The sequence below is a fragment of the Styela clava genome, chromosome 8 (genome assembly GCF_964204865.1).
Source record: "Styela clava chromosome 8, kaStyClav1.hap1.2, whole genome shotgun sequence".
NCBI lineage: Eukaryota > Metazoa > Chordata > Ascidiacea > Stolidobranchia > Styelidae > Styela > Styela clava.
This window is the reverse complement of record NC_135257.1, coordinates 414,624-474,779: the sequence shown is the minus strand read 5'-3', so window position 1 is coordinate 474,779 and position 60,156 is coordinate 414,624. Positions and strand designations below refer to the sequence as shown.

At 35.6% G+C, this 60,156-nt stretch overlaps 3 protein-coding genes and 3 long non-coding RNA genes across 6 annotated transcripts in view; 3 read left to right on the top strand and 3 right to left on the bottom strand.

The window, feature by feature from the left end:
* The window catches only part of LOC120346208 (uncharacterized), a 3,479-nt gene extending 891 nt beyond the window's left edge, over positions 1 to 2,588 (top strand). Inside the window, exons 3-6 of the mRNA XM_039415895.2 lie at positions 1 to 424; positions 681 to 793; positions 866 to 1,078; positions 1,496 to 2,588. The exon at positions 1 to 424 is cut by the window's left edge and continues 19 nt beyond it. Coding sequence (XP_039271829.2) covers positions 1 to 424; positions 681 to 793; positions 866 to 1,078; positions 1,496 to 2,077 — 1,332 coding nt within the window. The 3' untranslated portion in view covers positions 2,078 to 2,588. The remainder of the gene's footprint in view (positions 425 to 680; positions 794 to 865; positions 1,079 to 1,495) is intronic.
* A 10,143-nt stretch (positions 2,589 to 12,731) lies between these two features.
* Positions 12,732 to 15,690, bottom strand: LOC144425672 (uncharacterized). Its single transcript, XR_013477591.1, has 4 exons — positions 15,467 to 15,690; positions 14,879 to 14,950; positions 14,646 to 14,790; positions 12,732 to 12,838 (listed from the first exon to the last, which is right to left on the bottom strand). It is a non-coding gene; the product is annotated as an uncharacterized LOC144425672 (long non-coding RNA).
* A 210-nt stretch (positions 15,691 to 15,900) lies between these two features.
* On the top strand, positions 15,901 to 21,880 carry LOC120346226 (cilia- and flagella-associated protein 161-like). Its single transcript, XM_039415930.2, has 9 exons — positions 15,901 to 16,085; positions 16,735 to 16,824; positions 17,089 to 17,187; positions 17,380 to 17,525; positions 17,637 to 17,718; positions 18,258 to 18,416; positions 18,703 to 18,776; positions 18,850 to 18,981; positions 21,642 to 21,880. Exons 1-9 carry the CDS (start codon positions 16,017 to 16,019, stop codon positions 21,757 to 21,759), a joined length of 969 nt encoding a protein of 322 aa, XP_039271864.2. The 5' UTR covers positions 15,901 to 16,016; the 3' UTR covers positions 21,760 to 21,880.
* On the bottom strand, positions 21,805 to 41,641 carry LOC120346601 (uncharacterized). The gene is made up of 20 exons (XM_078115169.1): positions 41,377 to 41,641; positions 40,723 to 40,832; positions 40,001 to 40,203; positions 39,773 to 39,929; positions 39,138 to 39,185; positions 38,823 to 39,048; positions 38,168 to 38,300; positions 34,683 to 34,814; positions 34,062 to 34,363; positions 28,271 to 32,765; positions 27,703 to 27,846; positions 26,965 to 27,129; positions 26,693 to 26,824; positions 25,990 to 26,402; positions 25,705 to 25,779; positions 25,127 to 25,299; positions 24,446 to 24,568; positions 24,024 to 24,152; positions 22,799 to 22,930; positions 21,805 to 22,590 (listed from the first exon to the last, which is right to left on the bottom strand). Exons 1-20 carry the CDS (start codon positions 41,549 to 41,551, stop codon positions 22,372 to 22,374), a joined length of 7,686 nt encoding a protein of 2,561 aa, XP_077971295.1. The 5' UTR covers positions 41,552 to 41,641; the 3' UTR covers positions 21,805 to 22,371.
* Positions 41,642 to 44,550: 2,909 nt separating this feature from the next.
* LOC144425909 (uncharacterized) lies at positions 44,551 to 46,611 on the bottom strand. The gene is made up of 3 exons (XR_013477722.1): positions 46,440 to 46,611; positions 45,859 to 45,929; positions 44,551 to 45,770 (listed from the first exon to the last, which is right to left on the bottom strand). It is a non-coding gene; the product is annotated as an uncharacterized LOC144425909 (long non-coding RNA).
* Positions 46,612 to 51,789: 5,178 nt separating this feature from the next.
* Positions 51,790 to 53,204, top strand: LOC144425623 (uncharacterized). Its single transcript, XR_013477556.1, has 2 exons — positions 51,790 to 52,116; positions 52,813 to 53,204. It is a non-coding gene; the product is annotated as an uncharacterized LOC144425623 (long non-coding RNA).
* Positions 53,205 to 60,156: the final 6,952 nt, after the last annotated feature.

Sequence of the window (60,156 nt, the reverse complement as noted above, 5' to 3'; positions counted from 1 at the left end):
TGTATGAGGCGATCGCCATGTGATTTCTCAAATGGAACAAACTCTCCGCCATCTACCAGTAGCGGTTCATCTGATGCAGGGTCAGAAAATCACTTTTCCCTGAATGACTTGCAATTTGATTTTTCCGATATTGATATGGAAAAGGTTGTTAACAGTTTTCCTGTGGCTGGTGATGACATCTTGGACTCTTGTTTTAAACAGAGTAGTAACAATCTGCTGAACGAAAATGTTTGTATAGAATTGGATGATACATTATCATCACTGAAACAGGTCCAGACCCACAGAAATACAAATCAAAAAAATTGCAATAAAACCCCTGCTGGAAAGGATTCATTGCCACTTTCACCACAAAATGTTTCCAAGGCATTTGCCGAGACAAAATATAGATGCACATTGCCAAATTTCAAGCCTCTGCGTTTGACAGGTTAGATTTATATTTGTTTATTATAATATTAAAATTGACGTGTTTGATCTGAAAATGGCTTTATATTTGTGTTGTATCTTATTATTTTTCTTTGTAGCAAGCGTCAGGCAGTCATTTACATTTGAAATTATTATTTTTCAACATGGGTTGCTTTATCATGCAATATGCCTGAAAAAAACTGCATGTGACCTTTTTGTTATTGGTTTACCTGATAAAATGCTTGTGTCTTGAGTTTGAATGGGTTATCTTTTTGCAGGAGAAGAATTGAAATTATTGGAGGAAGAAAATGTCACAATTCCTACAGACTTACCACTGACTAAAAGCGAAGAAAAAGTTTTGAAGCGAGTTCGTAGAAAGATTCGAAATAAGGTAAAATGTTTAACACTGTTTAATCTGAGCATTTAGAACATTCCGTTATTATTTATTTTTGATCCTTATTAGAAATCTGCGATGGAAAGTCGCAAGAGAAGGAAAGAATATCTTGGGGGTCTTGAAAATCGTGTCAGTCAATGTACAATGCAAAACTCCGAACTTTTGAAAAAAGTAAAGGATTTGGAAAATGAGAATCAGACGCTTTTGTCCCAATTGAAGAGATTACAAGATATCGTCAGATCCACAAGCAATAAAACCACACAAGCAACCACTTGTGTTATGGTATGTATTGTTGATTTATTGAATTTTCTCAAATGGATCACTCATGTTGTGTTATGAACTGTAGCAGATGGACTAAAAATATCAACATGTATCTTCAATAGAACTGAACCAGGCATGGACATTCCAAATCGCTGAAGTTCAGGTTTATTTTGATTGTGTGAAAAAATATTTGATAGTAGTATGGGCATTTGTTGATTATAGTGGTTCTGGCCAACTGTGTCCTAATTAGAATTCTGATTCGCATATAAATGAAAAATGACACATGTCTTCTGAATCTCAGATGATATTACAGGCACAGTATTTCATGGTTCATGGATTTGCGATTTAATAAAGAAATTCAAATATGTACCGGTAGATATATGAAATACATGCCTGAATTGGACCTTCAATGTATCAAAAAAATGATTTGATTTTTAGGTTCTACTGCTTTCATTTGGCCTTTTCCTTGCACCCAACTATGGCCCTTTCAGCATCAACCAAGAAGATGGTCAAACCTCTGAACTTGATGTCACGAGTCTATCAGCGAATTCGCACAAATCCAGAAGAGTTTTGGAGATTACTGATGATGTTTCACAACCCGAGGCTAAGAAACCCCGAGTGAACCTCAAGGAAATGAGCGAAGACTTCTCTTACTTCGGAGGGGAGAGCAATGCTAAAATTCAGGCTGGGTGGAAGCCACATCATGAGACCGAATATACCAGACACACTATTCCATTAACGGACATCAAGAAGGAAAACAACTCGTCAAATAATGCTAGTCAAAGTGATGAAAACCTGAAGCTAGCTCACTCTAACATGCTATCACCTAGCAATCAGGACAGTGTTGGGTTAGAGGTAAAGCCCCATGATGGGAGCGGACCTAAATCATTGAAATCTGAGGTTGAAAGTAATTTCGCTGATGTTCAGCTGCCTTTCCCACAATCTGATTTGGTCAATCCGACTGTGATGGATATCCATACTCCAAAGGTTGTGAGGATCTCTAGAATGGATGAGATATGATTCCAACCGGAGTAAGGTTGTCTAAGATTTAAGGGAAGATTATCATCTATCGTTATCTTTGACAAATTTGCAATGGCCTCCCAAGTTCTATTGCTGCGCCAATTGCTTGTTGAAGTAAGGACCCAGAAGGGAAGAGAAAGTCCCTCCATATTTATTTACAATCGATTTTTATACTGTTGACATTTTTGTGCTAAATGAAGCAATAAATCGCTGATATATGTAAAAAGATTGCTGAAAGACTCCATATATTAGCGGCTGTCAGGTCTCTGGATATGATTGAACTTTCAAAAAAGAAAACCCCAAATCAGAGGAAAGCTGACAATTTGTTATCAGCAAACACTGAGAGCCTTGTTCAAATTGCTTGCTTCCCACAATAGGTTTGGTTTTTACACATCGTTCAAACATCAAGAAGACTCTTGCTGATTCAATAGCTTAGGTAAAAATGGGGATGTTTCTATTACATTAAAATATAAATAAATTGAATAGAAAAATAAATTGTATATATATATCATGCTGTTGTAAGATAACATAATGCGAAGATGAATAGTGTGGTTGATTTAATTAATGCTTTCACGATTTTAACCATTATGATCATCGACAAAGGGTTAGACCAGTGTTTCCCAAACTTTTTTTACGCGACCCTCTGACTACCGCCTCCGCCCCCCTGACAAAAAGTGCAGCATTTATCATTAGTACAAGTATAATATGAGGGTTGAACCTGGTGAAATGCCAATAGCTTATGAATATCTGGCTTCATTTTAGTCTGAAACAGTCTTGAATCTGCTCGTCTGACATTGTCAATGGGTTTTCTCTTCATATCTAGAAGCGCGTCTATGGCACTGAATGCACGCTCTACCGAGTATGAGCTGGCAAAGGCAATAAATAAACTTTCAAATCGATCCATGGGTAGGAATATTTCAATTTGATTATGTTGCCAGAAAACTGAAACACTGAACATTTGTTTGAAAGCATAGTACCAATGATAATAGTGCATCGATCGCTTCTGAAAAATTCAGGGTGACCAAAAACAGTAAACTAAAAATTTCATAATTACTTCCACGCAAATTATTTAATTTTGTTTGCGCTTGATATTCTGTTTTTTTATGATTATACCTAGAATTTTAAGAAATTTAGGATGGTTTGTACGAAAATTATGTTCTCTCTAGACTAGATGGAGTCTAGGATATGTTGCGAATTATCTCCTTGGTATTAGAGACAGACTTGCACCTGTTCCGCATAATTGCCAATCACTCACTTAGTTTTCACTTACTTTCTGCTGTCAAGACATGTCAATAACAACAATAATGTTTACTGGGGCACAGCACCTCCGAGGAAGTCTCACAGAGACCCGTTACTTTCAGCAATGTACACGACATTTTCAAACATGGCATAATCGGTCCGTATTGGTTTGAAGACGAGAATGAAAGAGCTCAAACGGTGAATACGGAACTTTACGTGGTTGTGCCGAGCTCGGACAATGGCGAGGGATTGGTAGATGTGATCAGTGGTTCCAACAACATAGCGACCCATACATCAAATAAGACGCTTGTCTGCCTGAAAGAGAAATTTCAGAAAAGGTTGATCAGCGGTGACGTCTAGTGGGCACTTTAATTATCGAAGGACAATGTGTATCAGAACAATTGGTGAACTCAAGGCAGTAATCGCAGCAAAAATTAGTGGACTCCCCACGGAGGAGTGTGCGGAGGTAATTTGCAATTTTGCACAAAGAATGCAAGTCTGTCTCCAACACCGAATAAGTCATTTAGAACATATTCTGGAGAGAACATAACTCTTTTTCAAAACGTCTTGGTTTTTTGAAACTTCCGGGTACAATCATACACAAACAGAGGTTCAAGTGCTTCAAACTTGCCATAAACAACGACCGAAAATCTAATATTTCACCTCAAAAATGTTTTTTTTTTATATAATATGTTCCACGAATTGTCATTTTGTTGAAAGTTAAAATTTATTTTTTGCGCATGCGTATGTTTTTGCGTATTTCGCGCATGTACAGTACTGTATTCTTGCTATTTTAAAACACACAACAGGCGCTGCATGAAACTGGTTCAAGGCAATTGGCAATTCAAGGCACTAAACATCTGACGCGATCGACTACTTAAGACTTGGCGATCGACCGGTCGATCGCGATCGACGTCTATATATGTATATATAGCCTACTATATATACCCCTCCTCCAAAACCAACCGAATTAGTTGAAATTGGGCGCTTGTATAGCTTAGCCTTAGATAACTTCCGCAGTGAGACTTCGGCAAAATCATCATGGCGTTACCAGAAAAGTATCGTTGAAGATGAGGATCTTTTTCATGCCGTGGCATGGTTTCTAGTGGTTTTTGGCGGTTTTCACTGTTTTTGCACGTTTTTAGACATAGTTGGACTTGGCGATGACCTTGGAGATTAGTATGTAAGCCTCGCCTATAAGATTAGTATGTTCTTCATTGCTACCGTGCAATGATCAACGACGAGTAGATAAATCGTATTGTGACCAGCTCTACCATAGTTGATGGTATGATTATTTGTTTCAATAAAAGTTTCAAGTGCACCCATATAATATCACTTTCATCGTCGATACCGGCCCGATATCAACGATAAAACACCGATGCCGATAATTGAAAAAACCAGTCTTTCGATAATAGGTAATCATAGGGTTACCATATTTTTCCAAAGCGGGACGCCTCCAAAGACACGACCCCCTTAGCTGTGATCCTGTAACTTTACAGTTTCCGGTTTTACTACATAGGCCTACATTTAAAGCCATCCCGGCTGTATTCATGTGATACGTTGGCTAACAATGTTAGCGGGAGCAACGAAACATACAAAATAATGCATTCACCTTCAGTAAGTAGGCTAGCGTTGCGATACACAGCAATAACAGTAACGAGAACATGTTTGTGTATTATGCTGGATGGCTGAACGCCAAAGCGGGACTTTTGACTGACTTGTCGGGACGGCGGGACAAGACACTAAAAAGCGGAACTGTCCCGCCTAAAACGGGACGTATGGTAAGCCTATGTAATCATCATCTTGAATGTAAGGAACAAAAGTGATATCATAGATGTCTTCGAATTATATTACATTGAACAGTATTTCAGCTTTAAGAACAGGTAGGTATTCCAGAACATAGAAATTGATATCTGTCATCCGGATGCATGAATGGCGTGTCATTGGACTCGCTACTAACGGTTCATTGAAATATTTGAATTAATTGCATCACAAATTGCTTTGTAACTCTTTCGTATGAAAAGATGTGCCTCAAAACTTTCATTAAATAAATTATGGTAGTGTCTGCAGGCGTTTCGACGTACACAAACGCTAGGAATCGCGATGTTCAATGAGAAAGCTAATAGCGGATTGGCCACTTTTCATGGCGAAATACACAAATGTTTACATATCCTATTAAATCAATACATAGACTTGCGTAAATAGGATTTTATAACAATATGATCTCATATTCAGTATTTCACAAAACGAAAAATCCAATGTTATATTTTTTTTTGTAACAACCATGTAATATTCAAAACAATAACATTTTGTCGTGCGTGCGCTAAGCACTCGTCTACAATTATGCAATAAAATTGATTAAGCATTTGAGAGCTTACTACTTCACACCGAGGTAATATGGCTTTCCAAGGCGAACTGCCTAACACGATTTTTCTCGCTTTTTGATGCTACTGTTGGATTCCAAACTTGCGATACGAGACTCGCGAAAGATGTTGGTAGAGTTAGAAATGACATCATTTACTTGGTCGACATATTCTATAAATTTATTGAACTGAATTCAACTGGACAGGTATTTCTCCAATTCTCAAGCTTTCAACAACCAGCGACAGAGGCAAATCTAATGTCGATGTATTGTAGAGCGCAAGTATATTTAAGAATTACATAAAGACATGGAAGTTCGTTTCAAAGATGTACTGTATTTCAATTGGAGGTTACCGAATGGATAATTGACCCATTCAGTAATATTTACGAGCATGGAATTCCCGAGAATTGCGAAGCGATTTTGAACTCAGCCAAAGACTACCAAGTTGGGAAACATATAATAAATAAACGAAAACCATTTCTGGGGTAAAATATGCGATTTTCAGTCGTTGTTTACAGCAGGTTTGTAGCATACTTATAGCACAAATGATTGTTAGATGAATGTGATGTTACCGTATATTGCTAATTTGTAGGTTGTCTCTGACTTGCAAGTCACCCGTTCACCCTTCAGCTTCAACGCCCACGTGAATGAAGATGCGTTAAAAATCTCTATATGTTTTTATTCGTAAATTTCCACAACACACAGAATATAAATCTTATAACATTTATCCAGACTAGCTTAGAATGGTTTACATCGTCTTCTCCCTCCTATCGAAAGATATCGGAGTCGTATTTATACGTTGATCATAAATCCAATTAAATGCTGTAAACGTGAGCTCGTGATTTACGTTATAAACAGAAATTCCTATAATCTCAACAAGGGTAATTAGGTACATCGTACGGATGGGAACTTAGATATAATTATTTCAATCAGTGCCAAAGGTCTTGAGAATATAGATTTTAATTTGATAATGACTGGATGGAACCTGTTATGTTCTTAAACCTGTGTAATTTGATTCCTATGAAAGTCTTTGTTCGAATTTTGGGAAAAATTAACTTTGTCATGATGATTTCAACATGAAATGGGGTACATTTGGGGGTTAGTAGCTATATACTTTCTCAATTATTTTCCTAGAGCAGGACTCTAGTGTTAAAATGCAAAAATATCCAAATTTGAAAATATTCTGTTAGGGAGCATTATAATGTATGAACAAAACCATTTGGGGAGAATTATGTGTTGAAATACAAACCATATATATCAAAATTTGAAAAAAAAATCCAATCTGGCGAACATATAATGAATAAAAAAAAACATTTCGGGTAGTAATTGGCAAACAACACTAGGGCCCGACCGATATATCGGCCGGCCGATATATCGGCCTTGTTTTTCACAAATTTTGAACTATCGGTATCGGCTAATTTTACCGATAGTTATCGGCTAATCACGTGACTGCCAAAGTGTCAAAATTGCGCCGGGAAAGCAGTTTTATCGCTTGTTTAATTCGAGAGCGGTTCTGCGTGAAACTCTTTTTCTTCACTATTTCTATTTCTCTCTTATCAAAAGCGGTTTCACGGACGATTGCGACACGGGATTTCACACTTTGCAAGCAAGTTTGCAGCGTGGTGGCTTACAAATCGAAGCAATAGAACACGTGAACGGCTTATTTGTGTCAAATAATATACGCTAGATAGAGAATTTTCGCGTAGTTTACACGGCGCTTGATTTCCCTTGCGCTTTAGTCGTTGAAGGTATTATTTAACTTCTTGTATTGGTATGTTATAGATGGCTGGTTCTAGCGGTAAGAGCAAAGTATGGGAATACTTTGTATGCCACAGTGATGGTGTACTTTGTAAAATATGCTCATCATTGTTGAGTCAAGGTTCCGCCGATTCCAAAAAGAAAAACACCAGTAATTTGTGGAGTCATCTCAGATCGAAACACATGAGCAAGTATGATGAGATTTCGCAGACGCAGTTAACGCGAAAAAGGCCAGCTGAAGCTTCCCAGTTTAATCGGCTATATTGGCCAGAAAATACCTTTCGGCACCACCAACATCTGTTCCCAGTGAAAGAGTATTCAGCACCGCTGGGAATATCTATGCAGATAACAGATGTTCATTGCTTGGAGCCAATGCAGAAAAACTCTGCTTTCTCAACTATAACTCGAGACTGTTAAACTGGAGCTATTGAGATTCCATAAACTTACATAAGTGTTCTTTCTTTTTCACCATGCACACAATTTTCTTCAGCACTGTGGCTTTACACTGTTTGTTTCTAATATAAGGCGTTGAAAATCGCTATTCTTAAAAAAACTTAGTGATGCACAAATTTGCATTTTTTTATAATCATTGCATGAGTTTCAACATTTATTTCTTTTGCAAGAAAAACACAGAATTCTCAGAGTGTTGTTTGTTACTTGTAGCAATTTTTTTATGTGAAGAAACATCGTTATCGGCTTATCGGCCTAGTTTTGGAAAACTAGCAGTATCGGTATCGGTTCAAAAAGGCAGTATCGGTCGGGCCCTAAACAACACCATTGAATGCGTTCTTTCCACAGAGATATATAAATAGAGTGCGCTTCTCCCTCGTTTCCACGGGACTATTTGAAGGCTCTCTCGTTTTGACGATAGACTTCCAACTTTTGCGAGGCGCGTAATGCATTTCTTATGGGATTTGACAGAAAGCAATCATTTGCGTCGATTTTCTCGCATATTCACCTGATCTTGATTCGTTTCTCATTATGTATCAAACGCTAGTATACCCCAGCCCACCATACGATGCTAATTTTGACAGTTTTATAAATTCGGAAAGTAGTGGGTTAATAATATGGCCAACGTATCAGTCAAAAGCGAACAAAAACGACCACAAAACATAAGCCAAGATGTCTTATCGGAATCGCTTCCCCATTTACCTGTATTTGGCCTTATTTTACCGCCTATTTAGGTATTTTGCGTAGCGATCTCAATATCATTGCATGGCTTGGTTTCGTAGGTCCCGGGCCGTACATATAAATAGAACTTAAGAGCGCTCCATAATTGCGTGTACCAATATAGAGGTAACTAACATTGTTCGCCTACTCTACAGACTTAGGTGAAATCTTCCCCGTGGAGGTTATTGCATTTTTATTATACAAGGCAAAAACAATTTTTTCCACTTATATCTATTGTATAATCGCCTAAATCCACATCAGGCTTTAAATTTCCAACTTGAGTATAATTTGAATACCCACAAAAAGTCGCATATAGATTCATATGTGGCGCACTGGGTAGTAAAATAGACGAAAAGCTGGCCAAAACCAGATGCAAGACGGAGAAACTTTGGAAGCATAAACGGCCCAGTATGTTCCCCAGCTTTTCATTTTAGGGGGGGGGGGGTGTTGTTTCGAAATTTTTAGGGGGTGGTAAATAATTTGCTATTGGCTATAAAACTATATGTATCGTTAAAAAATTGGTATGTTTTTAAGAAACGATATGCATGAGGGTTCCCCCAAGTTGATTGACCGCGAGCCAAAATACACAGCAGGAGGGCCAGAAAAGGGAGAGAGAAAAAGTGCGCGAATACACGGCTGGGGTTGAGGGCGTGCTGAAGCGCCCTGGGAAAATTTTGAGAAATAGGCACCAAAATAGGCTCTAAGCTTGATTTTAGATACATCTAGCATCGCAGTTTGTTATGTAATAAAATTAATAATTATAATAGGTAGCTGATGGAATTCCCGAAAAATAAATAACAAGCACGGCTTTCAACAAGTAATTTGCAACTGATGTGACTAATGAAGTTACTTGCTCATCTGGCATTGTATGAATGGCTACTTATGGCTTGTTTTGTTACACAAAAAACATCCCAATGTATATATATATATATAAACGAAAGGCCATAATTTAGTTTAATTAAAACTTGGCTCCATTTCATTACATTGTATTCCAAATAACGCAGTCAGGTAATTGTCTGTCAGTCTCGACCAAAGTCTTGATTTGTTAGGGTTCATAATTGTGTTGTTAGAAAGACTGATGCTGGAAAATAACATTTATATCAGGAGAAATGACTTCCAAAACTTGCAGCACATATTCGCGCGAAAATTCCACCTTAACAAACGGGAGATTCTTTTTAGCAATGTTGCGGGCTACACTGTAACTGGCCAATAACGTAGATCCACTTTCATTTCACATTTTTTGAACATGTTTGTTTGACTTTTGTATGAACTGGGCAATGAATTGAATTTTGAAATACGCGCGTCAACTGATAATAATGTTGTATTCCTTCAGAACTGACATATTTTGTTGGCAATGTAGACAATCGCTGAAGTTTGATTCTTTTCAATAAAGAAATAAAAACGCTGCCATTCATCTAAAAAACGTCTGTTTTCAGTGCCTAGTTTTCGTTTTGTGACATCGTTAAGCCGTCTTAATATACGGCTGATATCCAAAATACTGTAGTGTGTAATCCTAATACGGATACGTATACACGAGATATCGGTATAATTCAATTGTTACGAAATAAACGTGCTTAAACTGTGATAATGATGTAACCATAGACGGTATCTAATACTCAAAAGGTAAGTACATAAAGCTCGGGCCTGCACAACTCAAATTACCACGAGGGCCGCAAGCATAAATCTGAAGGCTCGGCGGGCCGCAAACTCTGCTACATACATATTTCACAAGATGAAGTACAAACCAAAATAATATTGTGAAACAGTTAAATTTAATGAAACACTTTCATTACTGGGGAGCTTGAAAATATGAAGAATCTTATTTTCTTGAGTAAAAACAAGGTACAGTATTTTTGCATATGAGATGGCAAATATGTATTTAGTGGTTCATCTACTTTGAAAACACACCCTTCATTTTCAATATTTCTTTTTTTTTAGAATTAGGTATTGCGTGTTGCAGTATAAACTGACTGCAGGAAAATATTTTACTCAGGTTCAGTGTTGTGAAATCGTCCCAAATATATGTATGACAATTTATTTAGTCATATCTACCATTATTGGATATTTCCATTGTAGGCTAGACAAACAATCCGTTTAGTAGCAATAGTTAATAATGGGGTTAATAATAGTTTGGCAATATGCACTAATGGATGTGAGATTGTATACCGATATTGTTTTGGGCGTGATTCAGTCTGAATACTGAGATATATAAATCAGGGTTTTCCAAACTGGGGGGCGAGGGGTCGAGCGACGAATTTTAGGGGTCGCGAAGGGCACACCAATTTCACACAAAGTTCGATATTTATTGAAACTAGTGCAAATTAATCTCACGATTTCGAATATGATCGGAGTAGCGGCGCGCTTGCGTAACAATGCCGCCTTTGATTGTTAGACCCGAGCAGTGGCGTGTTTCCAAATCATGTAGGCTATGTTATGCAGGCCTGACATAAAGTGTTAAACTATTTCTCAAGTTCGACGGGCCATTTTAAATCGTTACGCGGACCGTAATTGGCCCGCAGACCGCGATTTGGAAACCCCTAATCTACACTGATATATATGCCATAGTTTATATATTCAAATACAATTATATTTGAATTAGGAAGGAATCGCAGTGTGGAATCGCACCCCAAAATTAGGGGGGGGGGGGGTGTTTGAAATTTTGGGAGGGGTGTTCATAAGGGGATAGGGAAATCACTGATAAACGCAAAGATGGCGGCGATCAAATTGTCCCGCGCTGCGACAACGCATAACGAGAGAGAAGATCGTTCCATGTATTTCCAGTTTAGTGGTGCTTTCACGTTTTGTTAATGTTTTCTGACGCAGGATTCTAAAATAAAATAAATTCCGATGGAAACATATAATGAATTCAAATTAAAATTCCGATTGGAAACATTCGTTTGTATGACAAGAGAGCTATGCTCAAATATATGGACACGTAGCGCCACCTAAAGGCAATAATTTCGATGACGTCATAGCAAAAAAAAGTAATAGCCTTCTGAAGAAAATTTTTATCTTTAACAAAAGTTTATTCAAATTTTAATCGGGAGAGCACTATAGTCTGACTGAAATCAGGATGCCTTTTAAAAATCTTGTAATTCGAACCAAACATACTTAAAGTTTTCAAATATGTTCGTCATTCTGCCTCCCTGTGAGGATTAACCGGATGTTGAATTAGTGCTACTTCCTTCCGGAGCGGGCTACTGTAATTTTGAGAAGTACATGAATGTTGTTAAAATTGCAATACTTTGGTAACATGGCCGTTATGTAGGCCAATGACATTAAACAACATGATAGGCAACTCTGACGTCACTCCATAAGACTACATGCGAAAGATTGTATTTCATGATACGCTCCAATGCACATATTTCTCGTCGCCTTTCGCGACGGTTTTCCGCTTGCTTTTGCTACTCGGCGTCTTTTTTACGTGTAGTACCTGCCTTTTTGCGCCTGTAACGAAAGAAAATAATCTCTATATCTGAGAAGTTTTGCTCATTTGGAAAGCTGGAATGGCAGACAAGCTGTAAAGAGTAATTCTGAACATCATAGACGTTTTTTTTATCAGAGAATATTACAAACGCGATAGCGTAAAGATTTGTGTGAAACATTTTGCAGATAATGACAAAGTTCAAAGTTAGTAATTTTAATGTTTGCGCTTAAACATTGAAATTTCATTTAAAGAGGGTGTCATACAAAACAGCAAAACTGTTTTTACTTCTCTTAAAGGTGCTGTGATACAATTCCATAACACAAAGTTTGCACCTATCGAACTTGTTTAAGTAGGTGAATTTATTAGACATATTACATATTCAGTTAATCGTAGGTAACATTACTGGTACATAATGCCTCGTAGATAGGTTTGTGTCTAAATTTAGGAATTTAACTCATAGCCCGCTAATTAATATTATCTTCTATGCAGGAGATTGCAGGGCTGATTCAACTTGCAGCCTTACCAATCACCTGACGATGCTCATTTAGATTGTCTCGAGCAAGTCTTCTTGAAAGACTTGTGTGAATGGAGACTACCTATATGCCTTCCTCCGATTTTAGAAGACAAATTCAATCTGAGGAATTTTGCATATAATTCTCATTGATTGTTGGCTGTTTATAATTTCTATTAAATGTGAATTCTGATTATATCAAAGAGTTAAACATTTTTTACGTAATTTACGGGCACTTTTTTCTTGTCAATACTCCAAGCTGAGGTAATAAGCAAGACAATACATTCATGTCATCTGAAAGCAAAATATACACACTAATTAAAAGTTTGACACATTGAGATAATACATCATGACAGAAAATACAAAGATACAGTATGTATGACCATCACATGGTAATTAAAATTAAAAAAAAAAAATTAATAGAGGCTGTGGAGTATGAAAAGTTCGAGACAAAGAAAAGAACAAAAGTTCATAGCTCATGAACTCTCAATTCTGCCTCCATTGCTTTGTGAAGGCCAATATATTCCGAGTGGCTGAATTGGTTTATCTTTATGATAGCAACGGTTTTGTATTTAATATAGCGAGATTTTTTTTTCAATTTAATTGAAGTGATATTATTTCCCAAAGGAATGCTTGAATCGTCTAGAATCAGTGGTGTCAAACTCATGGGTTTTGAGAGCCGCATTGCATGTTGGAAATTGTAAAAAGGGCCGCAAACAGTTTTTGATAATGTATACTCGGGAGATATTTTTCAGATAGTTTTAGTTTGTGACATATATTGTGATGCAACTAATCAGTTGGATTAAGTTTTATTATTTTCTTTAATTTCAAATGCAATTACATATTAATATTTGCATTCCACTATTATTGCAAGTTACTGTATTTATTACAAAAAATCATAAAATTCCATGTACAACCATCAAAATCATTTTTGAACAAGCCTTGGTTAAGGAAAGAATAAAATATACACTAAAAATGACTTAATCTAAATATATGAACCTAAAATTAACAAAAATACTACAGTATAAACTCAATGTTTTTTTAATTACATTTGTCCTGACGTTTGGCATCTTCTTTGTGTCACCAGCATACTAAGGCCAGGCTGAAATGATTTTATAATACCAACTCTAACTAACGAGGTCACATGATCATGGGTTAATCTGTATCTTTGCAAAAGTTTAATTAATTCCAGTAATGCAAAAAAGTTACTTTTATCATTTCATGTATAGATCAGTAAAAATAAAAATGACAGACTTTTTCGACAAGACATTTCACGCTACATTGCATGGCATAGGATTGCTTGAATTATTATTGATATTGATTTTTAGTAACTAAGTCGTTGTATTTTTATATTAATATACAAACACATGGAAATTTTCTGTTCGGAGTTGGTCTTCGAATTTGTCATATTGACTGCTGAGCTTATTGTGTTTTTTCATTGTACTGATGGAAATATGACAAATTTAACAATGTGCTTCAGAAATTTGTGAAATGCAGAAATATTGCAACTCCCATTTTCTTCGAAAATGCCACCTTCTTCGTGTACTTTAATTTAATCACTCAAGTGTTTTATTCAGTATTCTTTGGCTAGCTTGATGTGTATTCTTAATTGAGTCAAAATGTGAACAAAAAAAAATTAACTTTCTAAAACTACTTTCAGTAAATTGTTTTCTGTGTGAATATTCAATTTCACTTTAAAAGGTTTAAAAAATCTTTTACATTTAAATAAAAAAAAAATTCCAAAATACTATTACAATTATTGTTAAGCGTTCGAGGGCCGCACTGGAAGTTCTCTGGGGCCGCGAGTTTGACATCCCTGGTCTAGATTGAAGTTGTCTAAAATATATAACATTATTTTATCATGAATCATGATTATACCTTTTCCTGAATTTCTTCTATAGTACTACCAAAATTTGATGAATCAAATATAACACAGGTGTAGTCAGTGAACCGTAATCCTCATTTTTCAAAGCTGTTTTAAGTATGTCTGGCATGTTTTGTGCCTTTTTACAAAGAAGACCGCTTATGCAATCTTACGCTTTGGAATTTTTAGTTATTTGCCTCAAGCCCTGCAGGATGTAGGGGCCATACACAACTTTACCGGAGGGTCAAATGTCTTTGCATTCCTCCATAGGTTGTTCTTCTATTGCAAACATTTATGGAGTATTCTAATCATATTTCTTGGAATCAAACTGTCACTGATATGTCGCCAGACTTCTGATATCTCCCCTTCAGCTACAGTTGTCCTGTGAATAAATAATAGGAAATTGAGGTTAGACGAATAGTTGAAAGTTTTGTTTTATGTCGGCCTAATTTCTTGATTGATATACTCACTATTATTGCTATTGCCTCTTGTGCTGAAGGAGTCTCACAATGCTTAGACAGGTCTGTCCACAACTTTCACATCTGTAGGAGAGGAGATGTATTAATTTTCGTTAAGAATAAATAAAGCAGTCTATATGATTCAGAATGGAAAAGCTAATAAACCCAATATCTTATGTTTTTTGTAAAAAATGTTTTACTGGATTTGGTATATAAACCAACTAATAAAGGGGTTTAGTCAGAAAATTATAAGCATTCGTGGCTCCAAATACTTGAGAGATCAGACTATACAATATAGACCGGTATGAGTGAAATTTTAGGTGAACTTGTTAACCCGTTGATTCAATACGCAAATAAAAGTGAATGAGCAATAGTATGTTACAGCAATAAGTATATATCCTCACTGATTAAAAAAATCTAAATGGAGGTGCATGAACTATTTGAAACCATAAGGGGTAAGTAAATATGCAATTTCGGCAGATGGCCAACTACGTACCACCGTACTGAATTATAAACTTCGTAGTATTTGACAAAAGCTGGCTTTCCCGCATGTACTTAACAGTGCGATGCCCGGGTGTGATATACAACAATAGTATTTACCTTACTTTTTTCCGATTTCTTTTTACCTTCAATTTTCCACATATCATTAAAAACCACAACAATTGTCGAAGCAGGCTCGAACACCATTCGTGCTATGCCTTGAAAGCAACACACATCCGCTCGTTTTCGTCTCGTCAAGTATGTGCATTGGAGCGTGCTATCGAATACGATCTTCGGCCAAAAATGCCGGAGTTGCGCATCATGTTGTTTAATGTCATTGTGTAGGCCTATACTTCGATGGATGAAAATATTGAGGGGACTGTCAAACTTATTCTCTGGCTTGTCAGCAGCAGTAGTAAAAATAGCATTTGCGCCGAACCAACTCAAATATTCACCTTTTCCCTAGCGTCAATTTTTCGTGGTGAAATTAATTTAGAAACTCTTTTTGTACTGGAAGCATCATATGAGCATTTTCGCTGTAGCGACGAGACGTTGCTATGGAAACACTAAACTCATTTACACCGATTGTTGATGTTTAGCTCTTGGACAGTCAGTCAGTACTTAGTTGATACTGTTTTCATCTTTATACCACTGGTTCTCGCCGGAGACAATGAGTGTTCGCACATATAATCCGTCTGTGCGGGTTGGCAATTGGAATGAAGATATTTGTTTAGAGGAAGTAAGTATATTATTAGCAAACGGATCAACATTATACAGATGCCTTTAAATAACTTTGCACCATAGTATTTAAAGAATAAAGCTTTGAGCCTTTAACTATATCTGTATATCGTTTATATTATCAGATTATTGTATTGTAAGGTTAGGATAATGTGCAATTAGAACAAATGTGTCATCTTTGGACAATGTAGTAATATTTCAAGTTCAATTCATAAATATTTTGAGCAATTATAAGTATGGAAATAAGATCAGAATGTCGTAGATGTTAAGCAAAAATAATTTATGTTATGTTGTTATGATATTTATACAGCCAAAATAATAGATAAATTACTTATTCTTACTTTTTGTCTAAAATTACACATGATGCTTGACAAAATTTTATTCTTGACATTTGTAAAATGCTCAAATATTTTAACCTAGATTTCCATCTATATTTATAGAATAGCTGTATTTGTTTCTGCTTATATGTGCAATACAATTGTATTTCAATCCTCCGTCTCAACACTAAACAAAAAATAAACAACACAGATAAAGTCCTCAGGAAGATCGGAAAATCCTAGAGAATTTTTTTTAATAAGTGCTATAACCAGTGCTGCTATCCATTCACACACATACACGTCTTGAGTGGTTTCAATTATTTTTAAATTTAGGATCTGCTGAAGGATTTTCTTGATCGCAGAGAAAAGGGAGAACTTCTAATACAAAAAACACATAATCTCATGCAGAATATTCTTAAAAAGGTATCTGTTTTGTGTTCCAATAAAGTCCTATTGACATGTTCGTAAAACAAGTCGTAATATTGGTCCATTGGTTAAATGGATTCCTGTACCACAAATATTAAGTAATTCACTCAGGATTATATCTATGAGATTCTAACCTACATCTGTCATTTTACTGATCATTTTTGTAATGGATGTTTCTTATAATAAATTTTAAATAACAAGTAAATAACAATTTTCAATGCAATGAATTTAACAAATTGAACATCGGCATTTTTCATTTAGATGGATCCAACTGTAACAACAGATGGATTTGTTCATTTTGGAGATATAGTGATGTTGATCAATCCAGGTCAAGAAAACACACCAAGATCTTTGCAACTGGTCAGAAGGACTGTTAGGCTATATTTTATCCAATCACTTTCACTTTACTGAATTGACTTCAAAATACTGATGAATTTTTTATTTGTAATTGAATAGATTCGTCCTAGAATATTTTCAGAAGATTTTTTATATATAACATACCTGAAAGACTTAACCTGAAAGACTTTAATTTTGTTGGTTGTTCTACTTAAGATTGAGCCACCTCGACAACCATCTGCTCTTTCGATTAATATGGATGAATACAAGATGCATACAGCCAAACAGGTAGAAGGACCATGTGCAGTATCTTGTTCAACGTTATTCGATCCTTGTGCTCGAAATTTGTTTGTCATTACAAGGTATTATTTCATTATATTTCAAAATTCCAGATGTTTGCAATAGTCAAATTGAAATTTGACATTGGCATTTTACAACATTATTCCTGCAATATGTTATGTCTTTTTGTTCAGTGTTGATGGTACAGAACATGGCCAGGCTCTAAGATTTGGACAACCATTTGCAATTTCCACAACGGAAGGATATGCTGGCAATGTGAGTGAGAAAATAGTATGTGTACGCTCGAAAAGTTTGTGTACCAATATGTGGGAAACTAATTTTGTTTGCCTATTTTACATCAAGTGGTTTAAATGGATTGAAACCCATGGACAGGGGGTATATTCACTTTGCTAACATACGCAGTCCCCGAACTCGTAATAGAACTAAATGAGGAAACTCAGAATAAAATTACGGCCTAATCCTAAGCTGGTACACATATTTCAGGAGTACCCAAAATACAGCTTCTAGATCAGGTCTGGGAATAACCAGTTGATAAGGAATCCATCAGTTTTTAGAATAGATTAGCAAAAGCCATTCTGTAAACATAAAATCTCTCACCAGATTGCTGCTTCTAGTATCTTCATTTGAGCACAAAATATTCAACAGATAATACAACTGAAGCATGTTTCTAATTTGAGAGATAGCCTAACAAAATAACAGGAGGTGCCCTACTGACTATTACCCAAATTCTGATCATATTTTGCTGCAGAGTATGTTTTGTTCTTAGTTCTATTCATTGTTTTTCTATTCTTCAGCTCAACCTTTTCAGTGATCATGCCAGATTCAATCTTAATGCAAAAAAATCTAGGAAGCAAATCCTACAATTAGTAGAGGAAACAAATTACTTGACCACATGGCAAGTTCAAGTATATGATCCAAGACTTCGGCTAGAATATGAAGGATTACCAGTTCCTGTGAGTTATATTTTTCAACAGTTCATGTATTTACTTTTGAACAATATTTATTTAAGTTACTTATATATTTATCTATGAAGATATCACCAAATAAAATAATACACTTGTTGATTAAATTGTATCCATGACCTACCTACCAGCTCTTTACTCAATGTTGCAACAACCTTTCAAATATTGGGTAAAGTTAATAGCTTAAATGTCCAAATAACCTACAACCACTTTACAATATTTAAATTATATATTTTTTGAAATCACAACTCAAAATATTGAAAATATCCTTTTACAGTCAAATGTCAAAGTTATAATAAAGCATAACAAAACTGGACAAGCATTGGCTGTGCAATCTGATTATATACTGAGGTAAGTTTAAAATTTGATCTTAAAATAAAGAATTAAAATATTCAAAACATATTAATTCATTGAATTGACACAGGACTCCATTTGGAAAAGAATTTGAAGTCTCTGCTCATACACATCTAGATTCACATAAGGCGGAAATGGACAATAATCACTGGGTAATTGTTAGTGGAAACCCTAGCGACGACACCACAACCCATTTTGAAAGGTAAGACAGACTTGGTGATTGCGAAGCATTAAATTGAATTATCGTAATATGAATACAGCTTATCACGAGCTCCATTAATATCCACTCCACATATTAATTTATTATTGAACTGACTTTATTCCTGAGTTAGATTTTTTTATCCAATGCCAACTCAGATTGACCTCTACTTTGTTAGATGTAATTATGATTTAATCATGCTTGTAATGAGGACTGCCGTCAATTTATATTCCATCGTTGGTTATGCAGGGGGGGGGGGGGGGGGAATAAAGCGCAAGTCTTTTGGCCTACCGAAAGCACTTCTGTGAAGAGAAAGAGAGGGGCTCCCGAAGTATGCGAACCAAGATGGCGGACATCGGAACGTAATATGTGTACTAGGTTAGGGTTAGGTCATAATTTTAGGTATAAATACTACGGGAGGCTCTTGGCTAGTCTTCGAACTGATAATAGGACTAAAATAAGGAAAATTGGAAAAAAATTATCGTCTAACCCTAACCTGTTACCCATGTTACGTTCCGATGTCCGCCATCTCGGTTCGCTTACTTCGGGAGCACCGAATAAGAGCATTTCAGCCATTTTCGGGTGACGTAACGAAGCTAAACAAGTACGACGAACGTATTTAATCCTGTTCTAGTAAACAAGTTGGTCTTCGCCTGATGCGGTTTCAACAGAAAGACGTAAGGAAGTGTCTGATTGATGCCTTTATTAAAAAAAAAACCACAAGTATTTGGCGTGGTGTCGGAAACGCAACCGAAAAGAAATAGTCGACAGTACTGACCAAAATAAATCCATTTTTAGTTTTCGACAATGACCAGTCAAGCGGTGACGCAAATTAGTTTATATTTTTGTCGCAGATGACAAGTTTACCAGGGCATGTGTCCCGCAGTGGATTGTTTCGATTTCGATTATTTTTTGTTCAATTTCCACGAAAACCGTTGCAGTAGCTATGGAATCGCAATCTCGGGAATACGATGAATAGTAATGTTGTTCGTTACCTGGCAAAATTAGATTTATTCCCACCAATCGGTGATAAGGTAGTTATCCACCGTCTCCGAAACATATCATAATCATGTTCAGCTGGCTTTGTTTGTAAAACTTCAAACAAATAAATAACGATAAATATATTTTCATTTCTACGGTCACAGCCGAGTAAACGCGCGGGCTCAAATTTTTATTTGTAGCCTGATTTTAATTTATTAAATGTAATAAAATGAATCACAAATACGTAACCTCCACAATTTCAAATTTGACTTGGAAGTACGACCTGCTTTTAATTTACCTTTATTTTAATTGCCTGGTATTTTAGAACTTTTTAAGTACTGTAACTAGGGCTGTCCAAGCGAACCAAATATTCGAAATCGAATAATTGGCAAATTATTCGAATCGTTTTTCGGCTAATTTCCGAATTGCTAAAATTAGCTACAGAAAGCGGAAACCACCTTTGCAGGACGTTTTTCATTGGACAAGCGGCGGCGCTTCGAGCTTAGACCACTCTCGCTTCCGGCCGAATTGGTTTCCCGATATTTCTCTCGCCTTCGTTTTGTGATAAACATGTCATTCCTAATGCCCACCCGGTGGCACGTGATTAGCCATTTCATGCATGGTCATCATAACTTAAAAGTTATAATCGGTAATGACGTTTTGAGAGAGAACAAGGAGAAAAAGACAATTTAGAAAAAACGATAGTTCTATAAATAGATTCGATAGTTAGTTATCATAGGAACATGGTACAGGCAACTCAAAGCTGAAAAAGGTGTTTTGGGATCCTTATGATGGCAATACCGGTACCTTCTTTCAATGAAATTTGTAATTTCTTATGATGGCAATACTGTATTATCATCTACATACCAAGACGAATAATTGCACTCTTGAATTTTGATGGCTGTTGTACACTAACAATATTATAGTTATCGAATAATATTGTGATCAAACTAGCTTCGAACTTGTTAAATGCAATTTTGAATTTGAGCAACAGTTTTATCTATATTATTGGTTGATATTAATTTGATGAAAATTACACAAAAAACATGAGACTAGTGAATAGGATTAGAATAGCATATACAGGCTTTACATGTCCCATTAAAACTGAATCCATTAGAATTGAGATTGCAATTTTTGAATTGTGCATTTTACTCTTAAGACTCAACAGTTTTCGAGACCCAAATTTTGGAGTCCTTCAATTTTTTTGACCTGTTCACACAAGCGTGTGATCTCCTTTCATAAATCTGAAACATTGTATTGCAAAATACCAGCAGTAAGTAAGATATAACTGCACATATGTTACCACAACATCGAAGGGCAGGCGTTTATTGTATAATAGAGACAGATTTAGGATTGCGCAATAATTTTCGATTATCCAGCAAAAATATTCGATTCAAAAAAATTATTCAATTTTGGACAGCCCTAACTGTAACTGAAATGATTAAATGGTGGATCTGAGTAGGTCAGGAGCACCTCGCTTCATGTGTTTTACAGACTGGCCAATTCAATATTTTGATGCTAATTATGAAAATCTCATCCATGTGATAGAGATTTACACAAGACTTTACTCATTGTTGCAACAATATATAATTTTATACCCTTTTGGATGTACGAGTCAATGCCCTTTGTTGAAGTTTGGGAACTTTTTTACACCATGACCATAAAATTCTTTTATATGACAGGCCTGAACCAACAGCAAGCGGAGCCCCTCAACCATCTGCACGAACTGGTGACCAAACCGCACATCAAACACAGCAAAGTGATGAGAATGACAAGGGACAAGAACAGAAGAATGACTAAAACCTTTTAAACTGGCTAATGTTTTTGTAAATAAAACACTGGTACTTATAAAGCAAATTTTATTTTTTCTCTTCATCATCCATTGTTTGATAATTCTACGAATAAACATACAGACAAGGTACATGAACAAGTGTGGACCATATAAATAGTTTTGGCCTTTGGCTCATGATGTTGCAAAACGACCTCATACATACAACACATAATCAAATTCAATATATAAGAAAGAGTTGGGAAAATGATAAAAACATAACACCACAAAACTCTTCGAGAGAGTTTACATAAAAAAATGGTAGATCATACACGAGTTAAAAATTAAAAGTAATGACGACATAGCCGCAGTTGCCTGTCATCATATTCTTTCCTGGGCATGCAACATGCATACACTTTTCAAAATTCAAGCAATTCATTAGTGAAAACAGGTTGTGTAGGTCACAACCACCGCAAGGCCTTTGCCAACTTTGTCAATCACACAATATTATCAATACGACAAAAATGAAGGCCAAAATATGATAGATGAAAAAAACTTCATTATGAAGGCGCAACTGCGTGCTTCTTAGTTGGTATTTGTAACATCTATCCAAAAACGGTTGGAAATCCCTTTTATTTTTCAGTTTATGGCATGTAGCTCGGCCTAGGTGGGGGAGGGGGAGGAGGAAGTGGTAGATCTGGAAGAGTAACAATTTTCCTTGGCTCTCTTTTGAGGAGAGAAGGTGGATTAACAGTTTTATTGATTCCATCTCCTGGCTGTTTTGGTCCTGGCTGGTGAGGAGGTGTGAGCGGCTCATAGGATGGTCGATCAGGAGAATCCATTGCTTTGCTGGGCTTCTTGATCTAAAGAAATCAAGTTACCTATGTCATAGAAATTCACACGAGGGCCCTGATAGCTAAGATAATTTAAAGTTGAAGAACGACAAATAATGAATGTTCCATAACAATGTCATACGCATGAAATGCAGCAATTGACTGAACCAAGAGTAAATATCGCATCAACTCCAACCATACTGCATTTCCATCAATTAAAAAAATTCAATAACTTCACCTTTTCATCCAATTTACTTCTCATTTTCTCTTTCTTATAAGTACTTTTATGTTGGTATTTTTCAATGTATCTTCTAATTAGTCTTCTTATTTTGATATTATTCACTTCCAAATTGCTCTCAGATGAGCAGATCTGAAACAGAATTTATTATTTTTAATTCAAAGACATAGAATTGTGTATGGGATTGGTATATCCTACACATGATTGGTTGAGCTTCAAATTGTGTTCCATAATTATGCCAATTCCAATGCCGCAATTAACACAGTTTTTTGGCAAAGGGGAGGGTTGTCGATATTTAAAAGAGCGATGCTATGATATGATACAGTTCTATTGTCCTCAAATATCACTTGATTTACAAATTTCTGCAAAGCACGTAATATTTCGTACCGGAGCAGCATAAGCTGCCACTGCTATATTTTACATTTTTTTTCGAAGCCAACTGACAATAACAAGTAACAACCCATATTATCTGTTATAAAATACCGAAGTTGCAGCGTGGTTGGGGATAGACCAGTGATTCTCAGTGAAGTGTGGGGCGCAGACAATTTTTTGAGGTGGCATGAAGCTAATTAAAAATATTTGTTAGATTTGATCTTGCCCACCTTATTTCGGATATTTACATTTCGAAACTTTTCATTATGTATTTTCAACACGTTTTTTGAACAAAACATAATTTTTCCTTACTATATGTTATTTGTAGGTAGCTTATGGTTAGCTCGTTATTTTTGAGATGGGGCACAAGACTTCACAAATTCTGAAAGGGGGGCGGCTTAAAAAGTTGAGAACTACTGAGAATTCTGGGCAGTTTTAAATTGGAAAATTGTGGATTACACTTCCACAATATGTAATAGTACGTATATGTCTGTAATATGCACACCATGATGAGGAACAAATGATTACCAGGTGGAGTACTCTATAATATTACATCTCAAAATCACTCCTGTAATTGTGATGCAATTTCAGAACTTCCAGTTCAACCTTTTCATTTATGTAATGTGCTAATAATGACCAGTAGTAGTATTGGATTCTATTTGTGGAGGTTTTGTAATATTTTTCAGATTTTTAAAATTTGGAATAACATGGAACATTTAATCAGGCTTTTTGAGACAGAATACGGAATGACAGATTGGAAATAATGTCGTGTCTAGTTACCAGTCCAGGTCAGCATGAAAAATAATATATTGGTTGATGTGAAAAAAGAAAGGAATGAAATGCACAAACAAACCTTGTTCACAGCACGTTTCATAATTTCTTTGTATTCATATTTATCAATCTCCCGACGCTCATAATATGGCTTGATGGCAAGTTTGGCTTCCTCAACCACTCTTTCTTGAAATTGCAGTTTTTTAAGAAGCTGATATACATAAATAATCTATCATTAGCAATTATTATATAAGTTATTTATAATTGAGTGAAAAATCTGGAAAATTGTATCAATGTATAAAGAGGCTTATTGTGCTGGAAATAGATTAATCTTGAATTGGAATAATTTGCTAGTTGTGCAGTAATTTAAAAGAACTTCGTTACCTATAACCATTACAATTAATGTTCTGTTCATAATTGACAAAGAAGTTTGTGATGCATGTTAGATAAACTCCATGAACATGGTGAAAATATTTTGTAAAAAAGAGTACAAGCAAATCTTACTCCTGTTTCTTTTCCTTTATTATACATTTCAACAGCAGAAGATTCAATATTATCGATTGACACAGGAGACAAACCATCATCTTCTTTTACATGACTTTTTTGTTTCTTATCTGATTTCATTAACTAAAAAATTAATGCAGCATGTAAAATATGAGAAATAGAAATTGATAACCTAACACAGCTTTCCCAAACTTTTTATTTGTGCGTCACCAATTTATCAGAAAAAAAAAATTATTGCCTTCGAATAAAACTCAATTTTGTGATTGTTAATGTGTACTTTATACCTTTTGAAGTTTAGAAAAATGTAGGCTTAAGGAATAAAGGCAAAAGGCAACTCTTGCTCATCTCTGCCTGGCTTCTCTTTTAAATTCTAAAAATCACTTGAGATTGTTAAACTCGGTTCAGGAGATAAATAAACTGCAGCTTGCGGAACTGTGGCAAGTAGTGTCTACCTTTATTGTTACGCAACAGACACTAGGTTACATAAAGTAAACGACATAGAAAGGTAAAATGAATTTACTTTCCAGGGCGCACTTAGCAAAACGTCCTTTCCCTTTAGGAACCGCTGATCTAACCAAATAAACCCGCATTTATTTGTGAATTCAAATTAAGTGAAATAACTCAAAATCTTAATTTTTACCGAACATCATTCTGAGAAAACAATGCTAGAAGAATCCAAACCTTATCAAGCTGAAGGTGTTTTGACAGTTCTGCAATGCTCAATATCGCATTTTGTGCTGCTGATTTCTGTTGAGGATTCAAACCAATAAAATTGAGAATTTGAGTTGGATTGAGAACAGATTTTTCTTCTTCTAATTGATCTTTAGGAGACGAAATAGTTTTCTTTGCCTTGTCTGTAGTAGAATAGTATTGTCATGAAAAAAATGTAGATCTAAAAAACTCAAATAATTAATGTTATTTTTGGATGTTGTGAACAAACAAATAATTTCAACACAGCTATTACCTTATTAAAGTAAAAACTTTTTATGCACAATTTTTTCTAATAAGTGTCTGCCACTGAAAGGAAGGATTCTCCAAAATAAAACGATCACATAACACGATCACATAGTAACGATCGCATGTGGACTATACTGCTTGAGACTAACTCATTGAAAATAAACCATTTTCCCATTCATGTCATCAAAGTGATTCATTTTGTTTAAATATATATATAGACCTGAAGTTAGTCACCCATCTTGAAACTGACTCTCAGAGAATGATAAAGATATGATAATTACAAAGATCTCAACATTATGTACCTGAAGATTTTGTTTTAGACTCCGATCCATCACCGAGTGTATCAGTTGGTGAATAAGCATCAGTTTCATGTTCACCTGAACAGATTCCATGAAATATGAAAACATATCAATAAATCACATACTGTTAAAGAGTCAAAAACAAATAAAAAAAAAAAAACTGCTTCGTTATAAAAATATAAAATGCTCTCATTATCAACATAATTTCATGGCTGGATCAGTAAGGCACGATTACAGATTCGGAACGATTCTATTAATTGCATCAACAATCTACTAAATTCAACTTACTAGAATCACTGAATAAAGACAATCCTGGAATCTTTGTTTCCACAGGTTTCTTTTCTGAGGTGATGTGCAATGGTGGTGGGGGTGGTGGTGGTGTCGGGGTGGAGGAAGTCACAGCAGATGGGTCTGGTTTGTTCTCAGATACCTCATTTTCTTCCCCAATCACTATCCTTGTGTCTTGTTTAAGTCCTGCAGATATTTTAGCAAGTTTATCATCCAGTGAATTGCTACTCTCTTTCTCACTAGATAGGTTAATAAGCGTTCTATTGCTCGATGTTGACATTTGCTCCATTGATTTTAGATTTGTGTCGGGCGCAGTATTTATTTGAATAAGTGCTGAAGTCTTTGAAGAATTCCAAGCAGTTTCGTTCGTAGGAATTTCCACAAGTGTACGAAGTATTGAAGATTGATTGGATCTGAAACAATAGTACATTTTTCAGTAATTAAGAAAATTCAAACAGAAAAAAAATTTAAGTATTATTGAAAAAGGATTTCTTAGTCCAGTAAATCTGTATTCACGATACATAATATACAAAATTTAGAAATATTATTCTCCAAAACAGATTGACAAGCTTTTGATTAAGTATTGTAAAATTGGAAATCTTCAACACCAATGACGTTCTTTTTCAAATGTTGTTCAAAATTCTTCATATTATCCATATTTTCTGAAAAAACTAATGTAATATTCTATTTAAAATCACTTTACTTTGGTATTAGACTTTTAGGGATAAAATCTTCATCTTCTAATTCATGATGATGATCTTGCATTGCATGATGATTAGCAGTCAATCTTCCACTTATCGTTGCAATAGGTCGTGGTCCAGTGTCTTCGGTTTGACTTTCTGAAATATATTATTCAAATGAACGATACAAAATTTGTAAATTTAGTATTAAGGCCCTGATTTCTCTATATTTTTGACAATTGTGTTTGTGTATAAGACAGACTATCTAAGTACATTGAAATTGAATTCATCAAACTTGCCTCTACGTTTGACAGAAAATATTGTAGATTCTGCAGCACTCTTAAACGCACTTATCCTCTGAGGCGATCTTGACTTCCTTTTGGAGCGTACTGGAGATTTTGTTCTAGAAGACAACTTCTCCCCACGCCTGTTGCTCTCATTTCTCGTTCTCGAACGAGACCTGAAGTGAAGCATTTTGATATCAAAAAATAATACCAATCATCCCCATAACTGCTTCATATACCTAAATAGGGGATATTCTGTAATCCTTCATTATTAAAAAACATTTTTGATTAATAATTCTCATATAAGTGATTGATATTATTAATATAAGTCCTTACAACGTTACTCCCGAAGTATGTGTATCAGGTTAGGGTTAGGCTATAATTTTATTCAGATTTTCCTTATCTTAGTTCTATTACGAGTTCAGGACTGTCTGTGGTAGCCAAGCGAATATATACTCCTTGCTCATAGGTTTCAATCCCTTTACACAATTTGATGTAAAATAGGCGAACAAAATTAGTTACCTCCATATTATTACACATACTTCTGGAGTGCCCTTTCAATTCTACCAGAATGAAATTGTATTAAATAAATTAAAATTGAGTTTTTATTAATTCACCTGTTTTAGGTTTATACTCAATAACTGATTATACACATTCATTCCCATTTAGCATCCCTTTTATAAGTGAGGAACACATCAACACATATTCCTTAAAATACAAATTTTAATGAATTATTTTTTTGACAGAACCTTGATCGCTTTGATCTATCTCGAGATCTTGATCTTCGCCTTCTTTCAGGAGTTTTTCTATCCCTTTCTCTTTGAAATCGTTTATGTGGACTGCTAGAATGCTTTCTTCTACTACTGTAAGGTGAGTGTGATCGACGACCTGATCTGAATTTCAAAGTTTAAAATAACATTTTCATGACTTTCCCGATACCTAAATGAATATCTGACAATTCAATCTATAACAAGGTAACCATATTCAAGAAAAAGTCTGCAATGAAATAAGTATCAAACAAACTAGTAAGCAAAAAGTAAATTCTATCACATCCATAATAAAAAATGTGACATTGCTTTTGCAAATTTCTGTATCAAACAATAACTTTATATTGTTTCCACAACAACACTTTATTGCATTCTACATATTTAGTGCATTTATATGGACATAATGATGAAACCTCCTTCAATCTGATAGAATGTGTTTGGTATTGAATACTAAAAGCCATTGAACAATAAAATAATAAAAATATATGGAGTATGATTTAATTTGAAAAACTTGTCCAAAACGGAATTACATCTATTATTTAATTCATACCTTCGACTTCTAGATTCTGATGATTTTAACTTCCTCTGTTCTTTTTTTTCTCTTTCTCGCTCTCTTGACCGTGACCTTCTCCTTCTTGGCGACCTTGATTTTGATCTATTTCTTGAACGTCGCTTCAATCCAGGTGAGTGAGGTTTATGTTTATGTTCTATTCTTTCATCTACATCTTTCGTCCACAAGCTTTCATCAATTCCCAAATCTTTGCGAATATCAGAAATATCCGTCTCATTATCTTGTTTTAAATGATCTGGTTCAATAACATTCTCCACAGAATGATCTGTGACATTTGTGTTTCCCAATACTTCCGCGATCTCCTGTGATTTATTTGTTCTATCTTCACCTTGCTGGGATTCAGTTTTCAAAGATTCCTTTTCAGTTGCCTTGTCAGATGTTTTCTCAAGGACAACAGGGGAATCTGCAAAAATATCCTCAGAAACAATGGGAGTGACTGGAGTTTCATTTGATGGATTGTTCTGTAAATGAAAATTTGGTTCTGTCGTGTTGGATTCATCCACTACATTAGATAAATTATCTGTGGCTATAGAAGAATTATTGATGATTGGAATGAGTAATTTATTATCATCTTGATTTTGAACTTTACTGTGTGATGCTGATTTCTCCACATCAAAACTGGATATTTTCTTTGGGCCACCAACCATGAAAGAAGAAGCAATTCCAGGCGTTTTCTTCCTCTCTTCCCAACGTTTCCTAGATTGCTCAAGAAACTCTTCTGCATAACTTAATGTTTCCTTGATTTCCTGAGAAGATTGTGGTTCAGGTGAAACAGGATATGATTCAGGAGATAAAGAAGACGGGGACATTGGAGACGGACTCCTCAAATTAGTCGTTGGAAGTTCTCCCGCAACATTAGCACCGGGTGAACTTCTTTCATCTCTTAATGGTGTTGACGTATCAGATTTTTTGTCTTCCTCTACCTTCGCGGATGGAAATTCTGTATTCAAAGGTGAAGTGACTTCAGCTGAGCCATCATTTAGTATTGCTTCGGTAGGTGAATATATTTCGTTTCCATCAGTCGGTAACACAGGTCTTCCGACATTCTGTTCAGTTTCTTCTTCAAATTGTGCCAGTGCTTCAAACGGGGAATAAATCTCATCACCAGAATCTTTTGCCTTTGTAGAAGGCTGGACAGATTCTTGATCATTCTCTTCTAGATCTTGGACTAATCTTTCTTCCTTGTTGGAAATAGACATTGTTTCTTTCTTAGGTGGGGTAGGTGTTCGTAGCGGAGACAAACAATCTGAATTTAATTCATGACTCGACAGCATTCTTGTTAAATCTACATGTTTCACTTCAGAAGGGTCATCATCTATCTGGTGTTTACTTTTCTTCTTTTTTCTTTTCTTTATCTTTTCTTTATCAAACTGGAGTTCATCTTCCTTCAGAGTTTCATCTTCATAGGATGGGGTTGGAGATCTATGTCGTCTCTTTTTAGGTTTAATATCATCACTTTTATGTTCTTTGAAACTAGATCGCTTCTTCTTTGACCTTTTTTCTAAATGTATTTCTTCTGCAACTTTTTGTTTCTGTTTTTTCTTCTTCAATTTCACTTTTACATTATCTTCAAACTCCTCTTCAAATTCTTTTTCTTTTCGTTTTTTCTTTTTCTTGAAAATTTTGGCGGGCAATACTTCCTCGTCAAAGACATCTTTTTGTAATTTTCGCTTTTTATGGGATTTATGTCTTTTAGTTGATTCTTTTTTGTGATTGTCCTCCAATTCCTCAGATGAAAAAAATTCTTTTGTTTCTGCAATATTCTCCACAGTGATCATGGTTGGGCTATCAGATGCTTTTCTAGGCTTTTTCTTTGATTTTCGTGAATACAAGATGCTACTTTCTTTATTATCAAATTCATTTTCACTAATTTGTACAGGACTTTGTCGAGCAGTTTTCTTTTCATGTTTTTTACGCTGTGATGAAATGTGAGACTGGGCATCAGGATATTTCAATTGACTTCCCCTTGTTTTATTATTGCGCATTTTTTTAGATGTATGGCTCTTCGCAATACTTTGTTTGGCATCATTATAAAAATCTTCATCATGTTGTTCCAATTCATTTTCTCTGTCTGTGTAATCAGATTCTGTGTAATCTAGATCTTCTTTTCTTTTTGACTCTTTGACTTTAAATTTTTCTTTGATGGCTCTTTCTGATCGTCTTTTCTTTTTCTTGCTAGATTTAGATTTGCTCGAATCCCGCTCTTTTATGTCTTCCTTCAACATCTCGTTCTCATACATAGAATCATCAACTATCACATGGACATCATTTTTACTATGTCGCTGCCGATTTTTTGTTTTAGGATTCTTGACCCTATCATTAGTTTCTTCATTTTCATGTTGAGAATCGTGGTGATAACGATCCTTCGAACGCTTCTTTTTGACATTTGTTACTTCATTTTCTTCATATCTCACAGGGGACAATTCCTTTTTCAATTCAACCTCCTCCACCAACTCATTTTCATCCTCCAACTGCTTTTTTTTCTTCTTTTGTTTTTTATTCCCACGATATTTCATCTTTGCTGTGACAACTTCATCCTCCAAATTATCTGATGACATATGTTTCACATTCATTTGATCTTCTGGATCATTACCAGAACTGTGATGTCTATGTTTTTTTTCTTTGTTTGAATCTACTGGATGACTGTACAATTCCTTCTTTATTTTACTAACAGATTCATCTTTGTCATCACCTGTATCACGAGAAAACTTCTTTTGCACAGGACTTTTTGATTGTCTGTGGTGTGACTTATGTGAACGATCATTCCTAATTCGATGTTGTGATGGAGTTCTACTCCTCTGTTTGTGTTTTCTTTTATGAGAACTAGAACGATTTCTATTTCTCGAATCTGAACGACTTCTGTGTCTCCCGCCAGAGCCACTCCTGTGTCTCACACCGGAGCGACTTCTGCTTTTTCCATCAGTACCACTCCTGTGTCTCCCACCAGAACCACTCCTGTGTCTCCCACCAGAATCACTCCTGTGTCTCCCACCAGAACCACTCTTGTGTCTCCCACCAGAACCACTCTCGTGTCTCTCACCAGAAGCACTCCTGTGTCTCCCACCCGATTGACTTCTGTGTCTCCCACCGGAACCACTTCTATGTCTCCCATCAGAACGAGACATACTGGATTTTCCCCTTGAATAACTTGAAGAGTGACGGTGTGAACGATGCTTTGTTTTATCAGACTTTTCTTGATGCCTTCGCCCCAAACTTCTAGAACGACTTCGCTCGTGTCGTCCCAAAGAATCTTTCGAAGATTTTTTATCTTTCTTTGTTTCAGCAACTGCTGACTCTTCAACAATCCTTTCTTCAGTTGTACCTGTTTCAGTAATTTTGCTTTCTTCTTCTGCTTCAACTAAAGTTGGAATATTTTCTTCATTTTTTTCTGGGCCATCTACCTTCTCGATTTTTTGAATATTGTCTTCTGCAGTTGCAGATTCAACGGTAGAAACATCGTCTACATTTTCTACAGTCTCTACAGATTTTTTTACTTTGAATTTCTTGAACTGGACAGGAGTAGAATCAGATATACCAGAACTGAATCCTGGTAATTTAACAACAGCTGTGTCTTGAGAATTAGATAGTGAACGAACTTTTTTGCGCCACGCAGAGCTTGGATCAGTGTGAGTGCTTGGAAAAATATTTGAACTTTTGTCCTCATCAGCACCAAGAGTTTCTGGCTCAGCAAACATGTCAAATTCTGGTGATGCAGCTTGTTTTACAGGTTTGTTTGACTGCTTTAGAGACTGTCTGGTGGGAGGTTTTGCTGCATCTAAATTACTATCAAGAAGTTCGTCCAACTCAAAATCTGTAAAAACTGAATCTTCTTTTTCGACAGATTTTGAATGCGACTTTGGTGGCTTTGTATCATCATTTTCCTCTTTTACTTTAATAACAGGCTGACTTTCTTCATCAACATGTTTTGTCTCATGAGATGTAAATTTGGAAAATGTTGAAAAGGATGAATTTTCTTGTGCTTCTTCTTTTTCTTCATCTGACAAAGTTGGCTCGAAAGGATCGTAAATATCAACAGTCACTCCATTGTTTTGTTCTTCCTCATCATCCTCTGTAGGATCAAAAGGATCATAGACATCTTCTGATGACTTCTTCTCAATTTTCTTTTGCTTATTATGAGGCAAGTTTAAAACTTTTTTTATTTGTATTTTACGTCCTGTTTTTTTACCGCTACCATGCGGATCAGGTTCTACATTTAAATTAGGACCCATTAAGTTAAAACGTTTGAGTTTAATGCGCTTCTGGGTGGAATTTTTTACAGTTGATATTTGTGGTAGATCACCGTCTGCATTATCATCAATACTGTGATGACCGACATCACCAGAGTCATTCACTGAATGACTTGAGACAGTGGATGAAGAATGCCTCTCTCCATTAGAAGCAACTGAATGATGACTTGATGATGATGTGATGCGCTTGGAAGACGATGTGTTATCAGGCTTTGAAGATGATTTACCTAAACAATATTTAATCATTTTGATAACCGGTACTATATTGACTTCACCAAAATGTTTGTTCCTGAGTGGGGCATTAGAGTAAACACAAAGAGAACCTGCAGCTAGAGAAATATTGCTAAAGATTGTGTGGTGTGAAATAATCTTGCATACCAGAACTAATCCTCCCAAACTACAATGTAGAAAAAAAATCAACTCTCTACACTAGAGATTTAGTCTAATTAGAAAGAACATAATATGAGATATGAAATAGTTTGCTTGATATTTTGAATGTGACAGACCCCCACAAGCCTATAGTATGAATCAATGATACATAGCATGATTAGTAGCATAATAGAGATCAGAATTTTTAAAACTATCAAGATTAACCCTTTCCGTGCGGTGGGCACGTATACGTACTAACGACAAAACTCGCTAGATTGCGGCGGGTACGTTGATGTACTCCACTGTTTTATTTAGCAATCGGTCACAAACTGTTGGTCTAGTTTTTTCGGGTTTTAGTTTATTGATAAGAAGTCTTCTTCGAGATTAATATAAGCGACGGTAAATCTCGCTTTCGTTTACGACAAGAATTTTATTTGCGGCGGAACGAGGGAATGTTTTGAAATTTATGCAAATTTCGGTGTTTTTTGGGTGGTAGGAGAAGACATATTATCCCTTCCATCTATCAAAGTATTTTGAGTTAGATCACGAAATTGCTACAGCAACATTATGCTATTGTTTGCCAACCACGAAGCGGTAACAGTAAAGGATTTAACAAATATTTCTATTTTTTATCACGGTTTAAAGTTTCAACTCCCAGGAAAAAAAATGCCCTTTTTCTATCCGGTTTGTGACTCAGACCACCACTTAGTCGATCGATTAGTTGTGGGGGTACAAATGCATAAAATCGGCGTAGCAAATGCGATTATTTAATAAAAAATAAAAATCGCATGGAAAGGGTTAAAGAGAACTGCAATATATAATCCAGAATGCCTCGCTTTTTAGCAGAATAAAATTATTTTCAAATTCTGTGCCTGAGGAAAGAATTTAAGAACACTTTCACTAAGAAATGATTGATATTATTTTTAAAGTTAGTGATTTAGTTTACATGATTAAAAGCATGGCACAAAAGTTCAGCCTTGCTTGCTGAGATTTTTAAAGTACAAGGTAAGTACCGGTAAGTCAAGTCGAATGAATCAATCACAAAGATGAACAAGACTAAGCAACCAAGAAATAATTGCATCAGCAGTTGAGAAAAAAGTGTAAAACTCAAATCATCACAATGTCAATAAGACAAAAATAAAACCGCAAGATACCTGTTTCCGTTTCCTCAGAAGAATTGGCACAATTCAAAAAATTGATTCGTTCATTTTTCAAATTTAGTTTTTCATTTTCCTTTTTTTCAGATCCATTTGTGAAAGCAATATTACTCTTTGGTTTGGAAGTTCCATTATATAACTGGGATGATGATGAAATATATTGGCAATTCGGTCGTTTTACATGTAATGTTCCACCTCTTCGTATACTAACACTACTGCTAGGAGTCATCAAAACTTCTTGACCAGTTAGAATACTCCCAAGTAGATCCGGGACAGGAGCAGGTAGTGGGGATGGGCAACTAAAAATGAATAAAAATATGTAATTTTTGTTATTTCTGAAGATTTAATTTTGAAGCTAAATATTAGGTGTGATTTGACGTTACATTAGTTAAATCGATGTTTTTTCAAAAGTTTCATTAAATAACAATTAAACAATAATATGCTTAGAAATATTTATCTAAAATATCTCAATCTGGCCAAGCAGAGCTTTGATTAAATTCTGTATAAAGGTAATTCTTATGTGCCTCTACATAACACCAACAATTCCTTTATTATCATCAGCTAATGACCAGATACGCAACATTGATAAAATAGCACAAAATTACAGTAGTTTTTTACCGTTGTTGTATTTCATCCATCTGATTTCCTAGAGTCAAAATCGAAGGCAAGGGAGTATTAAAACGAAGAGCTGAACGAGATAATTGTCTATGTTTCTGTGCGATTAAGTAACTTGGTGTTTGTTCATGATCACTGAAAAATGAAAAGACTTAATTCAACTTTCAATTAGAAAATGAAAAACTAGTTAGGAATCCTCACACACTAACACATGACCTAAACCAGGGGTGTGCAAAGTGCTGCCCGCGGGCCAAATGCGGCCCACGAGGACAAATTGTGCGGCCCGCGGAGAAGTGCCAACTTTGAATGGTGTGCGGCAAGCTAAATTAATTTTTATTTAGTTTGATCTAGTTCCCTTTGCGTTGCGAAGCTTATATCCGAGTCCAATTTATTGTCTATGCCTATGACGTTACAACGTCCTCACAGTGAAGCGAACAACGCGATTCAGAAGGAAGCTGTCCCTTGCCGAGCAGCGAACAATTGAAAGAAAAATGCGGAGCAGACGTTAATGAATTTGTAAGAACGGACAATTGAAGATTAGGCTACCGGAAAGCAGTTTGAAAAAATGTAATATTAAGAGATACAAAAGCTAAATGAGTTTTGGTTCCAGCCTATCAGTTGATTTTGTTAAAATCTAATCTAGAATAAGATTTGACAGCAAAGTATTTGGAATGAATCTTGGCGTATTATACCGAGAACATCTCAACTAAGATAACTTTCCACATTTGAAAAAAAGTCATGGCTTCAAATATGGCACTTTTCGGTTACATATCTTTTTTTTAAATGGACGTCATATCGAATTGCTAGCACTTCCATATGAGCAAATTTGGATAAAAGTAGTCAGGAAAAGAATCCAGCAGCAAATTTCTCACCGAATTCGTTTAAATTGGGTGTGACATTATATTTGGATTACAGTTTTAAGATATTTATGCGTAGGGATGGGCAATATAGAATACCGAATCCGGAGGATTCGAATCCCAAAGTATTCGAATCCAGCGGGATCCGATAACAGGATTCGGTTTCCGCCTTTCCGGCGCCATGCGCCAAATTTTGTATTTCGCGTTTTTCTCGCGTGGAAATCTCTCTCGTTTAATTAAACTTGCGTCTGCTCGCAAAGAACCCGTAAATCGGTAAACATCATACACTGTAATTTCAATCGGCATATTCAGGACAAGAAGTCGGCAATATAACATCACGGCGAAGACTCATTATTGCACCATTTTTGCGTTTTCCTTCTTTGCTATCTAGCTAGCGTTATTTGTGCCGACTCACTGGTGATATTCCGATAATCTGAATGCAACAATCTTTAATTGTTTACAGACGTGCCTTGCTTCATTTTAAATTAAATGATTTTTCGCGACCTACGAGTTTTCCAAAAAAATGATGCACGTAAACCAAAAGCCATGCGTCAAATGTTTTAACATTACTTGCGATCAAATATTATTTACTAATAATTTATTATACCATTTTCCGAAATACAAAGTTATATCGCAAAACGCGAACATCTGTCACATTTGAATTTCACTCTCAAAAGATTACATATCATCGGTCCGTTTCCATCGTTCAGGATAGACGCACGTTTGATCGAGTGTCTGTAGTATTTTAGTCGCCGATAAATTTTGAAAAAAGTTGCCGCATCTGGCGAAGATAGTGACATATTGAATTTGAGTAGGGCTAAGTCTGGGTACATAATGATTAATGATAACATTTCTATCGTTCAAGATAGACGCACGTTTGATCGAAAGTCTGTAGTATTTTAGACGGCGATGAATTTTGAAAAAAGTTGCCGCATCTGGCGAAGATAGTGACGTATTGAATTTTAGTAGGGCCAAGTCTGGGTAGATAATGATATGTAACGAAAATCATAGAAAATGAGTTCGTCTTTAGATGTTATTACCTAATAACTAAGTACGAAATCGCGTTTACGGGAACTTGGTTTTACGTGTCTTGCTCGCACAGAATAAAAAGTTGATTTTAATTGATAGTGGTTAAATTTAATATTTTACAAAGGCGCATAGGTTGCAGTGACCACACGCTGGTTCTGCATCTAATTAATTCTCAGCGGGTATGTTTTAGTACACTCAACAGACTTACATTAATAATGATTTAACGCCGTTTCATGTCTATTTTGTATTTAACCGCTTACTATTAAAGTGCGTAAAGCGTGTCTTAGTTTAGCATATCAGTATTTATTAGTATTTACGGATTACATACATTTGGAACAATTGAGGGCAAAAAATATTGTAATATTCCTAAATTTTATTGTCCTGGGAACTGCCTGTTTAGTATCAAATGAAATCCAATGTTCGGGACATTTCCAAATAAATAATACATTTATAGTAAGTAATACATTGCAATTTTTTAACATCTAATCCAGCATTGTGGAAATTCCCACTATTTAAATAAGTATGAAAATAAAATAGGATTCGGTATTCTGGATTCGATTTAACTATTCTAGAATAGTAAATTATTCTACATTGCCCATCCCTATTTATGCGTTTTCTGCAAGGACCCCTTATGATGACAACATGAGATCAATAACAAAAAGAAACTATTTTGTGCCTGCAACTAATAGAAAGCCTATGTTAAATGAAGGTGCGGCCCGCGGTTTTGCCCAGTTATTGATATTTGGCCCGCCTGCGAAAAAGGTTGCACACCCCACGCCTAAACCAGACATATTTGCTTCCTTAATTTTGAACATATTAAAAAAATAATTTTGTTATACATTGATATTCGTAGGTGGACAGAAATATACTATGTATTGTTTAAAATTTAAGGCAGCAAGACGCAGCTGAGTAAAACAAACTGATTCAACAATAAAATTTCTATCTATATAAATTTTACCCACATCTACTACTGTGCCCAATTTAAAATATAGAACAAACATAGGAATGGATCCAGGACCAGTTAGGAGTTTATGTTCAACACTCATCAGACCCAGTTTAATACAAGATAGTAGCCTATAATACAGTGGTTCTCAACCTGTGGTACGCGTACCGCTAGTGGTATGCGGTAGCTTTCAAAGTGGTACGCGAGCAGTTTGAATTATTGCAACAATTAACTTTGGAGGCTAAAATATGGCGACAACGGGTTTATAGCGCTAGCAGCAGTTTTTGTCTTGAGACCGCCCTCGCCCGCCACTGCCCACCTAAAACGAAACAAGACGATGGACAAAGCCTTTCAGCCTGACGGCAATCAACGCAAATTCTCTCGTGATTTTGCACGCAATTAATACTTTGTTACTGCATAAAATAAATACGTTAAAACTTTGCACAATATCTAAAATGGATATAGTGCCACATAAAATACTACCATAGAGCATTTCTTGTGCCATTGTTCCCCACCACAAAAAAAAGGTTTTGTCGGTGGTATGTGGCCAGAGTAAATGGAACAAAAGTGGTACGCGGCCAGATATAATAAGATCTTGTTACATATTTATTATTATTGAAGCAATTATGTTGAATTGGTTTAGAATGATTACTACTAACCCATCTAAATAGCCGTCTAATTCTGCATCTCTCCCAAGAACAGTCAATGATGGCACAGGATGACGCTGAACAGAGTGAGGTAATTTTGTTGTCAAATTACTACTCTGGTTGACAGATGAGAATTTTGCTGAACCTAATTTTACATGAATAAAAATTTAAAGACTGATAAAAACTAAAACACGGTATGTTGGATAAGTATTGACATTTTAATATAAAATACCCACATGATTTCATGGATGAAGAATGATTTCATTGATTGAAATGATTATACAAAATTTTAAAATGTGATACAAGACGGTAATTTAGACATCGCTTCACAACAACATTAGGATTTTGTTGAAGGTATTTAATTTATGACCGCGGAAGAAATTAATTTGTCAGGATCATCTTGGGAGTGATTTGTGAATCCACAAACAGTTAAAATTTAATTTGACTTTGATTTCATTTTCAGAATCTCACAACAATTTGCTATTTTTCTACTTGATCCTGACTCTGGTATTTAATAAATAGGACTCCTGCTGCTATTTAACAAAAAGCTTTGAAATCTAACTTTCTATTGGGGTTGCGAATAAAACACAAGTATCTACCTAAAATGACACCTTAATGAGCATTAACACACTAATATAGTAAATTGAATCCGAAAAATATTTCATACCTTTGCTACTTCGGCATTTTCGTTTTCCACTCATTTTTCCACGTTTTTTTATTTTTTTCGATTTGCTATTTTTAGTTGTTCCCTTTCTCTTACGTGAACTTGATCTTGCCTTCCGTTTTCTTCTCCCCGCAACCCGATACGTCAGTGGCGTATTATTAGATGTTTCAACAACTTGAAATCTTGATCCAGCACGAGCAAGAATGTCATTTACAATGGCATCAATTTGCTGTAAGATAAACATGATGACAAATTCACAACATAATAAAATCACTGCTTTATTATAAAATTGCCACATGAATGAAAATAATAACTCACAAATCGCAGATCACCAACATGAGAATGACGAAGACGAACTTCCGAAACCTGAAAGGATACCAAGAAAATGAAATATAGATAAACAATGAGTTGTCATCAAAAGTTAGAGAGAGAGTTTATATTTTGCCAACCGTTCAACATAAACAAGCAACTAGTTTCCAATACACAGTTAGGGGTAATCATATGACCATCATATCAATAACAAAAGAACATTGTTATCATCTATGTGCTTTCATAATACCACATATTGAGGTTTCTTAGTAAACATTTTCCAGATGATGAACTTATACACAGTACAATATTTTCAGAGGCTTCACTTGCACTTTCATTTACCACAGATACAAACCACTTCCTAATTTAATTTCATCTTGATGGAAATATTTCGATGTTTAGGTATTAGGTATTTACTGTAATATACTGCATAGTAAACAAGGACAACTGTCTTAGATAACTAGACAAGATTTCCAAACTGGACGGTGGACGGGTCTGCAGTCTACTTTGGTACTTATCTTGGTGCACATACTACGAGAGCGTCTCTACCTTTTTCTGTGGTTCAGAATCTCCACTGCTCTTCACACAGTCATACAAACCATACTGATCAAATAGAATCACATAATATGCATAGGAAATCATACCTGATTTCGAACCCGTTCCGTTGCCCTAGTTCTTCCCATTGTTCTTGTATCTTCAATATTGTCCAAAGATTGTGGATGCGAAGGCCGACATTGAACACAGAACCATTCTCCATGTGGGACTTCGGCAAGTGGTGGATTTAAACACGCACAATGATAACTGAAGAACAAAAAGACTATTTAGAGAACACAATTACTGTCTTTGGCACATTACCTTGCCAAATATCCTACCCATGATCACATCCATCACAAAGAAGTAAAGTATCTTCATTATCAGGTGATCCACATATTTCACAATAAGTCAAGTCGTCTCCATTGATATCTGGCAACTCTGTATTTGCAATTGCAACTTTCCGTTGAAACAAACCAGCAAGTTTCGAATAAACAAGAACGTTCTCGAATTTGATTCGATCAACGGGACAGGAATTAGAATTCTAAAAAAAGCATTAAAATGTACAGAATGATTCTACAAAGTCAAGTATTGTATTGCATATCATGATTAACGTGATTAGACCAGTTAAAAAAAGCTTGATAACCAATGAAAATTTACACACTTTCTAATCCTTACTTATTGGTAATGCTAAAAATGACTGTTTGTGATTTCACGATTTTCATTGAGTTATATATTGAGGTTATTAATTAAATTGCAAAATTATTGTAGTTATTCGGACATAAAGTGCTTTATCCTCTGCTACTAACTGAATAACTTTCAAATTCAAAATGCAATAATAAGTTGACTAAGTGTTTTGAACAGACAATTCAACAAAGCTTGTATACACCATAGGAGTTGTTTTATAAATGGCTTGGAGTTTACAGAACGAGTCTGATATAAATTATCCTCGACTTTACATACTTGAGCATAGTCGTGTATGATATTACGACAATTGTTGCATAATTGCCAGTATTTTTTATCATCAAATTTTACTGAGTAATGAGACAACAGAAATCCTTACCTTACTCCATTGTAAGATACAATCTACACAAAACACATGTTTACATTTATCAGGAACCCCAATTTGTTGCTCTGTAAATTCATTCAAGCAGACTGGACATGAATCATCATCTGAAAATGTAGACACTATATATAGCTAATGAGTGAACAATAAAGGAAAAGGCTTGATATTTACCCTGCTTTTAAGTTCTACACATTCATTCAAAAATTTGACACAGGGAAGTACACACTAGACTTTCCACATATAGATATACATAGAAATATACCCTTGATACCCAGACTGTAGTACAGCAAGATTCATTTTGGTTCTAAATTGACGCACTGGAAGTGTCTGAAATACATTACATCAGAATATTACATATTTCTATCCATATTCAGACCAAATTCTGAAGAGAGTGTTACGTATGATTATCAACATCAGTACATGGTTGAAGTGACATAACGGCCAACGCATGTCAATATTGATACAAATTATAATCGAGACAAGCATGGCGCATCTGCAGTCACGCAAGATGCCCTCGTTTTCGCGGCGGATTGATTATTTGTTTTATGGTACCAAATGTCGGGACCTCTTGGGGAACTATGCCTTACTATAAGATGCGTTGCAATAGGTGTCGGATGCTATGAATGAAGACAGACCAAAATCAATAATTACCTTGCAATACCAAAGAAGATTGAGTTTGCGTGTGACCATTTTCATCGTCACGATCATCATCTTCTGAAGCACTAGACTCGCTTTCTTCATCGGCTATATTTTCTCCGTCACTATTATTCTCGTCACTTATTTCATCTTTATGGAATCCATTTTCCAATCTTTCATACCCTCCCATTTTATTTATAACTTCTGTACAAAATAGTCAAACTATGATAACAGAGTATTAAACTATTTTATATGACCAATAGGGTCCCTGTTGGAAAAAAACAAAATAATAAGTCTCCATTTGAATACTGGTTCAAACTGTGCTTCGGTATCATATAGCTGTTGCTGTATAGCAGTATAGGCATTATTGATCTTCAGACCTTGGCATACAGGCATAACTCTGTAACTACAGAACTAGAAGCCATATTTGACATTCAACCTTTACGAAATCGTGAGAAGCACAAAACTGCAAGAAGCTTTTCTGTTGATCATATAAGTTACCATATAGGCTATGCTGGTACCGGTACCTCTTCTTCTTGGCAAAACCTTCAATCTTATATAGCCTACATACTGTACGTTTTAAACCTGATCTAAGATTTTGTTTGCTCTCCTGATTTCATAATCAGATTTTATTTAATTATTTTTACCAAACAATCAATCAATTTTATTGTTAGGCCTATGCTGATTATGGAGTCGAAATAAACTTATAGGCCTACTTATAACTGTATACTAGCAGACTGGTACGGTACCGTATACCGGCACCGTTACGTGAACTTGGCCCTGAAGCACAGTTGGTGAGAACGAGGGTCCATTACGATTGCCACTAGCATACATTACCGGTACCGTACTCTCCGAATCGAAGGGAGCTGACTCTGATGACCTTACGGACGTATCGCTCCCTCCGGTCCATACCGGTACCGAGTTAACTTGCATATTTATTGTACCATTGCTTATTTTTTGGTTGACGGAAAATTAAATACCCCCCCCCCCCTCTCCTACAAAGGAAGACTACAGTTGTTACGTTAGTCGCGTACATTTCAGTACAAGCCTTTTTTCCACCACTAGGGGGAATTCTCGGGTCCCGACGGATCCGGAGATGTTACCGCTTAGTTATTCACTTATTCATCTTTACTGTACTGTAGTTGGAACAAATGCTATACTGATGTATATTTTTCCACTATTGAAACAAAACTTAGGTCTTTTCATATAAAATCATTTCATTTGGCAATTGTGTTGAATAATGTTCTATATGGATTCAGTTTAGTAGCTTCAAATCCATGTGACTTTTGTAATGTACCAGTTGAGAATGTCGATCACCTATTTTATGCATGTACTTACTCATCAGTATTCTGGGAGCAATTGAACCAGTAGATGTATTTAAAAAGTGTCATTAATTTTGCCTTCACAGAGATTGAATGTTAATTAGGATACTGTCGGATTTTTTTGGCATGATATGTAATCGTGTATTGCTTGCTGGTCGATTTAATCGTGGTAGTATATATTTACGATTTAATTTATACAAATGTAAAATTGGTAAAAATTGGCCAAAGTTTAATTTTTTTTTTAATTCATTGACACTATAGGAGAGAAAGAAAAAATGTTGACATTAAAAAAAAAGAAAAAAATACACAAACAGAAAAAAAAGAGAATTCTTGGTATATAAATTATATAATAACTGTGATATTATATGTATGTGAGTAATTGTTATTATTTTGCTTATATTAAGACTGCAATATTGTTTTATCATATAAAATCAATAAAAAATATGTACTGAATATAGTTTGAGCAATGACATTAAACAACATGATAGGCAACTCTGACGTCACTCCATAAGACTACATGCGAAAGATTGTATTTCATGATACGCTCCAATGCACATATTTTTCGTCGCCTTTCGCGACCGTTTTCCGCTTGCTTTTGCTAATCGGCGCCCTCTTTACGTTTAGTACCTGCCTTTTTGCGCCTGTAACGTAAGAAAATAATCTCTATATCTAAGAAGTTTTGCTCACTTGGAAAGCTGGAATGACATACAAGCTGTAAAGAGTAAAATGGACATCATAGACTTTTTTTTTATCAGAGAAGATTACAAACGCGATAGCGTAAAGATTTGTGTGGGACATTTTGCAGATAATGACAAAGTTCAAAGGTAGTAATTTGAATGTTTGCGCTTAAACATTGAAATTTCATTTAAAGAGGGTGTCATACAAAACAGCAAAACTGTTTTTACTTCTCTTAACGGTGCTGTGATACAATTCCATAACACAAAGTTTGCACCTATCGAACTTGCCTTAGTAGGTGAATTTTTTGGACAAATTTATTGTGAGGGATTTCGCATGTAATTCTCATTGATTGGTGGCTGTTTATAATTCCTATTAATTGTGAATTCTGATTATAACAAAGAATTTACTGGCACCTTTTTCTTGTCAATACTCCAAGCTGAGGTAATGAACAAGACAATACATTTATGTCATCTGGAAGCAAAATATGCACACTAATTAAAAGTTTGACACATTGAGATAATACATCATTACAGAAAATACAAGTTAAAGATATGTATGACCATCACATGGTAATTAAAAATAAAATTAATAGGGGCTGTGGAGTATGAAAAGTTCAAGACAAAGAAAAGAACAAAAGTTCATAGCTCATGAACTCTCAATTTTGCCTCCATTGCTTTGTGAAGGCCAATATATTCCCAGTGGCTGAATTGGTTTACCTTTATGACAGCAACGATTTTGTATTTAATATGGCAAGATTTTTTTCTATTTAATTGAAGTGATATTATTTCCCAAAGCAATGCTTGAATTGTCTAGAATAGATCAGTGGTGTCACACCTATGGGTTTTCGAGAGCCGCATTGCATGTTGGAAATTGTAAAAAGGGCCGCAAACAGTTTTTGATAATGTATACTTGAAAGATATTTTCAAGATAGTTTTAGTTTGTGACATATATTAGGATGCAACTAAACAGTTGGATTAAGTTTTATTATTTTCTTTTTTTCAAATGCAATTTCATGTTATTATTTGCATTCCACTATTATTGCAAGTTACTGTATTTATTACAAAAAATCATAAAATTCTATGTACAACCATCAAAATCATTTTTGAACAAGCTTTGGATAAGGAAAGAATAATACATACACTAAAAAAATGACTCAATCTAAATATATGAACCTAAAATTAACAAAAATACTACAATATAAACTCAATGTTTTTTAATTACATTTGTCCTGACGTTTGGCATCTTTTTTGTGTCACCAGCATACTAAGGCCAGGATGAAATAATTTTATAGTACCAACTCTAACTAACGAGGTCACATGATCATGGGTTAATCTGGATCTTTGCGAATGTTTAATTAATTCCAGTAATGCAAAAAAGTTACTTTTATCATTTCATGTATAGATCAGTAAAAAAACAAATGACAGATTTTTTCAACAAGACATTTCGCGCCACATTGCATGGCATAGGATTGCTTGAATTATTATTTATATTTAGTAACAAAAAAGTTGTATAATTATATTAATATACAAACATATGGAAATTTTCTGTTCGAAGTTGGTCTTCGAATTTGTCATATTGGCTGCTAAGCTTATTGTGTTTTTTCATTGTACTGATGGAAATATGACAAATTAAACAATGTGCTTCAGAGAATTTTGTGAAATGCAGAAATATTGCAACTCCGATTTTCTTCGAAAATGCCACCTTCTTCATGTACTTTGCGTTTAATTTAATCACTCAAGTGTTTTATTCAAGTATTCTTTTGCTAGCTTGATGTGTATTCTTAAATGGGTTAAAATGTGAACAAAAAAAATCAATTTTTTGAAACTACTTTCAGTAAATTGTTTTCTGTGTGAATATTCAATTTCACTTTAAAAAGTTTGAAAAATCTGTTACATTTAGATAAAAAAAACTTCCAAAATACTTTTACAATTATTATTAAGCGTTCGAGGCCGCACTGGAAGTTCTCTGGGGCCGCGAGTTTGGTCTAGATTGAAGTTGTCCAAAATATATACCAGTATTTTATCATGAATCATGATTATACCCTTTCCTGAATTTCTTCTACAGTACTACCAAAAGTTGATGGACCAAATATAACACAGGTGTAGTGAGTGACCCGAAATCCTCATTTTTCAAAGCTGTTTTAAGTATGCCTGGCATGTTTTGTGCTTTTTCACAAATAAGACCGCTTATGCAATCTTACGCATTGGAATTTTTAGTTATTTTCCTCAAGCCTTGCAGGATGTAGGGGCAATACACAACTCTACCGGAGGGTCGAATGCATTTGCATGCCTCCATAGGTTGTTCTTCTATTGCAAACATTTATGGAGTATTCTAATTATATTTCTTGGAATCAGACTGTCACTGATCTGTCGCCAGACTTCTGATATCTCCCCTTCTGCTACAGTTGTTCTGTGAATAAATAATAGGAAATTGAGATTAGACGAATAGTTGAAAGTTTTGCTTTATGTCGGCTTAATTTCTTGATTTATATACTTACTATTTTTGCTATTGCCGCTTGTGCTGCAGGAGTCTCACAATGCTAGACAGGTTTTTCCACAACATTCACATCTGAAGAAAGAGAGGAGATTTATTAATTTTCGTTAAGAATAAATAAAGCAGTCTATATGATTTAGAATGGAAAAGCTAATAAATTCAATATTTCATGTCTATGTAAAATATGTTTTACTGAATTTGGTATATAAACCAACTAATAAAAGTGTTTAGTCAAAAATTACAAGCATTCTTATACTTGAGAGATCAGACTATACAATATAGACCGGTATGAGTAAAATGTTAGGTGAACTTGTTAACCCTTTGATTCAATACGCAAATAAAAGTTATTGAGCAATAGTATGTTACAGCAATGAGTATATATCCTCACTGATTAAAAAATCTAACTGAAGGTGCATGAACTATTTGAAACCATAAGGGGTAAGTAAGTATGCAATTTCGGCAAATGGACAACTACGTACCGTACTGAATTAATAACTTCGTAGTATTTGACAAAAGCTGGCTTTCCCACATGTACTAAACAGTGCGATGCCCGGGTGTGATATACAACAATAGTATTTACCTTACCTTTTTCCAATTTCTTTCTACCTCAACTTTATAAAATATCATTAAAATCGACAACAACTGTCAAAGCAGGCACGAACACCATTCGTGCTATTCCTTGAAAGCAGCACACATCCGCTCGTTTTCGTCTCGTCAAGTATGTGCATTGGAGCGTGCTATCGGATACGATCTTCGGCCAAAAATGGCGGAGTTGCGCATCATGTTGTTTAATGTCATTGGTTTGAGCACGCTTTTATCGTCTTTGTTTCTTTATGTTACTCTGTTCTCTCGTTACCCTTGAGTAGGGCTGAACAATATTCTTTCAACACAATTTTGTGCTTCGTGCAATCTTATCCTCATCCGTAGCCGATAGAGAATGACAAGCAAGTGAAAACGAGAGAGAGAGAGAGTTTATTCGTTTTGCTCACCAAAAAACATATAGGCTACACGATAAAACAAATTTAATAGAAAGCAAAATAGGGTGTCAACGACACGACCATGCGGTCATCGGTGTTAGTTACCACCCAATATTATTATCAATAAACATGAATAAAAAAAACGCTTCAGATATGGTTCGAATATTTCAGGTGTACCTAAAAAAAAACATTGAATTTCCATGAGAATAAAAAAAAATGAGTTACATATACAAATACCGTGTTTCCTTGAAAATGAGACTGGGTCATATTTCAAATTTCTTCCGAAAAATAACACTAGGGCCCACTTCTGGGGGATGTCTTATATTTTATGTCTTATATATAATTTAGCTTAAGCTGGAAGTGCATAGACCAGGGGTCGGCAAACTGCGGCCCGCGGGCCAAATGCGGCACTAATTTGTTGCGGCCCTCGAACGACCCGACATTTAAGACATAAAACAAAAATTGATCCGAAAATTATTATTGTCTTTACACGGATTTATGTGGTAACAAGTGCTGCTGTACGCGCTTGTTCTGTAATAAGTTGTATGTAGCGTTGGTTGTATGTAGTTTGAGGTCATTTTGATTTTTTTTTTAAACTTAAAAAATGCCTGAGAAACTGAGGGAAGTTCGCAACGAGGGTCGGACATTCCAAAGTGCTTGGACGGAAAATATTTTTCTTACTTGCGCAGTAAGTACCGCAGATATTGAAAGATTCAATGTTAAACTCGTTACGAAACGTGTCATCGAAAATTGACTCCGAAACCCGGGACTGCGCCACAACTCATCTGTGCGGCAGTACAAAACGTGTAATCTACACGTTCGGAAGCTCATATTGCTGTTGATCGTTCATTCATGTGTTTTCCTTGCATAGGGATTCTGCCTATTTGTGCTTTCTGGATTTTTGAAAAAAAAAACTATCACAATGATCGAAACCTCGTCGTGGTGTGTTGGCTTGTTACCAATATCGACCGGCAGTCGAAATACTTTTTACAGGTTGCTTCCACAATATAATATAATCCTCATATTACAAATAAAATACCCAACCCTTTTCAAAAGGCCAACATCTTATTCCAGTCATGCGGTGTTTATGACCAATTGTTGTCTGAGATGTCCGCAGTGAATTCAATCCAAATAAAACTCTGCCGGAGCTTTTTTTTTATTAGCGAGGTTTGAAAAAAATACAAAACAGAATTCAACAGAGACCAGATATGTTTTAGTTAGAGGAAGTTGTAAGTTCGAAAATTGGTATTATTTACTATCAAGGGGGATTTCCCTAAAGTGAAACTACAAATAGAAAGTTTCAGATGTCAACACATGTTGCAATCGACTCTCGCTGGACAAGTCTAATCTTGCCTCGCTATCACATAACTCGCTGCCACCAAAGTTACTCTAGCCCACAATTTCCCAGCCCACAATTACTTGGAGATCAGAGGGTTAATCATGCATATATTTACAGCGATTAAAGGACTCTATCCAACTATAATAAACTTATGCGCGGCAAGTCTTGAGAAAGTAGTGTCTGAATAATATTTACTTTAATTGCTCATTTAAGATTGCAAGTGTTTCAATGCATTATTGTTTTACATGATCTGTATTTGAATATCTTTATTTAAATTCAGAAAACCGCAACATACGCAACATTTGGATCATTACGCAACACATCATTACGCTACATTCGCATCACTACCTTTCCTACACCTCTTTAACCTCATTCTACATTGTGAACTGTTTTACTGGATTTATTTCAATATATCAAATTTCATTGAACAACATCATTCTTTTGATATTTGTGGCAATGGAGGACACACTGAGAGTTGCGCGTTTTCGAATAGTTTTCCAAGAATCAAAGAACAGCCAGATATTTCAGTCACCCCCTTATGCGACACCTGTATTTGCCAGGATACATAGAAAAGGTGTTGCAGAAGTTACACAAGTTCAAAAGCTATGAAGTTGTTTTTTGAGATCCCTGGTTGAAAATGATGATGCTTTATACCATGTACGCACGAAAAAAGCTTTTTTTGAATGCTTAGGACAACATCGAACCAACAGAACATAATATATATATATCATTTGTTTGATATCACGTGTATATTGTCTCATTGATTCTTCCTAAGACCGATTTTCAATGTAAGGTTTCTGAAATATTGACTAAGAAGAACATCTGTCGCCAATGTATTGAACTGAATCTTATTTGGATTTTTACTAATAATAAGTTCCTGCAATACGAAACACTGAATCATAAATCAATCTGTCAGTGCTATTAGGAGTAGCCAGGTGTAATACAAGTACACAACGTAGCAGAACATAACACGTAGGCTACATATGAATTTTGGTCACGATGAAATCGACCGGAGTGCTTTTGAATAGAGAAAAATATAGGAATGTTACTTTGGTAGCAAAGGATTGCCAAGATCGATGAAGAATATCTTGGAGGAAAATTGTTACTGAAATTTGTTTTAACAAGGGAAGTATTCCAGGTGCCTGGGAACGCACTATTGTAATTGCGATTCTTATATCAAAAAACAAAAGGACCAGCCGTAGTCTTATAGGCCTATATATATCTTTAACCAGCAATTAATGTAGGTTTGTATGGTTTTGGAAAGATTGACAGGAGCTCCAGAAGCATGTGCACCAAGATGGCGCTCAACCTGAACATAGTATGTGTATCAGGTTAAGCTTCAGGTTGTGCGCCATCTTGGTGCACATAGTTCCGGAGCGCCGAATAACAGTTCCCCGACTGAAGTGGTATATCGAAAAAAAAATGAAATATATATTACGTAGGGAACAAAGTGGCTTTAGATGGATGTCCACGACTGATGCATAGGCTACATATATATCTAAAATTCCACGTGACATATATATATATATATTGCGCTCCCGAAGTATGTGCAACAAGTTGGCGCACAACCTGAATCCTAACCTGGTACACATACTATGTTCAGGTTGTGCGCTATCTTGGTGCACATACTTCTGGAGGTCCATATATACGAGTATATATATATACGTATATATATATATATATATATGATCAGTTCGTGTTATTTTTGTAGACTTTGGAAAAGCTTTTGACATGGTGTGGCAAAGAGGCGTGATATACAAACTGTACAACATTGTCTGTACAGATTTAGCTTTTCGTTGTATCTTTCCTGTCGTATCGTTCATTTCAGGTAAGGATAAGCAGTACTCTTTCGAGTAAAATCTCATTGGAAAACGGAATTCCCCAAGGGAGCGTAATTAGTTCACTGCTATTTAATATAAGGATCAACGATATATATGCCTAGTACTATTCCATCAGATGATGACGATGTTGGGTTGTTCTCCGACGATAGCGCTCGATGACATATTGGACACAAAATTAAATATTCAATCGTTTCCTCACGAAACCCTTTGGCTCTATTTAGTCCTGGTGCAATCACTGGGGTTAAAAATCTCTGCCGCAAAATTAATAGTAGTACACTTCACACACAAAAAAATACCACCAAAACAACTACACATAAACAGAGTAATACTCCCAGTTAGGAATGAAGTGAAATACCTTAGGGTCTGTTTAGATAAGTGTTTAAATTACAATAACATATCGAATATATGTTGTAAAAAAATGCAGCAAACATATTAATCTCCTTCGTTTGCTCTTTGAAACTGTAGCGAGTACATAAGGAAAGTTACTGTGTGCAATTTACAATATACGAACATTTGGCATTACAATAAAAGTTGTACAAGTTATTGATCTCTGCGATAAGAACGCTCAGATAGGGTAAATTCTTTCCCTCTATTGAACTAGCTTGGGAGCTAGCAGATCACCACTTTTATCACTTTTATCAAGTAGGCCTACTACATTCTCAGTTCCCATAGTTTTGCTTCACATTTTGGTGAGAATTTGTGAATGCAAGATCATGCTTACTTACTCAAGCCAGGAGTGAAGCAGACTCATCTCCTACAGGCGACGACAGAAATGCCAACAGGTACTGAAAACATATAAAATTATGGCGATACATTGCGCGCCAGCAGAGTTTCACCAGATCCAGCCCGCGAAGTAAAATAATCCGGCCCGCGACGCATCACTGAATTATAGCGACAAAACGGCTGTTTTCACGATTGTATTCTTTATGTAACAGAATTTACTAAATTATTATTATACCATAACAATATAGTGAACAGATACTCGTTTAATGAGCTTAAAATTTAATTACTGAACATGCAAAAACATTTACATCACTGTTTGGAAGTACATATGTGTGCGAACCATTATTTTCGAAAATGAACATTACAAAGAACAAGCTGAGAACTCGGATAAATGATGTCCATTTAGAAAATGTTTAAATCTCGACTTCATCCAGCATGCCGCCTGATATCGAAAAGCTTTAAAGCGTGATGCAACAAAAAGTGTCACATTGAATGTCCTTTGTAATTTTCTTTTCTTTTAGTGAGACGACTAAGTTGAGTCTTGAAAACCGATCTGTGTGGAAAACTTGTGATTCATCGGCCATCTGCTCGGTTTTTAACTTTCTAAAAATATGTGCGGCCCGCCAAGACTTGCAAACCTTATTTTGGCCAGTGAGCGAAAAAAGGTTGCCGACTCTGTTGTAAATCCTGTCTTTTCGATGGTTAGAGTCTGAATTATATTATGTTGGTTACAAAATATCGTGTTCTAAAAATACGTGCGGCCCAAAAGACTTGCATCCCTTAATTTTGGCCCGCGAGCGACAAAAGGTTGCCGACTCCTCCTTTAAAGAATAAGTTGTAATTCAATCGAGATTAATAGGTCAATGGATCAACTCGCACATGGCATGTAAAAGGCATAGTCATTGACTGCTGCCTGAATCACACCGCACGCGTTGACCATCTTCGATCATATTGATTCGATAGATATATTTTACAATGCATTGTTATTATGAATGATTCAGTGTACAGTATTAGTTGTATATTTGGTTGATTCTGCATGAATATTTTGCTATAGAGGACTTGCACGGGTCACGTGACTTTGTTACTGGACGGCAATAAAACAAAAACGTCCATTTGGCTCCTGTCAGTTGCAAGTCGGGTTATACGTTTCCGTTTTGTTTGGCTGTCGAAAATAGTTATTTCGTATTGTTCCGTTGGCTGTACGTATAGTATAGACAACGAAATGAATCTTCAGTTATATTCCACTGATTTCAAAAGATCCGGAACGTCGCGCAATGTGGATATCATCTATTGCCTATTGCAGTATTGGCAGAACTGCTTGGTGTCAAGTCCAGAAGCCATCTTATTGTGTTTCACTGTCTGCGGACAGCACTTCGTTGATGGTGAGTAATAATGTGGTGATAGTGTGCCGTTATCAATTTCTTTAAATATTCACAAGCTCCCTCATTTCAATGGAAAGCAGATGACAAACAACTGTTATTAATAGGCCTATGCGTGGGCCTACTTGCAGTTGCAGACTTGACTTGTGTAAGACAGTAAGGAATTAATAATCAATTGCTATAAGGTATTGTTTCCCTAATTAGCAGGTAATCTATTACTAAGTGCGAAAAGTTGAATAGATAACTAAAGTTTAACACCAGTGGTCATGCAAAAAATAACCAGAATTTAATTGAATTCGCCATCTAAGAATACGCTCGCCACCGCATCTCTGATCACCCTGGTAGTTTCACAGGTTTCAATCCCAGGCGGGGAATCCGGGGATAGTTATGTGCGAGAGGATTGCAGCTCTACTCCCACCGAGGGTGGTTCACATGACCGCTGATCGGTTACGACCATTCCCCACCATCCAAGTTCATGCTTCTGAAAACAAATAACTGGCTCCCCCCAGATAAATCCTATCCTAATGGTGCTTGTACAACTGATCCGAAATGTCTTTTTATTGTCATTGGTAAAAAAGATATGCTACCCGGAATCAAATCCATTTACGACTAGTGGCTGTGGTAGGATATGGACATAAATTTCACACTCCTTGATCGTTAGATTTTATGAAAACTCTATCTGTATCTATTATCTTACAGATATGGGTGCGACCATGGAATAGATGGATGGCAAAGTATAAGTTGCAACAAGACCACAGAGGCACAAGACCTCAGCTTGCGTGACTTGATAATACATCCTCAGTATCCATTTATTGATGCTTATCGTAATGACAAAGTAACTTGTGATTACTGTGGATTAGTGGAGATAAAGTGTCCATTGTGCTTTAACGAAAGCAACTCGGTGGGTCTGGTAGTGAAAGTTTCAGTCTAAAGTTGGACACCGATACTACAACCAGATACAGTTGCCAATGAAACTTAGCGAGGCGTAATATTGCGATTTTGTGATCTGAAAGAAAATTCTGATGGGTAGCCGGCTAGCCGCAACCTTTTGTTTCAAAGAATATTATGAGATATGACATAGGAGTCTAAACTTTTATTTGAGAGGGGTGTAACCCAAGCTAATTTGCAAATGGTATTCATGGTACCAAATGTATCACACACTTTACAGTAATTATAAATTATATTTGAAAAATAAAACACATCAAAAATGTATTTTTAAAAAACAATTGGTTTTATCTCAGATACTAGGTTGATATTGAGATTGACCATTTCAATGCTAAATTTTCGTTAGTCAAAAGGCACACTTGATTCGCAAAGATTTGTGAATGCGCACAGTACACCAATTTGTCTAATGTTTTGATTCCATAGGCAGGAGGTTGTGGATCGGTGCTGCTCAGGATGGGATATTTTTGCCTATAAATGCATATTACGTGTTTCACATGAATCCATCGTGCTCAGATTTGACTGTTTTCAAGGTCTGAAGGCTCCAACAGCCTAATTTTATCGGTACACAAGAGAATTTTCAGTGTGGCATGCATGGGTCAGTTGGAGTCACTGACCTCAAGATATCTATAAGCAAGGATAAGATAACCTGGAAGTAACATTCCATAATTTAGAGTAAAAGATGTATCTGCCTCCACAGCCCTTTTTAATGGAAGATATGATGCCTCGGGGGTAATTTTTATCAAATACTTTACAGTATTATGGTTCTAGTGAAAAGGGGTGTAGGCGGCTTCTTTTAAAGTGTGGAAGGTCTAGTCGAAAGACACATTAAATGTTTATGCTAACAACTGCAAAGTAATATTGCAACGCATAACAAGTTAACAGAATTTGTTGAAATGGTCCTGCATTTTGCCTTTCTTCAAAATCCCCCTTTTTCTAACTATTCTTTTCCTCTCTGGAGATGGCGAAAATTCAAATATCGATGGGACATATAAGCAGCTGATAATGGGTTATCTTCCCTTTTTCCTGAAAATAAATTAAACACTAATCATCATTTGACAGTGCCAAGTTTGTGTATCAGATCAGTAATAAATTACCTGCTAACTAATAAAACAATCAGACAACACCTTCTGACCATTAATGAAGATTTCTTTCAATTTAAAACGCAACTATGCCTACCAATGTGGGTAGTTTTTAGGATTTATCTGTGGTTGGGGACAAATTGCAAGGTGCAACATCGTACGATTACCATTCTATGTCGAGATTAGTTAGCCAGTTATTTGTTTTGGAAGCATGGACTTGATGGTGGGGGATGTCGTAATCGACCAGCGGTCGTGTGAACCACCCTCAGTGGGAGGAGAGCTGCAATCCCCTCGCACATAACTACCCCCGCATGGGATTGGAACCTGTGAAACTCCCAGGGGGATCAGAGATTCGGTGGCGAGCGTATTCTTAGATGGAGAATTCAATTGAATTCTGGTTATTTTTTAGCGTTAAGCACTGGCGTTAAACTTTAGTTATCTATTCAACTTTTCACACTTACTAATAGATTACCTGCTAAATGGGGAAACAATACTTTATGGCAATTATTGATTAATACCTTACACGAGTCAAGTCTGCAAGTAGGCCTAGGCCTACCAATAACAGTAGTTTGTCATCTGCTTTCCATTGAAATGAGGGAGCTTATGAACATTCAAAAAAGATGATAACGGCACATTATGACTCACCATCAACGAAGTGCTGTCCGTAAACAGTGAAACACAAGTGAGATGGCTTCTGGACTTGACACCAAGCAGTCCTGCCAATAGGCAATATATGATATCCACATTGCGCGACGTTCCGGATCTTTTGAAATCAGTGGAATATAACTGAAGATCCATTTCGTTGTCTATACTATACGTACAGCCAGCGGAACAATACGAAATAACCATTTTTCATTTTCAACAGCCAAACAAAACGGAAACGTATATTCCGACTTGCAACTGACAGGAGCCAAATGGACGTTTTTGTTTTATTGCCGTCCAGTAAACAAGGTCACGTGACCCGTGCAACTCCTCTATATGGTAAATTGACCGAACTGAAATTTGATGAATCCAATAATGTTACTTTTTATTTGGTAACAAACTCATATATTAGCTTGATCTTAATGGAACACGTATACATGTATAAGTAGGTGTAGTCGAAGCGTCAAGTACGAGAATTTAAGTTTGCGATATGGGGAAGTGATTGTAAATAGGATGTGCTGCGCTATGGACCTTTCCCCGACCTTTGACCCCCGGATAAATCTTCCTATACTTTACCATTGCAAAATTTTCGGGGCTATTTTAAGAGTGCTTTTGCGAGTTGGCGCCTGTAAAATGGGGTATGTGTTATAAACCATCATTATGATTCATCGCATGCAACAATCTTTTTTTTAAAAGTACCGATAAAGAATTTCAGGCTAGTCTATCACAGCTATTTCTACACTAATTTTTAGTACTACAATCAAATTAAAACTCCTAGGAAGACAGAGTGATCATTGAATTATCTGATTTATATTTAAGTTTCCGAAACACAACTGAAAACTAACGAATAGAGTTCAAAAACGCGAAAACGAGGTAATGTTTACAACCATACTTGAAAATCTGTCTGAGTGAGAAAAGTGTCTGAGCGGATGCCGAAAGGGGGCATTGTTACGTCACTTTTTGCATCTTGCTGATTGGCCAATGTCACGAAGTAAACAAGGAAAACAATGCTCGGGGAAAGGTCCATAGGACATACAGTTCGAGAAATTACAAAAAAACAATTGTCGCGCATTAGTTGACATCTAGCCACTCGCCAGTTATCCGTGGAACTTAACACAAACACATACTATAATTACAATAAAATGATGATGATTCATTTAATTATTATACAGTATATTATATCTTGTCCAAAAAAAAATGTGTAATAAATTGTTGAGAAACTAATGAGCTAATTCACCCACGGTATGGATACCGTACGTTAGACATAAATTAACGAAAACTTTATTATAATCTTTTCTACTGATGAATGATGAATTATCTCTGGATCAATATTTCTTTTTTTTTGCAATATTTTGTGATTCCACGGATTACGAAAAATCATTTCAGCTTATCGTGTGACCCGCGGGGTCAGTCACTGATCTCTGAATAGGAGAGGGGTTGGTAGCCTAAAAGTCTCATTGCGCGCAGCGCATTAAGAGCAGCGCATTACGCACAGTGAGGCCGCATTAGGAGCAGCGCATTGGGCACAGTGAAGCCGCATTAGGCGCAGCGCATTGGGCACAATGCGAGATCACATTAGGAGCAGCGCATTGGGCACAGTGAAGCCGCATTAGGCGCAGCGCATTGGGCACAATGCGAGATCGCATTAAAGCAGCGCCTTGGACACAATGCGAGGTCGCATTAGGAGCAGCGCATTGTGCACAGTCAGGATTGACAATTCATCCATCCATTTTATCATTGTTTAAGGAATCTATAAGGACAGGCCAGACTCGACTTTTAGATAGTAGCAACAGTGATTCGACTTGACTTGGTACTCGAATTTGATAGAACTAGGTTGGTGACACGTTACTGTAATTTAACAGCTGTAACTTAACAGCTTTGCCTTTTGTTGTTACAGTGGAATCATGTATGCCTGAAATTGGTCAGACGAAACAATAGGAAAATATATTTGTCTTATTGTGCCAGATAACTTCGATGAGAATAAAATGATTATTAAGACATACCGAAGATTTATAGACGACTGCAAACTATTTTGGACATAAGGATCAGAAAACATTCATATCTGCAGTTATAGCTTGTTTGTCTAAAGGAGTTAGACTATGATCTAACGAAAGCTTACAAATATACCTGTTATTTCGTGAAAAGAGATAATGCCATACTTATTGACATAAATTACTCAATAGAAATCCGCTGGATACTTTTCAATCAGCTTTATCATCCAAGTTCCCCACTGTTATTGATGCATTCAAAAGTTTCATTGATTCTTCAACATACCAGGCGCGATTCTCACTGTGTATGTTTACTTGCGGTTGCTTTTTTATCATAAGTATGTTTGTTCAAAGAATTCTTGCTATGCTCCTACGAAACGTTAGAAAAACACATCTGACTTAAATTTGCCCCATGATTCCGAATCACATATAATTCAGTTCAGAATAATCATTGAAGATATAGATTGAGTTCAAAATTAATTTAAATCGTGGAAACAACATTAAAATAGAGAAATATAAAAGCGATAATGCGTTACAAGATTCAACATATTTGTGAACTTCAGAGTATATTTTCAGAAGTGAGGCAGTATTTATTAGATTTTGATTATTCAATGTAAATTATTAAGGAAATGTAACTGTTAAACTGTTTATGGAAGTACCAGTTTATGTCTGAATACCTTTTTAAACTGAATAGGTCAAGCGCAAATCTTATAGAAAATTAAAAACAAACCATTTTCTGATTGCGGCAATGTTTATTTTAAAATCAAATCATTTTATATGTTGTTTTTGTGATTTTCCTGTATTTATCATAATGATATTTATCATCATATTGACGGTATGTAGCATTAAATGCATATTCATGTGTGGGTGATGTACACCGATAAAATATAGCTAGAAACACAAAACATGTGGCTTGAATTGTTCGAGTTGTTTCAATGGGGTAAAAGGCAATCTATGGAACTTTCATTAAACAAAGCCTTGACGACCTGAAGTATGCGCACCAGGATGGCGCACAACCTGAACTCAGGTTGTGCACAAGGTTAGGGTTCAGGTTGTGCGACATCTTGGTGCACACACTTCACGAGTACCCAAAGCCTTATACAATTTTGATTGTTTATGCCTAAATGGCTATGAGTAACTATAAAACTTTTTCCAAAATTGCTCTTTTCCAGTTTCCATTTATCAATAAACATTTCCAATCGTTTTTTTTTAAATATCGTCACGCTAATAACCGAATTGCGTAAGTCATATTTAGCAGTTTTGAGAAAAACATAAAAAACTTCCTAATGATATTGGTATGCCATTGAGAGTCAATAATTTGTCATGGTTCAATTTTTTGATTGTTGCCGGATTTGAGTTAATTTGTATGAAGCAGTTAATTAACGCACTGTGACTTAGTCAGAAATGTGTCAATGACTTGGGGACATACGCAATTTTGCAACTTTACTATATGCACCAGTCCTGGAAACTAAACATTCCAAAAACGAATGTAATTCTCAGTATCTACAATGTCTAATCCCCAAAATAGCTAATCAGTTTCAATTACATTATTTTTTATGTTTAAAAATATATATTTCATCAATATAACACGCTCTGCACACCCGCCGAAATAAGACTAAGATTAAATATAAAGAATAAAACAGCAATACACCCAATATAAAAGCCAACCAAGGTGAATTGGACTCGGACAGTGAATATCACAAGTGCACGTCTTCCTATACTGTAGTATAAATTCAAATTAATACGCGCTAAGCTAGAATCCGAGATACAAAAACTCGAAAATACTTCGCCGAGGTTATTTTGCCTTTGTGACGTCACAATAGTCCTGCGGTAACAATGATAATTCATTATGACGAAACAATTGCACAAATGTGCATGTCATACTAATTCTCCATTTTTTCAGGTTTCGGAATTCTTACAATAAAATCTGAGTTAACAGACAGGTGCGCAGCATTTCATAAATACCTATTTTATAAAAAAAAACTCAAAATCGCCAAAAATGACTTACGCAAATTTGGTTATTAGCGTGACGATATGATATTTTTTCGGAAAAATTATTAAATTTCTGTTTCGAATTTTTTAATATATTGAAAGTAGGGTATGCTTGTCTGGGTATATTATTGTGACGGTAAACCCGATAATGAAGCTTAACTAATGCTCATTAGTAATTTTGCTATTTTTTTTTTCGTTAAGTGGCGTCCATGTTAGTCGTTGGTGCCGTCTAATATATTCCAGAGCGCACAATAACAACTTTTATTTACACTTAATTACCTACCTATGTAATAGCCATTGGTAAATTGATAAAACTTCATGGACACCCTATATTTCAGGTTGGATTGTCGGCAAGGTATCTCAGATATAATCACTTTCACTTGTTATGTATTCTCAGTTTTATTGTATAAATTCATTGTCCGTAATTTTGAGTCACGAAGTAGACCCCGCTGGAAGGCAGATCAATCAACAAAACATACACCATGTTCCACTTAATTGCTTCAAGAATCATTAGATGGAGGCTTTATTTCAACATTGCTGTGAATCGAGAATTGGATTTGAAAACCCAACATTTACATGGTTTTGTGACATGTTTTGCGGTTGCCGTATGCCTGACGACGGTGAAAAATGCATAAATGCGTGGCATGCGGAACTTAGTTTCACAGGAAATGTCTAAGAGAACCTCCTGAAATAAACCCCGAAGAAGATTCGAAATGGACTTGCGACGACTGCGAATCCACAGGGATACATTTCGAAGCTTTACGAAACATTTTCATGAAGTCGTCAAAAAATGAGCCAGAGGAAACGGATAAATAAGTTTCGATATATAAAGACTTCTCAATCGTTTTTATCAAATCTAGGGAGAAAAGGTTAGGAATAATAATACACGAAATGGTTCACGCAGCTGGGGTTTTGATGCATGAAGGTGGAAGTGAACATGGACCTAAATTTCAAAAAAGAACCCGCCGTATGGTCAAACAATTAAAATATCATCAGAAGAAACTCCTTCCCAAGCTGAGACATCTGAGCATAAACTTCAAAGCTATAAGCAAATAATTAAAATATGTTATGACTATAAGTGATTAGAAAAAAATATTAATAAATGACAGTTCAAATCTCTTTCCTTTATGTTATGTGTGTGGTATAATTAAACATAATATCATTTTCCACTGCTGTTGTTTTTATTTCGCATAAACATCGAGGTTAAGAACGATATAATTGCATTCAATTCAGGATGAAGGAAAGTTGATATCATCATGTGAATTAATCGCACATATTTATGGGAACACTCATAACTTTTTTTCTGAAATGCATAGCAGATGTATTAGTAACTTCTTATTCAAAGCCTTGATGAATGGGATGTATGGAATACCCCATATAATTGGGGCTACATATCA

Excerpts from the sequence above, each read along its gene's own strand:
- LOC120346226 (XM_039415930.2), top strand. The coding sequence starts at position 16,017 with ATGAGTGTTCGCACATATAATCCGTCTGTGCGGGTTGGCAATTGGAAT. Across the intron at positions 17,188-17,379 it reads CACCAAGATCTTTGCAACTG|ATTGAGCCACCTCGACAACC; the intron begins GTCAGAAGGACT and ends GTTCTACTTAAG. Across the intron at positions 17,526-17,636 it reads AATTTGTTTGTCATTACAAG|TGTTGATGGTACAGAACATG; the intron begins GTATTATTTCAT and ends CTTTTTGTTCAG.
- LOC120346601 (XM_078115169.1), bottom strand. The coding sequence starts at position 41,551 with ATGGGAGGGTATGAAAGATTGGAAAATGGATTCCATAAAGATGAAATA. Across the intron at positions 40,833-41,376 it reads ATCTTCTTTGGTATTGCAAG|ATGATGATTCATGTCCAGTC; the intron begins GTAATTATTGAT and ends CTACATTTTCAG. Across the intron at positions 27,130-27,702 it reads GATAGATCAAAGCGATCAAG|GTCTCGTTCGAGAACGAGAA; the intron begins GTTCTGTCAAAA and ends GCTTCACTTCAG.